Source organism: Colletotrichum chrysophilum, assembly GCF_026319265.1.
Source record: "Colletotrichum chrysophilum strain AFK26 chromosome Unknown scaffold_90, whole genome shotgun sequence".
In the NCBI taxonomy this organism is placed as follows: Eukaryota; Fungi; Ascomycota; class Sordariomycetes; order Glomerellales; family Glomerellaceae; genus Colletotrichum; species Colletotrichum chrysophilum.
The window spans coordinates 4,827-72,179 of NW_026517377.1; the positions used below are offsets into that span (position 1 = coordinate 4,827).

Consider the following 67,353-nt stretch of genomic DNA (forward strand, 5'->3'; position numbering starts at 1 on the left):
CGACGACAACGACGACGGCCGCGCTGCCCGCGCAGCTCCCCCATAAAATTCACCCATGTCTGAAGCATCTGAAGAAGACGGAGCGGTTTCCACAAAAAGGGCGATGCTCTCTTCTGCCCCAGTCCGTATTAATTTGCCAAAGGGGGGCCCGCTGGCCAGCCGAGCCTCACATTGCACGTTCGTGTTTCCGTTTTGGGGACAACCGTCTGGGACATATTGGAAAGAGGCATGCTCATATTTGCTCCTTCTAAATCCTGCTCCGTCGCCCGAGCAATGCGAGAGAGAACGTGACGCCAAAACGACGAACAAGGCTGACGAGGCCAGCGCATGAACTAGAGGTCGTATTCAGTAGCAATGCCCAATCTCGTCTCTTCTTTCTTTTCTTTTTATGGTTGACCGATAGTTGGTTGGTGGTTGCTAAAAACGACAACGGCGTCCGTCAAACCGTCCGCCCCTCGTCTTCCCGTCTCATCCCATAAAGAGACACGCAACCGCAAGGCGAGGCAACGCAACGCGTCTCTGCACTCTTTCGGTCTCTCAGCCCTGAGAGGCCAAACTATTGCTTCATGCGCCTCAACACGGTCCAGTTACCGTATCGGGGAGGGGGGCGGTAACGCGCGGTCCAGGCCTTGTTGGGCAATCCCGGCTTGTCTGCTCTCTGTCTGCGGCTCGTTGCGAAACCCCACTCTATCCTCTCTTCTCTCTCTCTCTCTCTCTCTTTCGCTCCCGGCTTCCGTCTCGGAGACTCTCCATGGGAATGTCAGAAACAAGAGGGACAGAAAAACCTTCCTGCCGCTCTGGGGCCCGTTCCGCGGCGGCGGCCGTTGTGAGTTGATGAAGTGAATTCGGAGACTTCTGCCGTGTGCGGGTTTCGAACAGATGCTGCCCGCGTCCGAGGTTACCGTTTGATGATTCTCATCCCCTCCGCGGGACAATTGGAACATCAAACAAACTTCCATCTGACAACTCTCTCTGTATCTCTCACGAGAGATGCAGTGCGCAGCCTCCTCCCAGCCCAGGGGGTGTGAATTAAGTCTGAATTATCATCTTGATCTCTTGCCACCCCCTCCCATCGTCTCAGCCTGCGCTAGTGGCCCGTTGTGCCATCCCATAGTTTGCGGCCCTACTTTTATTTTCCCTCCCCTTCCAGTCCCCCTCCACGTCGCGCCTCTACACTAACTAGCCCGTGTGGCCTCGCCAAACTTGATCGCTGCGGATCAAACAGGCGATGCTGGCATGATCTCTCTGCTTCCTCTCGTGCCTGACCCGAACCCCAGGCCAAGGCCAGGCCCCTGGGAAGGAGGGCGGCGATGCTGGTCCGCCCCCGGCCTTTCTCTCCCCCCTGGGAGCGGGCGGTCCAGGCACGGACACGAAACCGGCGACATGCTGTTTCAGCATTCTGCTCGCCCACTTGGTCCGCGACGGCGTCGCCCTGGTGATGAAGTCCTGTGTGCCTTAACCGCTATGCGAAGCAGTCATACACGCAAATGCCCAGCCCAAAACAACAGACGCAACGGTCTGAACGTGTGGTGGTGCAAGTTGTGCCGAAGGAGGAGGACCTTTGCAACCAAGGCACTTCGTAACGACTTGGCGATACGATGCGATGCGACACACGATACCGAACCGGACGGACATCTCATGAGCTAATTCTCTACGCGGCACGGCACATCTCTGCGTCTCTGTCTTTTCACTGACCGCATGGCGGCCCAATTCCCCTCCCTCCACGGCAGCCCTTCCAACCCCCAACGAGTTCGATGAGACGCAAGACGTCCCGCAAGCCCGAAAGACTTTTGAACCTTAACGCGTCGTCGTTGGCTGTTGGTCGGTCCCCCTTCCCCGTTGGCCGCGCACCACACCGAACCCGCTGCGTTGGTAACTTCCTTCCTGCGTGCCCGTTGGGGGTGTGTGAGGGGGGGATGGTTCAAACTTTGTGCGGCTTTAGGTTGGCAGCTGTGACTCCGATCACGACAGATCATTTGTGGTTGTTGTCACAGAAAGGGGGGAGATAGAGACGGGCGGATGACGACTTTGTGTCGTTGTGTCTTGCCTCTGGGGATGGTCCCGGTTTGGGCCATGTGCGAAGAAGACGTCGACGGGGTTCTCACAGACGGAAGAATTAATCTTCGAGTTGTTCACGCGCGAGACTTGTGAAGTGAAGGGGGAACGGCACATGCGGTTTCGATGTTGGCCCGTGATGGAAAGTCCCGAAGCCCTTTGCGCGCTCGCGGCCGCTGGTAGAAACGTACGTCCGGAAATGTACGAGTTCGCGCGCGATCAGCCTGCCGAAAGCGGAAATTCATGACCGAGAAGGCTCGCTTTGGTGGAGGCTTGCCGCTTTGAAGGGCATCGTTCTGTCTAATCCGCGCCCCCAAGAAAACGGCCGTGCATTGATCTTTCAGAGATTAAGTAGATTAGTTTGGGGGAGAGGAGGGGGACGGGGAAGAGGAGGAATCACATCCGAGGCTGAGGAGGGTTGAGTGAGGCTCGGTGCCGTTATTAGGCGCGCGACAAAGAAAAGTGACGGCTTCGGTGTGGGCTGTGCCTGGTTGGTGTTCGTGTGTGTGTGCGTGTTTGCTGTCCTCGACCCGGACGTCGATCCGTAGGCGCCGGGATTCCGTGGGGGAATCGGCCCCGCTTTTAGGTTTGTGACCGGATGGTGCCGACGGGCATGGTGTTTGGTTCGTGTGGTGATGTTTTGGCATGGTGTTTGTCGTTGAATGCCTCGTTCTTTCTTTGTGGTGAATGCTATTTTGGATTACAAAAACAAAGGGGGTTTGTCCTCGTCGACAATGCCTTGTGGCGGAGTTGAATGTGATTTTCGAATACGACCGCGACGCGAGTGAGCGAGGGGTGATGAGAGATGAGAGATCGCAGAGACTGATAGCTTGCCTAAACGTTAGACCAGATCTAGAAGGACGCAGAAGTTGAATGTCGCAGCGGGCGGGGTACAGATTGAGTTCCGGTGAATTTCTTATCTGGATATCGTGAGCTAGAGATTAAGCTTGTTGTTCTCCAAAATCCGGCACACCTCTTTCTGCCCTCCCCTCCGAGTCAGAGAAACGTTACTCGACAGAGTTTGTTCGGAGTAACCCTCTTACGGAGCAATCCAGCTGGGCGTATTTGGTTCGATGCAGAAGTATGCTACTGCGTATTACTTGAGACAGGTTACTTGGACGGATTCAGCCTCTTGAACGTTTCTCGGGTGTTGCTGAAGCTGTGGTTCAAGGTTGCGTCGAACAATCTTGACAAAAGCTTGCATTTTGTTCATCATAAGGGCGTCAGGTAACTTCCTTAAGCTTCGATCTCATGGTGCCACTCGTATGTGCTGAAGAGTTGTGCGATTTTGAGCATCGCAATACCATTCGTCATCTACGTATCCAAATGAAAGGCATCGCGAGGAAGGGGATCACTGATTCACTTCCATTCCTAGATACTGTTTTGTCGTCTCTTTGCTCCTCTTAAGTAGTACTTACGGGTGAAGCTTGGCTTTGCCTGCTTCTATCAACCGTGTTTGCACAGCGAGAAACGAACGAAGCCATCATGCCACCATTGAGAGCCGTATCCCGTGCAAGCTTTCTGCGAAGAACAGAAGCTGAGTCGGTGGTCTTTGAGTTTTCCCATACTTCATATCCCTACACAATCTTTTCTGGACGAAATGCTTGAACAGATTGAACAGGACGAAGTTCGTCGACCGTATCGATCTGCGCTTACAACCAAACATCACATACCCCCATCTATCGCATGCTTCTACGTCATCTCAGGAGGTCTTTAATACCCAGATATCTTGCTCGCCTTTGATTTCAGCATTGACCTTCACTCGGTATTCACGATGACTGCGGCTTATTGACGAAAGCGTGTGGTCGAGACGAGGGCCTCAAGGGTTGCCACCTATCGATTATATCTCATTCGGCATTCTTTGCACCAGAAACTAGACAAGATATTCGGTGGTCAATGAGGACTACCATAGGTGCACAGCGAATTGACATTTGAGGTAGTAGCCTAAGATGTCATCAAAGAGAGCGAATCGACATGAGCCCTCTGAGTGTTAAACAGGCTATCGGCCTGCTTTGTAGCCGGGGAGCGTGTTCAGCATACCAGGTGCCGTTCCTTGAAATAAGAGATAGCTTAAGCCTCACCGCAACTTCCGGTGAATAGCGGCATAAGCCACGGACACGCGTATCTTCACACGACGTCGTTTTTATTTACCGCATCCCTAACAGAAGTTTCTATGAGATCGACGGTTCAACCTTATTTCTTATTACATAAATTGATAGCTAGATTAGTGCTTTTAAGCCAAGATGAAGTATCTTAGTAGATTTAGTAACAGTCGGGGTAGCGACTTTAGATAGATGCCGCTAGATACGAGTGTTCAAAAAACTTGGTCAGGATCTGCCGTTGTCAGGCACAAGACAAGATACTAAATCGCCCAGCTTCTCAAGAAATAGAGACTGTAGAGTTACATAGAACATAGGACACTATGCTCGAAGGGCAAAAGAGCAGCAAGAGGAAGTTGGATGCCTGTGAAGTACGTGTAGTCGGCTATATGCTGAGCCAATGGCCAAGCGTTATGAGCGCCAACTTGCACTGCCTGCACTGAAGTTCAATACGTGAATTCGCGTATTGCAACAGCATCTTCCTCGTATGCAATGAGCTGTACTATCAAATCGCCGTCGTGACGCATGGAAAACTGCAACAGCCCGCAATTTCTCAGCAGACAAATTGGAATAGTATATAATCAGATTGGCCATATCATTGAAGGACAACATGTTTATCCCCATGGACAAGACATCTTTCACATCGGTCACGAATTATCGAGCCTCTTGCGATGAGATTCGGTCAACTTTGTGCAGTAGCTGTCGCTGCTACCAAGCTCGCAAACGCATCGGACTGCAAATGCGTAAGTACTTACTCATCTTGGAATTCCTAGACAAGCAATATGGAAACTAGAAAGAACCGCTAAGTTAAACAGGCCCCCGGCGACTCTTGCTGGCCTTCGGACGCAGTGTGGACGGCCCTCAACGAGACCATTTCCGGAAGGCTTCTCAAGACCGTCCTTCCTAGGTCAGTCTGCTACAAGGACCAGCCAAACTACGACGAAACTGCCTGCCAAGCAGTCCTCTCAAATTGGACCACAGCCGCCTTCCACTCATCTGACCCAGTGAGCGTCCACTCCCCATGGTATGCGAACAACAGCTGCAATCCAATCCATGAAAACGGCACCAATCCCTTCGGTGACCCTTTGGCAGGTTCCCGAGGATGTACCATGGGCCGTTATCCTGCGTACTCCGTCAATGTGACCAGTGCGGAAGACGTCCAAGCCGCCATCAAGTTTGCTCGCGAGCACAATCTGCGTCTGAACGTCAAGAATACTGGTCATGGGTCGTCCAAGTGACTTTGATCTGTACGAGGCTATCCAGACATTTTTCTAATGTTGCCCCTTTCCTTCTCAGGAGCATTGCCTATGGAATCCTGTCGTAGGTCCTCTCTGCCACTGCGAATCTCGCCGTACTTTCACTCACATTTCCGGAAGGATCTGGACTCATAACTTAAAGAAGCATGAATTCCATTCAGAATTTGCTCCGAGATGCCCTGCGCTCAACTCAACCACCTCTACACCTCAGTTAGCCATGACCTTTGGCGCCGGGATCCAGGATGATGAAGCTTTTCGGGCCGCTGCAGAGCATGAAGTCGCCGTGGTCGGCGGGACCAAAGCGGTAAGCAAACAAAGACTCGCGCATTGGACAACCCAAACTACAGAAGCTGATCTCTACAAAGGACGTTGGCCTCGTGGGCTGGGCTGTCGCCGGCGGCCACGGCTGGCTCACCAGCGAGTACGGAATGGGCGCCGACAGCATCATCGAAGCAACCGTCGTCACGCCTACAGGGGGCATCATCACTGCCAATAGATGCCAGAATTCCGACGTCTTTTGGGCGATCCGCGGCGGCGGCGGCGGGACTTTTGGCGTCATCACAGAGCTGACCGTCAAGGCACACCCGATGCCTCAAGCAACCACCTGGATCCTTAACGTGGACGGAAGCACCAACACCACCGTCAAGGATTGGTGGTCTCTGATCGCAGAGCTTCACACCGAGCTTCCGGCCCTTAAAGCTGGAGGTTTCCAGGGTTGCTATACAGTCGCAGGCCCTCTGTCTTATGAATCACTCCACTTCAGTTTCTTCTTCTTCATATACAACAAACCAAACGGAGCAGCGGAAGCGCTGGCGGCGCCTGTCTTATCCAAGCTGAAGGATGCGGCCTCTGAGGTCTCGTTTACCTCCAACATTACGTACTTTGCAGACTGGTTCACAGTCTACGAGATGCTTCCGGTGGCAGCACTGAGCGGTGCCGCCGGTGGAGGAGGCGCAACTGTCTCGAGATTGATACCCGCTGCGCCCCTTACTGGTAATGTCCAGAAGATGGCGCAAGTCCTGGAAGCCGTTGGGCCTCGTGCCGAACCCCCCTCGGTACGTTTTGTCCCTTTTGTCCGAGACTACAGTCTCTCCAGACATGCACTTCTTGCTAAAGTTTGAAAGAGTGGCATCTCGAACCCCACGATTGCAGGGGGGTTGATCGCCAGTGGTATCCCCGTCGATAACGCCCTCGATCCCGCCTGGAGGGAGGCAGTAGTGCACTTTCTCGTCACGAGGGGGTGGGACGATTCTGTTGCTTACCCTCAGGTGGCGTATGCCGTAGACGATGCAACAGAGCGAGTTGGCGGTGCTCTACGGAGCCTCGCCCCTGAGTCGGGTGCTTACATCAACGAGGTGAGCATTCGCAAGAGCCACCCCGTCGTAAAGACATGGAGACATTTGCTGACTGCAACAGGCCGACGACCGCGAGCCCGGCTGGCAAAGGACCTTTTGGGGTCCCAACTACGACAGGCTCCGAGAGATCAAGAAGAAGTATGATCCCGACTCCATTCAGTGGTGTCACCGCTTTGTTGGCAGTGAAGACTGGGTTGAGCTCATGGATGGTCGTCTGTGCTGCTCATCGAGCCAGTAGGACTGGGCATTGTCTTCTTCCATCAATTCGGCTTCTCATTCACCATTCGGGTTTTTGCCCCCTGTGAGGAGGGACATCTCACGCCCATTTCAAAAGCATTATGAGACGCTTCTTGGATCATGGTCGAAACTTCAAGTACCATTCTGTCAAATATATCCATATCACTAGGTAGTCACCATGTTATCGTTCATGAGGGCCATGCCACCGAAACATGCCTGGCTCTCGTCGTATCATAAAAGGTTCATTCATCTACGTTATTTCCGTAGTCCCTTCTGATTGTTGCACTTTAATGATTCTGGACATCTTCGACCGGCGGCAAGAAATATCCGGTCGGAGGACACCGATTCATGGGCGACAATCCAGAACAATGAAGACAGTCACTAGCGAAAACGTGACTTATCTCTTTTGCGTGATGTTCTCATCTGTTTTCCTGATGGAGTGGACGTTGCTTCTACGTATAAAATCGAAGAGTGGCGCCCCGAAAGCGTTCCTTCTGGAACACACCACAATCATGTGTGCTTCCAGATCGTTTGCAGGCGTTCAATTTCAGAGAATCTACGGGGATCGAATTACCGTCTCCTGCTTGGTTGTTCCGCGGACAAACACGCGCAAAACTAACGAATCTAACGTATACTAGAATGCCTCATCGAATAAACTAAAGACGGCGATAATGCCGGATGGCATTGGGCAGGGCTCATGGCGGTCACATTTTCCTACGATTTAAGCCGCCGGGATTTATACATTGGGGTGCTGTTGATACTTCAATGCATCATATAGCCAAGCAGACAATTTCTTGGTCGTGGAGAAAGCAATGGGGAGAAGCTACGGAGTTGTGTTTTATGTCTCAGGCAGTCGCTTGATATCCCCATCCCTACGACATCGATCTTAGGACATGGTCGAGTGCCCGTACATCCGGCAGTCTCAGTATAAAATGGCGGCTTCTTCTCCGGAACAACCTCGGATCCAGGAGGGAACAACATTAAGGCCGCTTTCCTGATTGTGTCTTATAGAACGGCAAGCAACTTCGCGTTATGAGTTACTGAAGGCCGTGAGCTGCGGAGGGACCAGCCAATCCAATATCCTAGATGTGTATCACATCCAAATACGTCAGAGATAGCGAAACCAAGGGCGAACGCCAGGTTGATATTGCAAGACGTATTTTGATCTTTATTAGACAGCACTCGGGGGACGGGGATTTTATATTATTAGAGGACACCAAGCTGACCACACCAAATTGGTAGCACGACCATTCGGCTTGGTTTGTTGTTCAAAACTCCTACCCTGAGAGCGCTTTATATCCAAGCATCAGTCTTCGGTTCTTGAAGTCCTAAGGGCTTTCCCTTGACAGCTACAATTTCAAGGGCCGCTCTGAATCTAATCATTGCACAAGAGCCATCACAGGAAACCAAACACACAACCGCAGACTTCCATGGCAGGAGAAGAGGGTAATGAATCCCACAAAACGTACAGAGAATCTACACATATAAAGATAGACGATATATCAGCTACGCTATCGAGAACTCACACAGCAATGAGCGGTGTTGACGGAAGAAGCAACACATAGTAACATATTAACAATACACTTACGGCCGACAGTAACTTTTGACACCCAGCTACTGTCCCATTGTTTACTTGTGAACGCGTCTGTGACTTATTCATCGTATTAGGTAGAAGATGAAAGGTTAACGATGCGGGACAAAGGAAACAATGTGATGTTCCATACAGTCCAGCATCACGTAAACACCTCGCCTTGAGAGAGAGACAGAAGTGTGACCACGCGGAAGCGCACTGAGTTCCCATAGATGTGGAAAGCATCCAACACACCCGGTTGGATGATCATTGTCGAACATCAGGATCATGCTCAATGATTGTGCCATTTATACCCACTGCTGCTCAAGCACTCTTCCTGAAATCAATGCAAGTGTGGCTCTGTGAGCTGTATCATCAACCATAGTTTCTACCCCACAACCATCATTCCGAGCAACATACATATCATCTCTGGCAAATTTCATCAACACTCTGGGCATGCCACCTTCTGAGCATGTAGCACATGGAAGAAGATGAACACTCAGACTTATCAGAACTTTCGCCTGGATATTGAGCATCTGGATTAGTACCTCGGCAACCTAGACTTTGCCAAGCACAGCCGTGTTGAGAAACAATTCATCGCAAAAAAAAATGATGCCGAAGCTGAGGCGAGCTGAAAGGTTTCTTTCCAGCTGCCAAGACGCTGCTTGAAGCATGCTTACCTCTGATCAACGTTGCCACGACAGCCAAGCTCGTTGTCGCAAAGTCTGGTATTTTCAGCAACCGCCCACCTTACGTGGCAGCACATGCGCAACAAGACCTGCTCCGAGACATCTGACTTGGACCGACACATCTCGATGAAACAAAAAAACTGCCAAGCTCAGCTCGCCAGCCTATCGCCCGGATCGACAGAGCCAAGGAATGAACAGCAGTGACATACTTCGCCCAGATCTCGCGAGTCCATTTACGCTTAAAATAGGAATGTTTCACAGGAATGCCCCAAAGACCGAGAGTCTCGGTTGCCACGGCGGCTAGAAGCCAGACGAGTCTGCTAATTCGGCGTCATCTCAGCGGAGAGCAAAGATCACAAGAGAATGTGGTTTCCGAGGTATTGGCGTGCCGACAGCCGTTAGGTTAATAAGGTTAGCCGGAGGCATCACGGGGCGATTGACGGCCGGGAAGCCACGCAGTCTGATGTGACACCCGGATAAGTTCCAGAACAAAGCTTCCGACTGAACTTACTTCAGATGTTACTCGACGCCCGTGACAGCTCGCTGACTGGCTCCCTTTTCCGAAAAGGGCAACCAAGAAGCTGCGTGAGGGTGTCACAATCTATTTTCGTCACCGAAGCATGGCGATTCTTAACGCCCTCGGACAATAAGATGCCTTGCCGGGGCGTTGGGACCATCGGCGCGCCTGCTCGTCCAAGGCGGGCATCGTGAGCCCGAGCAGAGCCTGGGTACGCTTGACGGAAACAGGATTTATCTGGCCGGGTTGTTGTAAAATGACGCGAACCGACGGCTACGAGAGGCCTGTCTTGTGTTCGTCCGAACCGTGCGACCAGTAAACGACGATTCAAATTGCGATCAAGTCAACCGAGACCCTGAGAATGTTTCGTTTTGACTGTCGATAGTTTGCGAACGTCAGCCAGAGAAAGTCTCTTTTCGGTACGCGGAAAAGACTGGCTTGACGTATATTGATAGCGATATAGATGGGGGCTCTGTTTCTCGGAAACGTTGCCGATGGACTCGATACCTTGTTTGGGCCATTGCGTGCTCATTGAAGTCCCGGTCTCCGACTGACCTGACAGCCGACCCAGATCGTTGCGACATGGCCCCAACAGCCCTTGACCAGAATGTATCACAGGGCCACCAAGTGTGGCTGACGGAATGCCAAACAGGCAATCCAGTTGCTGACTGAGAATGAGCTGAGGCAGGTCAGTCAGGATTCCAAGGCCGTGCGGTTGCAGGAGCCCCTGTTCAGATGAGGGAATTGGGATTGTGGTCAACCGGCCGACTCCACATCCCGTCTGTCGTGTACTTTCGTCAGAAGTTTGATATGCCCAGAGACCGAAGGAGCAGGCTGCGCTGAAAGACCAAAACCGTGCTCTTCCTGGAGCGATCCTCGGGAGCTACGGAAGATGAAATCATCCGTGCGCCATGTGTTTTGCCCAAGATGATGAAGTTGCACCATGAAGCATGAGAAAGGGGTAGAACACCATCTTGACTTGTTAGTGCGGAAAATAGCCCGAGCCATCGACACGATTGTTTTCGCGCCATCTGATCACTGTGGCAGATGTAGATCTCTGCGTGGAGACGGTGATTGCCTTTGTCTTGGAGACGACAGCAACAGAGACTCAAGCAATGAGTAGGGCGCACTCGGGACGTGTCAGGTCCCCGCGATCCCTGCCGGGGAAATCCTACGGACTCGGGAGGAGGAACGCGCACAGAAAGAAGGCTGGCTACGCTTGCCGCTGTCATCCCTGGCGCTATGAACTTGAGGAGCCATTCGATGCTGCTTGTTGGATAATGACTCCGGTGTCACACACATAAGATAGCATTCAAAGGTAGAAGTATCTAGGTAAAGCAACGACACACTTCGGCCAAGTGTCGCACGAGCGAGAACTTGTGTTTGGTGTGGTTGGCTAACTAGTAACGTTGAGGTCGCAAGTTGCAGCACAGAGGGGATCTAGAACAGTTTTCTAGCGTTTCGCTCAACTTGCTTTCGAGACTTGGAGATAGAGGCGTATTTGTTTGATGTTTCTGTGGGTGTCGTGGGTTTGCCGCTCGCGCCGTATCTGACCGGGGGATTTTGCGCCGTTGCCAGCGATGTCTTGCTGAACGATCCTAGTCTTTTGAGCCCCCAGTTTGAGGGCGATCGGCACAACTAGTGGCTCCATCCCATAATGAAAGCGAGGATATCGGCAGGGAAGTTGACAACGCTTCGATTTTCAGTTGAGGGAAACAACTGGAAAGGCGTTCTGAGTGAAAGCGGCGTCGTGGATAACAGAGAGGTGGTTGTCTTAGCTGTCTTGCATGCCGGAAAGCTAGAAATCTCACGATGACCTGCAGACCCCTTGCAAGTGCATTTATGGGGGGGGGGCTGCACCATCCTGAGCAAGGTGGTCGGTCCACTATCAACTTCAGGTTGCTGAAAGCTGCAGAATTGGGACTCGAGTCCCAGCAACGGCAAGGGTGGATTCTGAGGAGAAGAGCTCGAGCCTCGTCCCGTCATTCGTACAGCAGCCGGACGGTTTATTAGCTGGCACCGGGCTCACGCTGGACACGAGCAGTTTGGCAGGCAGCTGTCAGCCGATTGGTAGGCTGCTTACGGCCTGCCCCCACGACGTGAGCAAGCGCACCGACTCAACGGCGACGGCGTACTAAGTAAAGGGGAAGCGGGCTGCTATGTGGGAGACGAGAGGGACCCGTCCGTGGATGGAGCGATAATATCACATCTGAAGTCTCTGCGTGGATTTGAGGCCGGGGCGGATGCGAGTCGAGGTCGAGGATCGCCGCCGTATTGTACTGTTCCCAGCCCAGCCCCTATTTGTGCAAATTTGCGCCAATGGAAGCGGCAAAGCGTCTCGTCGACAAGGTCTGGACGACGTATGTGTGTGCCGTTGCTTTCTGCGTCTCGATGTGGTAGTCGTTGGCTGTTGACTTGTGAGTGGAAGTGAGTCGTCATGTTTGTGGTGTTCCTGCGAGAAGCCTCCCGCGGCAGCGATGTTCCATGTTTGAGACAGGCACGCGTGCGAGGCCTGTGACCTCGTTGGTGTCCCCTAGGAGCTGGATCCGGGGCGAGACTAAGGCGACTAACGGCGGTGGTTTGGGCGAAGGCGGCGTTTGGCTCTGGGCTTGTAGGCAAGGCCATCCCCTATTCCTGCTGGACCAACCAGCCTCCTCGAGTCGTCTAGCTGCAAATGGTTCGTAGGACCCCTGAAGGCGTATTGCCCGAGAGCCGTGCATCCCTGGCCTCGCAGCTCATTTGTCCAGATTAAGGTGCTGGACTTCCCTGCAGATTCCCCACCAAACCGCCTGGCCAGTGGCCTTTTTGCTTTCTGGACGGTGGAGACTCCGGTGCTGTCTGGAGGAAGTAGACGAAGACGAAGCCCAACGCAAGCTTTCTTGCTGCTGCTGCTGCCAACTGCTGCAAGAGCTGACTGGATAGCTCCGGGGCGGCGCGATATCTGGCGGGAGCCAATGTTGTTGTTGCTCATGAGAACAATCTCGATGGTGGCCTGAAGGATTTGGGTATCAGTGAATGGTGGAAAGAGCCATGTGATATGGCTCGGGATGCGTAAAAGCAGAGAAGCGAGATGGTCTTTGATAGGGCAGAGCGAAGGCGGTGTGCTGCTGGTAGGGGATACTGAGGTTGGGCCTCTGGGATCCGGGGCTCCAGTCAATGACGAGCGCTGTTCAAGATTGGATGTTTGCGGTCGGTCACGGTGGCAGGCGCGCCTACGGCCCGCAGCACCTACGCAGTAGGTATCCACGACACATTTGTTGGCGTTCAACGGGTGGTCCGCTGTGGTTCGTTTGTGGGTGTCAATGATGCTTGGGCAGCTCTAGCTGGCTGGAAGGGTCTGGCTAGAGCCACTGCTGGACCACATGGGCGGCGGCGAGGAGCCAGGGCTTGACCAGGAAGCAGTGATGTGAATGTGAAATGTGAAATGTGCTGTGCGGCTTGCATGTACAGCAGCGGTGCAGGAGAGGAGAAGAGGAGTGGGATGGTGATGGTGTCCTTGCGGATACATGATGCACGCAGTGGAAGAGTCCTCGTGTGGAAGGTAGAAGCAGAGCCGTGAACTGTTTGAGATGAGGGGAGTGTCGTCAGACGATGGTGGTGATGGGAAGCATCCATCGGGTGTAAGTGGTGATGAGAAAGACATGTCTGGAAAAAGGGCCCAAGCTGCCTTACTTACTACCTAGTACCCAAGTAAGGCTTGTCATGACATGCGGGAGACATGGAAGCTCCAGCAGAGCTCCAGTATCCGGCAGCAATGAGAGAAAGAGCTCCGTTTCTTCCCAACAGGCATGGAAAGAAAGGCAATTGCGGTGGCCGACGAGTGCAAATCCTGACTGACTCCTGAGTCCTGAGGTCCCGAAGAAAGACCTGAGGTCCTGAGGTCCTGAGGACACACCACACACTCGCTCGCGAATCCCATCCTCCATCCATCCATCGATGGATACTTTCGTCTTTTGCTTTTGCATTTACTTTTTAGCTCTGTCCCATCCTGCCCCTTCCCGTCCAGTGCCGGCTTGTCTTGCCCCAAGTCGACTGTGACTCTCTTTTCTTTAAGCTGGATCCGATCGACTGGTTGGACCAGACTTTACCTTTTGAGGCACTTCAGATCAGACACACACCTCACCCGACGAGGAAGTCTTCTGTTGCTCGCGCCCCCCTCGCTCTCTCCCGCATTTGTTGACGACACACTCCTTCTCATTTCTAATACTAATCAAACGCTCCCGCACGCTCTCTGCCTCTTCCATTTCCTCCCACTCTTTCTCCTCCTCCATTAGTTCTATCTCTCTCTCGCATCCACCGTACACTTTACACCTAGAGCGCCGGCGTCCTCGTCCCCTCCTTGGAATTCTTCGATTCGACCTCCCACGACTTCTTATACGTCCGCATCCCGCCGACCTGCAGCCACGATTACTACCAAAGACCTTGTGTCACTAATACCCAACACACACGCACACACCAACACCAACACCGCACTCTGCCGCACGCCTCACCCGAACATACAGGACGGCCAGCGAATCCCCTTCCTAGGACCAGACGAACGGTCACACACGCACATACAGACTTGCCGGCGACTCTCTTCATGGACAACCCAGACGGACGAACCGTGTCTCACACAATTGCTAATTCCTAATTCACGAAAGCATCGACTCACAACAGTCGCGGACTCTGCAGCACTCAGAAGAGAAAACGGGAGGCCTGCAACAAGAAAGGATCCGAGCGAGACCGTTGCGAGATTCGGGAGACTCAGTTGTCTACTTTCCCTCGGAAACAAAAGAAACGATAGCCCGAATCAAAAATCGACAGCACCTCATCCCAGGATTCAGGAAAAAAGAAAAAAAGGTACAACCCTGGCTGGAAAAATAATAACGATAACGGTGTTATCAGCGACGGGACGGAACAGGCGCAAACGCACGCACCACTCAGCGACCGTCGAGCCAGAAATTGACCTAGCTTTCGCCGGGTGGACTCCCGTCCACTTCTACAGGCCTCGACAGTGGTGAACTGGGGTTGGTCAGAGACAGACAGCGAAAAGGGTCACCCCTAGCACAGCACCCGGCAACCCAGCACCTTGAGGTGCCCTGCAGGCTTGGAGAGAGAGGACCTTGCCAGCACACCCAGCAAAGCAAATCACAGCACACAGCACACAGAGCGCGCGCAAACCCAGGAAAAAAGAGACGACCAGGAAGGGAAGAGAAAAAAAAAAAAACACAAGCCCTGGTAAGACGCGCAGCAGCAGCACCCAGAAGCGAACGAAAGCGGACTCCCAGCGACGCGAACATGGCTACGGCTGGTTTCGAAGCTGCGGGCCAGGCCCCGACATTGAATCCCACATTGTCTTCTTCTGCTTCAGCATCCGCATGCGCGTCCGCGTCCGCGTCCCCTTCTTCCTCGCTGTCTTCGCAGAGCATTGTCTTCCATTCTCTTTCAGACACGACAAACTCCCCGGCCGAGTCGCCCAACCTCAACATCAACCTGCCCTACCACGCGCATCGCCAGAGCCACAATTCCTCCAAGCTGCCGGCCTTTCGATTCGCCGATTTCAAGAACCAATCCCCACGCCTGGTGCTCCCCTCACTACTGCAGCACATCCCGCCCTCGCCTGTGTCGCCTAAATCGGCTACCGACGAAAACCACTCCGCCACTGCCACGGTCACTGACACTGCTGCCGTAACTGACATTGGCATCGGCCTCACTGCTGCCACTGCCATTGACACTGCCAGCGCCAACCCAACCACAACCGCAACCGCGACACCCACCACCCCGACAACCGTAACAACAACGTCAGAGCAGCCACACCTCCACCACAACTCGCCCGACACCACAACCAGCTCTCGCCAAAACACCCGTCCGACCTCATTGCGACTTGTCCACGATCGCCGCCCTTCTTACCGCCAACTTTCGCCTAGAATTTCGAGCCCCATCGACGAGTTGCCCGAACCGCCGCCAAAATTGAGTCCGCGACTGCGAGCATCAACATTTCAGGCCGCCTCGCATTCCACTCCCGCATCCCCAGCCATCTCCCCTCGGCGCCCTGCATCGTTTCCCGACGGTCCCGTCATCGTCCAGGCTTCAAACGTCGGCGTCGCAGAGTCAAAGACTTCTGGCCCTACTAGGTTGCACATCCGCAGGACGGTTACTTCTCGATCTCGCGAGTCAAATGTTATCGATACAGCGATATCGCCATTAGACACCCATCACCCGCATCCCTCCGACGCAAGCGACGAGGTGCTTTCTCCTGCCGACGGACAAACAAAAGACAGGTCCCACGGCCAGCGCGAATTGCTGCTCCCCAAAACATTGCAGCAAACGAGCCCGACAGATGAGCGACGCCAATCCGTAACGTCGCGACCACCCGTCTCCTTCAAAGCCCCCTCCAACAGTACTTCCACCACTTCCGTTCGCGTCGCTCCCATCCGCTCCTTTCGATCATCAGGGTCTCGTCGGAGTCTGGGACTCGACAGCAGCACTTCCACCATGCGCTCCTTCGACTTTGGCGACGAATTCGCCGACTCGAACCAACGCGACCGAACTTTGCGCGCCCTCGAGGGCAGAATCGACGATGACTTCCGCAGAATGACACCACCGCACTCAGCTAGCCAAGCCGATGCCGACGACACGACCGGTGACGTCTTTATGAAAATCGCGAGACAGGAGCCAACACGTCGCGGCTCGGGTGATGTTGCGCCAGCCGAAGAGTCAAGTGCCATAGTAAGTTTTAGTCCTCTCCATGTCTGCGTTGTTGTTTCGGGATCCCCTTTAGTGCCAGTCGGACGCCCGTGCCCTCTGATGGACATGTCTGTTCGCCGTGTTGTCAACCCGTCTCTCCATATTTTTGGTTGATCATCCCGCTCTCGCTACCTTTGCCCGCTTTGCCAAAGCCTACCCCATCTGAATCGCCTAGTCACCGTCGTTAGCGCGACTTCATTTCACTCAGGTTCCGGCGACGCTCGCCGTGGCGTTCTGCGTGCGAGCATAGAGTTTTACCATGGACAACCGTGACCTGACTGACAATGACAAACAGGCCCGTGTCACCAGATTCTCCCATCGCCGGCCACTCTCGGCAGCCGTCCCATTGTCTTATCACCCAACCTCCCCGCCTCAAATCAGCCGTCGTCTCTCTGACCAGCAAGAGACATCAAAGAAGCGCGCACGACAGCAATCAGAAGACGAGAGCGCCGCAGAACCCATGGCTCGCGCGCTGGCGTACCGCCCCGGATTGACTCGAGACCGCCCCTCATCAGTGCACCCGGCCGAGGACTTGGGTCGCTCCAAGACCTTCCACTCTGCCACGCGCTCAACCGTCTCCGCCGCCAACACACCTCGCTCATTCACCTTCCAGGGCGTGGACACACCGGAATCATCACCGTACTCGCCCTCACAATACGCGCGCAGGCGGCCTTCCTTGACCGACAGCAACGCAGGATATGCTGCTCGTAGTTCCGCATACAGGCAGTCCAACTTGTCCTTTGGCCAGGCACGCACGTACAACTCATCGCCATTAGTGCCGAAGATGGAGACACCGCGTACTGAAACCCACCAACAAGAGGCTGCAAACGGAGTGGAGGGAACCGAGTCGACGGCGACCGCATCTACAACCGCACCTTCGACAGTATGGGATGAGTTGGACGATCTCAAGTCGAGAATTCACCGGTTGGAATTGACGGGCAAGTTGCCAAAGACTTCAGGTGCCGCGATGTCGCGTGCTTCCGACGAGCGACCCCCCACCGCTACCAACACGACGATGTCCACGTCACCCAAGAGAACGTCCGGCAGCAACCACCCCAAGTCGGACGCTATTAGCATTACATCATCGCAGCGCGAGGCTCACCAGCCGATTTTGCTCTCTGCTGTTAACAAGTCGAAGCCATTCCTCAGTGATGAGGTAGCACGAGCACTCGAAACGGCTGCCACTGAAGCACTGGCGCTCGCCAATATGATGGGTACGGCAGGTCAGCCTGGACCTATTTCTAGTGGAGCCAGCACGATCGGCGTGGGTACCAACTTGACGGATCGCCAACTGCGACGCAAGGCGGATAGTATCTGCCGGAGTTTGACGGAGCTCGTCCTGGCCTTGAGCGAGGAAAGCGCGCGTGAGAAGACCCTCCAACTGACGGTATCGACACCCAAGGAGACGACGACTCCTTCTACACCAACTATTGATAAATCGTTCACGGGGGGAACCGGATCTTCTGCGGCGTCAGGAGCGACTGCCCAACAACGTCCAACCGTACCAGAGCAGCAGACCTTGCCGAAACCCAGTGCGGTTATCACCAGTCCTAGGGCTTTATCCAAGTACGAGGAAAGACGCAACACAATGCTCAACACCAGTGCTCTTCAGAGCCCAAGGTTTGCCCTGCCGCCTGGCACCATTCCCTCCACGCCGGGAGAGAAGACCGCGCACCGCAAATCGTCCTTGTTCATTGGCCGGGCTCGTCGGGGCGCGTCAGAGGAACCCGAAGATGGACGACGGTCTTCGCTGCTGCTGAGGACGAGACGCGCCGGCACCGAAGAGCCCGAGGACCCGCGTGCGCTTGTCCGCCAAGAACCTCGCCAGGAAAGCGGCCGCCAGACGTCGCTTCTCCGTACACGCCGAGGAACGATTGGCGAGAACCATGATGACGATGAATCGCCGCGCTTCCGTGCCCCGTCACGGGCAAACACCGAACTCCAAACACCCGGCCGATCCGTATCCCACACCTACCACCCCAACACGGCAGCAAACGAAGTGTCGTCGCCTGCCTCCTCCGCTCTCCCCCGCCGGCGTTTCGGCGCATCCGCCATCACCTCCCGCCTTGTCGCACCCTCTACGCCATCTCTCGCCACACGTCGCTATCTGGAGAGAACTCCAGAACGGGAAGTCGCTAGCTCAGCTGAGAAGCCCGAAGAGCGCGCACAGCCGACTATCCCGCAACCGCGTCATTTTTCACTCAGCCACACGTCCTTGTTGAACAGGGCAAGCAGCATCAACCGCAGAACCAACCGCGACAGCACGATTACGAATACATCGACTGCTGCTCAGGCGGGCAGCTATCGATAACGCTTGACGAATGACACCCACATGGATGGATGAATGTACCATTAGATCTTTTTGTTTTAAGCTGGCGTCAGTCTTGTTTGGCATAGGTTATACCGCATGGGCTCGGCAATCGTCACTTTGTACTTGTATGACAACCCCGACAGACGGCCGGTTGATTGTTGTTGGACTTGCCGACTTCTTGGGAAGGTCGGAGCATTTGTATATCGAGCAACCCATACGGGAAACAAAACGTTATGGATGGGAGCCTCAAGGCTCCGGCATTGGTCAAAAACAGTCTCTTGATTTGTGACTCTGGCTGGCGTTTTGACCTAGGCAGACGTTGATATCATTCCGAGTCAGGTGTTTTGGGAAGGGGTAGAGCAGCTAAAAGTTAATGTATGTCTTGTTATTCTTCCAGCAATGTCGAGTCGTGAGACTCGGATAGGCTTGTCAATTGAGTTCTGTTAACCGCGACGAGCCGCTGTCAGTTGCATTGTGAGAGGTACATGTCAGATGCGCTTTGTCTCCAGATTTTAACATCTCAACTTGGATCCGTGCGACGAAGGAAAATGAACTACTAGCTTTTTTATTCTCCGAACTCGTGTTGGTTGGTTGTCGTTTGACAGGTTTGAGTCACCGGCGACGGGTGAGGCTTGAAGTGAGCCAGGCAGGAGGGTTGAGCCAGTCAGTGTCAGTCACTGCCCGATGAGTTTTTTCAGCGGGCCTCTGAACCGCACCCCTCCTCTTCCGACTTCATCTCAACGTTGCACCCCCCGACTTGCATTATATCTGCGTAAATCTCCATGAAAAGTCTGGTCTCGAATTTTCTCAAGAAGACCAATCCGTTATCCTTGAGACGTACCACAGCAGCGCCCCGAGTTTTCTTTTCTGAGCATTTCGCCACCGAAACAAGGCGGCAGCGGGAGACGACAAGGACGTTTGCGCCCGCTCACACTTACCAACGAATTACACCCAAACCAGCAAACGCTTCACCAAGGCAAGGGCTTGGAAACATGGCTGACGGATTCGACGAGACGGCCGCGGCCGCGGTTGAAGACAGGGCACAGCAGGGTCGCAGGGGAGGACGTAAGGGCGGCCGTGGAGGAGGCGGCGGCGGACAGAACAGAGAGGTCCTCGTGTCCAAGGCCCTTTCCAAGCTCCTGCGGCACCAGGCGGAGAACGCGGGTATCAAGCTCGAGGAGGGCGGCTGGGCTCCCTTGGACAAGGTGGTGAGTGCATTTTGACGGAGGCTGGTGAAAATTCAGGGAGACGCTGACGCAGGGTGCATGAAGCTCGCGTACGGCCCCGTCAAGTCGTTAAAGGTCACGTTCGAGGACATCAAGGCGGCGGTCTCGACGTCGGACAAGCAGCGCTTCGCGCTCAAGCCGAACGAGGCGACGAACCCGGCGCTGGACGAGGGCTCGACGGACCCGGCGCACTGGCTTATCCGCGCGAACCAGGGGCACAGCATCAAGCTTGACTCGGCGGCGCTGCTGACGCCCATCACGGCGGAGAGCGGCAACGTTCCCGAGGTGGTTGTGCACGGGACGTATTTCGCGTTCTGGCGGCAGATTGAGGAGTCGGGCGGGCTGCGGCGGATGGGGCGGAACCACGTGCACTTCGCGACGGGCCTGCCGACGGACGAGAAGGGGGTGGTGTCGGGGATGAGACGGGACGCGGAGGTGCTTGTGTATGTGGATGTGGAGGCGGCGCTGGCGGAGGGGATGAAGTGGTGGGTGAGCGAGAACGGGGTCGTGTTGACGGAGGGGGACGAGGAGGGGTTTGTGCCGTGTAGGTTGTTCAAAGAGGTTAGGGGGAGGGATGAGGCGGTTGTTGGGACGCTGTGGAGGGATGGGGAGAGGGTTTCGGGGTTGCCTGAAGGGTTGAAGATGAGGGCGCCGCCGGGGAAGGGGGGTAGGGGCGGACGGGGTGGGAGGGGACGGGGAGGGAGGTCGTGATGCGGTTGGTGATGATGAATGGGGTATGAGAGGATGATGAGATGTGCTAGACTGTGAGGGCTCACTCTATAAGAACAAAACGTTGACAGCAGGCATATCAATGATGGCATTTCATCGTTGCGTTTGAGGCATGTTGCTCCTTGATGATAGGTGGTTCAACTCGTTGTGATATCTTGATGAAATCCTAGAGTATATAATAAATTCTCCTCCCTCAGTATGAGCTCCTCAACCTACTCCCCAAGCATAGCCTTCCTCTTACGCTCCCTCTGGTCTTGCTTGGCCAACATCCACTCCAGAATCCCCTGCGCCATCTTCTCCCTCGCGGCTCTCTTGGTGTAGATCTTGCTCACGGAGCCCAGGTCTTCGGGGATGAGCGGGTTGTTGTCAAACTCGGCCCTGCCGTTCCAGAAATCGCCCAGCTCAGGGTCTTCCGTCAGAATGTAGCGGGGGACCGGCAGGTTGAGGCGCGAGGCGAGCTTCTCTACCTGCTTCGTCAGTGGGAGCTCGGATATGGGCGCGCCGGCTGGCGTGCCTGGGGCGGAGGACGAAGCGGAACTCGGGTTGGATTTCACACCGGCGGCGGTCGTGGGGGAGGACGGCTTGGGAGGGGATGTGGTCCGGGGCGCCTTTGATGCCTTTTGTTTTGGAGCCGGCGACTTGTTTGGCTTGGGTGATGGGGAAGATCGCGACGGGAGAGGTTCCTGCTTCACGCGCGGGATGTCCGTGATGGACATCGGGGGTGAGCTCGACGGGGCCCTCTTTGCCGGGACGGACGCGGTGGCCGGCGCGGGGACGTGAAGGACGGCGGGAGCGGGCGGGAGAGACGTCCGAGGGGCGGCGGCGGGTCCGAACGGTGTGGGAAACTTGGGCAGCTCGCCGCTGGGGAGCATCTGGCCGTTGCTGATGAGCCATTCGCAGGCGCATTTTGCCGCGAACTGTTTCGCGTCCTGCTTGCGCGTGAAGTCTGGGCTCTTGGCGTTAGGCGTGGCCGGGTCTATGCCGTGGCCTGGACGGGGGAACTTGTCGTTCGTGGCGTCGAAGGAGACGAAGCAGGCCCAGCGGAGCTCGGGAGCCTTGCCGAGACGAGGGTCCTGGCGGGCTTCGTCTGAGAATGTCGCCTTTTGGGAGCGGCATTGAAGCCAGTCTGCGTTGCTTGGTGAGTTAAATGGAGATGTTTGCAAGGGGGGAGGACATACGGTTGAGCGCGCCGATCCAGTTCTGGCCGCCGAGGGTTGGCTCCGCGCGAGGCGGGGGCCGGAGGATGACTGCTATGGCGTTGGCTTCTTCGTCTGAGATGGGAGCTGGCTGGCCGTGTTGCGACTCGAAGGCCTCCTTTTGGGCGATCCAGGATTTGAGGGCGGCCCAGTCCACGCGCGGCACCTGCGCCGTGGTTGGTGTTGAGTTTGACATTGTGGGATGTTGATGAGTGAGGGGCAGATTGGTGGCCAGGGAGGGGTTGGTGCTATGCCGACGGCATGGACGCTGGGCCTGGATTGTCGCTGAGAATGGTGTACCGGAGGCTGCGCGTAAATGGACGGAGGTGCGCCGCGTCTTTATGTTTTGTTTGCCAGGAGAAGTGAGAGGTTTGATGTGGTGGAAATGAGATGTGAATCGGGTGGGGGGCGGCACCGTGAGATGTGTATGTGCTCTTGCTTTGTGGCAGAGGTTCGGGGATTCCTGCTGGAGGCCGGCAGGGCCACATACACCTTGCGACTGCTTATTGCACCCGCCTGTGGTCGCTGGATATCTAGAAGACAAGAGGAATCATTGCAAAGTTATTCGTCGTCGCGGGAGAAGGTTTCGCGTTGTTCACGTCTACTCTTGTTATTTAGAGTTCATTGAAGTTGGGATGAAAGAGGATCGGCAACAGGTTGATGTTGGACGATTCTCAGCCGATTGGCTGCGTCTGTAGCGGGCAAGCATGGCCCTGCGACGAACAGATGCTGCAGATGATATATGCACTTCTTTGGCTGTATTTACCGCTATCCCGTACACTTTTAGGGGGTATACAAATTACGACCGTAAACGCTCAACACCATGACCATTTCCCTATTTTACTCGAAGAAGCCCGTGCCGTCGTCTTCCTCCTCTTCTTGCTGTACAGGAGCCTGCCACTTCCTCGCCTTGCCGCCATCCTTCCAGTTCACTGCGCGATCCTTGTGGTGGTGGTGATGGTTCTCTGCAGGGAAACTGGGCTTCGTCTTGTTGGCCGCCGAGAAGTTCTTCTTCGCAGGCTTCTTTGGCGCGGCTCCGGTATCCGTCGGCGACTTGCGGTCGCGTAACCTGTATAGTGCCGCCTCGCCCTCGGGAAGGACCTTTTCAATCATCGCCCACATCTTGGGGCGCTCGGCGTGCAGGGCGCGGAGGGCCTTGGGCTGCTTGAACGACTTGTCGTCCGTTTTCTCTTCCTTCGCCTCGTCGTCTTTGGGGGCATCTTGGCCCTTGTCCTTGTTCGGGTATAAACTCTCGTACCGCTCCATCAGGGGGAAGAAGCGGGCATAGGCGACGTCTACTTCGGCCACGTGGGCTTCAGCCTCGAGGCGCTTCTTCTCGTCTGCGTCGGTCGACTGGGTGATTTTCTTGCGGAGTTGCTTGAGGAGCCGTTCTGCCTTTTTCCGCTCTGATCACGAGGAGTCAAAAGTTTGCCCAACAAACAGATGCGGAAAAGAGACACCTACCGAAGAACCTGACCATGTGGTACTTTTGAATCATGTTGCTCCTCTTCTTCTTGAAGTCGCGCTCATCCACCTTCTCGGACAGCGCCTCCAGCTCCTGCTCCAAGTCATTCCGCACCGTAGCGGGCAGCTCCTTGCCGCTTTGCAGAAGTCTCCTGATTGTGCGTGCGCGCGTCCTATTCCATGCCGGCGTGCCCTCCTTGGCCTTGTGCTTCTTCTTGGTGGCGCCGGGACCGGTTCTGGAGCGTTTCGAGTCGTGCTCTCCGTCGTTGTGGTCTGAGACTGGGGAGCCGTCGCGAGGAGCGTCGTCCATTGCGACGTCCGAGACTTCGTAGTGTGAGCGTTTCGTGCCCATGGTTGTTGTTGCGATACGGTGGGTAGGCTGTTGCGTGACTTGGGCTGGGATAGATGAATGCGTGGTGATGGCTTCGGGGCATATCTCTTTGGTTCAAAAATTTGGATCGTTATCGAGGACTGGACGTTGCGGACCCCACCCGGCGCTTCTTATCAGCACCGTTTGGGACTAGCGTGCTATTTGAGCCGCTCGGACCAACGACAGGTCCCAATCACAACTGCTCAATGAAGCTGTAGCCCAAGCTCAGTGAGTTCAGATATACATACTCACAGCGGCTTCAACTTTGCGACAGAAGGAATTGAACTACGCATCTTCGACCATAATATCTTGCAGCGGTTGCATAATCTCTCCGCGATCATAAGAATCTGTCAACAACGACACTCATCGGTCTCACTCACGACATCTCATCCCACCTCATTAGCCTGCCAACTGCCTTGTGGGTCGTGGGAATACGCAGTACACATCGGTGGCTGGATTGGGGCGAAGACAAACGCGATCCGTGACAGGCGCGCCGTGAGGTTCAGGCTCGCGTGGTCGCCATGGACCGCCCGGAGCCTGGGCTCATCAAATGGTCGCAAATCCCCGGCTACGACAGCTTCATCCACATCAACCTACAGCACCGCGTCGTCCAGCTGTACGAGCCCAACGGCCTTGCACAGCGGAGCAAGTTCGACTATGAACGGCTATCAAAGCACGATGACTTCCCGACCTTGACCACGTATGACTGGTCCCCCACGGTTCCAGGCCTGCTGGCTGTGGGAACTCAGACGGGTGTGGTCAACCTGCTGAGGATGGACGACAACTCCAACGCCTACATCGAGTTGGGCCTTAAAATGACAAGAACGTGTCAGGCGGTTGCGTTTAATACCGAGGGTTTGCTTGCGGTCGGTTTGGATCGTGTGCGTATGGATCAGTGCCTACACATATGGGACGTCAACCGCCTGTCGTCGATGGACAAGTCTGCCAAGGGATTCTCCAAGGATATGCACTCTTTTACGGATCCTGCGTACAGGTTGGAGCCTAGTGTATCTGTGTCGAGTGTCAAGTTCTTTGAGGACAACCCAAAGACATTGGTTGTTGGAATAAAGGCTCAAGGATTACGCATCCACGATCTGCGAGGTGAGATGTTGGATCTCATATGCCATAGGTCATTGCTAACATCGTCTATAGAACCGAACATTGGTGTCGTCACGTTTCAGACCAAATGCAATAACAATTTGGCAATAGACTACGCTGATCAAAACTACTTTGCTTCGTCAGCGCTTGACCAGCCGGGCATCATGATCTGGGACCGTCGAGCAACATCCCGCCCGGTTGCTTCTCACTCGTATCTTGGCGCAGTGGATGAGGACGAGCTTCCATGGGGTGGTGCACTCAGGCTTGACAGGGTCGTCGACTCTGACGATGACCCGTCACTGAGCGAAAGCAAGCACTCGATCGTCCGCTCTTTGCGCTACTGTAGAGACCACCGCGGTCTTTTGGCTGTGCTGTCTCGCACTGGGCAGTTGAAGGTTTTGAAGACAAACAAGGAGCTAACACCTCCCGACATGTCTCTCGAGGGCAGCCCGGAGCTTTTAGAGGTTCACAAGTCTTATGATATGGATGTCCAGTATGGTGATAGCGGGAAGAAGAACGACCGGATCGTCTCGTTCGATTGGGTCACTCTGGACTCAGCTGTACTACAACCTCGATTGGTTGTCTTGCGCGCCAACGGAACGTTTGAGATTCTTGAGCAACCGTCGTATACGTCCGATTACTTGTATAAGCTGACGCCATGGCAGCCGCCTCATCGCGGCCTCGAAGGTACGTTCCCTAATCACACGGAAAACATCTTGCTGATGTGGTACAGAGAGCGGCCCGTACCATAACATCATGGAGTTTGAGCCATCACAATCCTCCGACATGCTAGGTCCGTTATTCGTCGAAGAGGCCCTCTCAGATATAGCTATTTTTGGACCAGATAAAGTCGACGTCCAGACTATTGTCGACAAGACGTTACAGGCCAGATTTTCTGCGGCAGACCTCAACAGTAGGTTGATAGGAAACAACGAACGGTCCCCGTCTGCTCTTGATAAGTCCAAGACTGTGGCTGAAAGAATGCGCGCGTTGCGTTCTGATTTGAAGGAGAAGGCGAAAGAGTTGGAAACAAACGGTGCGGAGTGCTCGAATCTGGAAGAGTCGATAAGCTCCCTGGCTCAGCTGTCTCTCCATTACGACGGGCCTGTGTCTTGCCGCCACATGCATGAGTCGCTACTTTCTCTGACCCTCAAAGCCCAAAACCTATCTACCGAGTCGCAGTGTCTGCTAGACCATGCCATGCTTTTGCGCGCAAAGGAAAAGTACTTATTTGACTGCAATGTCAATCGGGCAGTGGTTGCCGATGACCCCTGGCTGCGATACATGTGGGATTGGATTGCAGGTAGGTCGTTGCGTCTCCCTGATGCTTCAAAGCTAACAATGACCAGACGCGGAGGACGCTGCCCAGGACGGGGGCATGAAGTTATCCCCTTTGGACTTGAGTTACATGGGTGTCTGTACAATTTGGTGTAATGATCTAGGTGGGTTATCTACGATAGTGTATGAAGACGCTGTCACTGACGACGAGCAGGCCAGAAGCCATCATCGAGATTACCTGAGGCATCGCCGATGCCCGAGACAACGCTTTGGGAGAAGACGATTGGAAGCATCTGCAAGAGACGTAAACTGCCAAAATACGAGGGTACTCAGACCAAGAAGCCATTTCACAGGCAGTTATGCTTGGATATTTGCGGATGGGGAGATAATGCAGCACACGAGGCAAGGGGGGCTACACACGACCCAGGCGAGGACTATCCAACAACGGCTCACACTATGGCGGCGGCTCGAGCTCTCTTCAAAGGGGAAACCCAGGAGGCGATCCGAATATTGAAGACGGCGAGCGTGACGCACCCAGAGCTTCTCTTCGTGTCGCTCGCGCTGCAGCTCATCGGCAGGAGCAACAACAAGCTCAGCAAGGAACAGCTGGACTTTGACGAAGCCGTTGCGTCAAAGACGGATCCGTACCTCAGGGCAATTTCGTCGCTGATTGCTACAGGGGACTGGTTTGCCATTGCGAACCAGAAGTCGCTGCCTCTGTCGGACCGCGCATACGTGGCCGTCAGGAACTTTGACGACGAACAACTCACCAAATGGCTGCATGAACAAGTTTCGATGGCAGTGGATACCGGAGACGTCGAAGGGATCGTTCTCACGGGTATCACGGACAGGCTGGTGGATATCTTCGCCAAGTACGTCCAGAAGTTCAACGACTTCCAGACGGCCACGCTGGTCATGTCAATATGCGCGCCGCGATACATTGACGACTACCGCTGCCTGGCGTGGCGCAATGCATACAGAGCATACCTCCAGCGTCACAAGGCATTCCTGCAACGAACCAAATTCGAGGTTGAAAGCACAAAGAAGAGCAAACGTGGGGGACGCCCGACCATCAAGCCGCCGTCACGGCAGATTGCGCTTCGGTGCGTCTACTGTGACGCGGAGACGACTCTCGCAGGGCAAGGGGGGCCTGGCGCGGGACCACCTCCCGGAGCACCCGACTCGCGGAACCCGCTCATGGCGACGAGCATCAATGCGGGAATCAGCTGTCCCAACTGCGGGCGTCACCTCCCGCGATGCGTCGTGTGCATGGAGGTGGTTGGTGTTCCGAGATCTGACCGGCCGGAGCTCAACGGCGAGCCGGAGAGTTGGATGGCGGCCAACTTCCCGACGTTCTGCCTCAAGTGCGAGCATGTGCTTCACCTAGACCACGCCAGACAATGGTTCACGAGACACGTCGAATGCCCCGTGCCCGAGTGTCGCTGCCGATGCAACTTTCGAGCCAACCCGGAGCTTTCGTATCATTAATGACGACGGGAGGAGGAGTCCAGAACGAGGCACGTTTGCGTGGGGAAGGCTGGAGACGCGCATGAGCAAGCTGCGTCTAATGATGACGGAAGTGAGGGGGCTCGTCGGGTTCGGTTCGTGTTTGGCAGCTGTTTGACGTGGACCACCGTTGAAGGCGAGGCGACGGTGGGCGGTTGGGCTTATCTGCCCATGTTCTGGCCAATGTTCTGGATGAGCCCGTCTTGATTTTACCGTGTTTTGATGGAAATACTTATGACATGATTATGTATATGCTGCTGCAGAGTCACAGTTCCCCGGCGCGGAGAGGGTGTCGCGGAGATTTGCAACCCCTGTTCTTGGGTGTGCTTCACACGTTTGTACCTGCCAAGTACCTTTTTCTTCTTTATTTATACTCATGTGCAGAGGCTAGAAGCCTGAAGCCTGAAGGTGGCCGTCTAGCAGGAGCAAGCAAGCAAGCCCAAACAGCGGGAAGCAAGCAGGGCAGGCTGAAGAGTGATGTGACAAGCGACAGACAACCTAAGGTACCCGACCTAGGTAGGTAAGGTAGGCAAGGCAAGGCGAGGCGTAGGTCAGGGACGGAGTGGGAGGCAGGTTGGCAGGTAAGGTACGGAAGGGTGGGCTATCACATTCTGGTGATCGGTCACTCGCACTAGGGATGTATTCCAGGTTGCGGGGATCTTGACCGGCGGTGCAATGGGACGCTGGGCCATCCGTTTAGAGGTGTCCGGTGAATGCGCTGGTTGCCAGCTTGCCAACCCGAGATGCGGCTTGCATGTTGACTGTGGCCAGTCCGGTTGGGTTTCGGGCAGTCATGTGTATGACAGGCGGCCCTCCCACGAGGCGCTGAAGGAAGGGGACCCACTTGGCGCAACTCGGTGCGCAGGGTGGTTCTTCCCCGGGGGAGCGATGGGCACCAGGGCAGGTATCGGCCTTGTCACTCGCTGCGCTGAGGGTGCCCTGTGCCCTGTGCAGACTGAGATGGACGGTGCAGAACGTCAACGGCGTGGAGCGCGGGCTGCTGTCAGCCGAGGTTGTTGGCGACTATTCGTCGTGCAACGGCCTACCTAGGCAAAAGCCCAGTGGCTTCCCTCCCCTTCCCGGTCCAGTCCCGGCCATCTTCATTCGGGGAACTGGTCCGGGCTCCTCCCACCTTCTTCTGACTTCAATTCTTCAAGCAGCCGTCACAGGGATCCTTCCCGCAAATTTACCTGCGGTGATTCACGTCTCTTCACGCCTGCCTGCCTTGCCTTGCCTCGTCTACCGTTGGACGGGCACCTACGGATACCCAGTCGTCCAGTCCAGTCACCTCGATACCCTGCGCTTTCCAGTTTCATCTGGCAACCAACACCGCACACGCGCACGACAATCACGAGAAAAGGGACCCCATTCCTACCTTACCCTTCGATTTACCTTACTGCATCCGTCCTGCCTGCCGGAATTAACACACCTCATCTTACCTCACCTCACCTCGCTCAGTGCAGTCTGCGACGCGGCCACCCATCATGTCACTCGAGGTAATTTACATCACTCGCCATGGAGTAAGTATCGCTTCCCTTTTCCAGCCAGCCTGCTACCTACCTATCATCTTTTTTCTGTCGTATCCGGTTCGATTTCCGTCTCCGGTCCCGTCCCTGTCCTCATCCCCTCTTCATTCACCTGCGACTCCGCCCTGGCCCTCACAAGTCCCAATGAGGGACGAGAATGCCAATGTGGTTGCGGATGCTGTGCAAGGTCAAGTTCCCTCCTTGGGGACAACAGATTCTTCAGCCCCCCCCCTCGCTAGGAGCTTTGAACCCACAACGCCCGAAGCCCCCTAGCCCCATCCGGTTCTCGAACTCGACGATCTTGTCCCGAGGTGGTGCGGGTGTGCGTGTGCAGACGTTGGAAGTTGGCCTTGTTGGTTTTGACCGGAATCATCTCTGACAATAAGCCTTGGCCTTCATCAGTTCCGATCCAATTGGCTCGTCGACCCTTCAACGGGCAATTACACGGCCTCCATCCCATCGCCCACAGGAATCCCCTCGGATCCGGCCCTGACGGCACACGGCGTCGACCAGGCCAAGGAACTCGGCGCCCACCTCCTGACCGTCGAGCCTCCAATCGATGCCGTCTACTCAAGCCCCTACTACCGCTGTCTGCAGACCATCACGCCCTTTGTCTCCCTCAAGGAGGACGAAATCAACCAAGGCGCCCAAAAAGACGTTGGCGCTAAGAGCGATGCCACCGTTATTCGCCCCGAGCATGGTCTCTGCGAATGGTATGGAGCCGCCCCGTTTGACCACCCAACGCCGGCCTCGCCGGATGTGCTGAAGCCCATGTTCCGTCACCTCGATGCAGCGTATCAGAGCCGCGTGTTTCCCGCCCGCAAGGGCGAGACCATCGCTCAATTGCACGACCGCGTCGCCGCTGCCGTTCAAGCCATCATTGAGCAGTGCGATGCCGAGGGCAAGCGCGCCGTCGTCCTGTGTTCACACGCAGCCTCAATCATTGCGCTTGGTCGGGTGCTTACCGGAAATATGCCCGAGAACATTGATGCGGAAGACTTCCGAGCCTTCACCTGTGGGTTGAGCATGTACCGGAGAAAATCACCGTCTTCTTCGGAACGAGCGTCAGAAACCGATGGTAGGATTCGAATCCCTACGTCATCATCAGGCAATGGGTCTTTTCAACTGACAACCAACAGGTCCTGGTCCTGGTTCTGATGCTGGTGCCCCAGCAGAAACCACTCCTTGGAGAAATGGTCGGGGAGTTGGAGGAGGGTGGGTATGCGAACTCAACAGCGATTGCAGCTTCTTGAGCGGAGGCGAAGAGAGGGGATGGTAAGATGGATTTTCCCGCCTCCTGTCGTGTTTCTGCCAATGAGGGACCTTGGGCTCATCCTAACCCATGTTGCCGTCCAGTGCCCACCGCTGACTGGGTCCCTCGGAGTCAGAAGGCCCATCCCTTTCTTTTTGGCTCCGGGCCCCTCGCCTAGGGGACTATGCTAAGTCTGTGCTCTGTCAAACGCTGACGACTTGTCGATCTACAGGAGATTCTCGGGCGACGAGTCCTTTTCCGCGGCCGAGAAGTCATCGGAGGTGGACGCTGGCCTGGCGCTCGGCGTGGTGGTGGAAGGAACAGTGAGACCCGACAAGGCCTCTCCCCACAGAGGAGCTGCAGGTCATCATCGCCTCTAGGAACAGGTTTATTGACGGTGCGCTTCGTCATTTGCATTTTCTTTTTCCAGAGGCGAGGAATTGGTCTCCTCACGGGTCGCAAAAAGGGTCGAGGCTGCGACAGGTCCTGGTTTCTGCGACCTGACCAGAGACCGATCCGCACCACCCGCCTTGCGGCCGATACACGATGGCAGCTAATGCCGGATAGACTTGCCTAGCTGCTGCGGGATGCATCATCTGCATGTCTTTGGCACGGACTGGGTAGCATCAAATCTGCGAGCCAGTCAGCGCAGCGGCTAGCCCCGAATCCATGACAAAATGACCCCTGTCACTTTCATCTCACAGCTGCCACACCATTTCAACGCTCCCAAAGTCCAACTTCAACGCTCTTTTGCCGCTTCGCCTTTGAATGCTGCCTATCGTACGAACTGCTCGCGAAAACCCTCGCTTCACGGCGAACCTTTACTGACCATCATGCTCGGCCAAGATTGGCGGCTTCAGCTGAAGAAAACTTCTCGTATCAGAAAACAGCCATTGGCGCCCAATGTCTATCCTGTGTCATGAGCACATGCAAGCCAACTGACGTGCTTGTACCCGGCGTCTCGCCGCTCCCACGCACTGCGTTGTCTGCCTAGGTGGCTCGATCCCTTGATACCTTGGGCCACCGAGAAGGTCTTCGCGGTGCTCACTGGCGAATCCTTGATCGGCTGATTCCTTATCATCACGCAGCTCAACAGCAGACATCCGCTCTTACCCGCCTGTTCTCAGCCTCGCGATTTCGTGGGCCCCTCCTGGAGCCCCAGGGGATCCGCACACAGGATAGAGCCCGCAACAGCAGAATGAGAGGCAGATCTGGTGTGACGCTGCGCTGAAGAAGGCCCGCTTGGCACGACCGTGCCGCCGTCATACGTCTCCACCCAACAAATCCCGTCCACTGTGGCACGACCAGTTGAAAATGCCCTCATCAGGGGCCGGCACAACGGCATCGACTAACAAGATTATTGTACCTGGCTCAGATTCAACTACAGCTCGATATGTGATATTCCGTCCGCTTGGAAGCTTGAGCGGCGGCAGCATGGGGTCCGATCGCTCCCGGATGCGTCTTCCGACTAGCCTGCTAGGTGTCTTTGCCGAGACCCCAGGCATCATCCTCGGGTGTGTCTCGTCTATCTCTCCCTTAGCGGTGAAGGTTGACACTATTTGACTCAGCTGCTCAACGACGAGCGTTCCTGTTGAGATGGCGAGTACACGGGGCGTGTCGCCAGTGGCCACTTCAGCTTCATAACACGCAACACCATCTTCCTGCCAAGATGCAGTTCTTGGGGAACTTGGGAGCTCATGATCATCTCAGTTATGTCAAAAGAGCGGTGGCCGTAGGCAGCACGACGCAAGAGGTAGGAGGAGGGCCGGATTCGCGCTCACAGATCTTCTCACGAGATACTGTTGCCATGGACCAGGCCTCGAAGCGTCTGTCCTGACATGTGTACAACCGGGGATGGTATACTTGCTTGAAACGCGTGTGCCTTTCGCAGGGAAAGGAAAGTACATCCTTAGGTCTACTGCAGAGTAGGCGATGATGGAGGGGCGTGTCTGGCCTCTGCCAACCTCACTCCAGCCTCAATGTACAAGCCGATGGCGGAAGCAGAGTACATGGCTCGCTATAGACGATTTCTTAATCGGGCGTCATGCTTCTGTAGATCATATCGACAAGCCGGCCGGGAGCTTGTCTGTTTCGGATTTTGACGACGGGTATTGGCTTGAAGAGAGTTGCAGACAGGTTCCAAAAGGAAACGCAGAAAAAGAACGACGGGTAGCCACACAAACGCAGGGCGTAGCCTTTTGGGTGGCATTATTGACAACAACGCAGCCGCTGGTCTAGCACGACCATCTGCAGATGTCAACATTCGGCAACCCAAGTTGAGGCGGTCACGAAGGAGACCGAAAGCGGCCTTCAACGGCTACCATTCAGACGTGGCCTAAGAGCATAGTCAGGCACAATTGCGCGACCTCGTGGCTTGCGTTCCGTTGTCAACGTCGCTGCCGGTTCCAGAAATTGATATGCATCATGGCATTCGGCACGCGGGGTCGCACAAAGTTTCCCAAACAATCAACAAGCAACCCGGGTTTCAGGGCTGATTGGTAACGGGCGACACAAAGAACTGCTGCAAAATGCAAGTGTTGCGTCGAGCGATTCGCTGCGAAGTCAAGGCTGTGAGGTTTAGTAAAGAGCACGCTGCTCGAGTTTGCAGCATCAACGCACCAGAAGCTATTCAAGGTGGTCCAACCAGGACCGAGCGATGACCAGGGTTCGACACGGTAACTCGGACTCTAAAGCGATTTTATCACCGCTCCGTCGTCAGAGCGGTAAAGAAAAGGAGACGGGCGAAGAAGTAGAAAAAGAAAAGAAGACATCATGGCGAACGCTCCTGCACCTCGCACTCGCCCAGCCATCGTCGCGTGGCTTTGACTAAAGGGAGGATGATCCCTGAATTTGACAGCGCGCTTGGGATGAATCTAGTGAAGAGTCCAGACGAGACAAAGGGTACCTTCTGGGAGTGGAATAAGAAATCTGGGGTCCGTTGGCCAGACGGTGAGCCGGTCGGCAACAGGTTCGCAGACGCAGGCGCACAGGACGGGCGAATGTGGACAGGTTTGGATGCACTGCACTGTACCACAAGAAGACCGTTACATGCTATCCGTATGTATGCTTCTTGTGTGGTGTGGGGAGTCCGGGTCGGGACCCCCAGCAAGACGTGTTCCGCCATCCGCTGCCCATCTGGCCATCGAAATCTGTGGCGGCGACGCTTTCTTATTCCAGCGTCTCGAATCATGATGAAGATCCAGATGCGCTCATGGCGACCTTGCGCAAATTACGCTACAACGAAGTCAGCCAAGGGACACCCCTCCCCCCTGGTCATGGTTGACCTAAGCGTACCCAACCTTGCCAACGCTGCCAAAACTGGGTGTTGAAGAGGTGGTAGGAACCTGGGAACTTCAGCAGCAGGTTGCCGTGTGCGCCTTGCCCACCCTCGTCGGGCGGTCCCCGCAAGAATCGAACGGACGAGCTCGAGGCCAGACAGGACGGCGGCCCCACAAACCGTGTTCCCAGACCCTTGACGGGCGGCGGTAAGGCGGCTGCAGTCGACGACTACCGCGTGGTGCTTTCAATCGGCCGCCATTCATCGATCCCTCCGTCAGCGGGACCGATGTGGTAGTGTGATTATCGCTCTCAAATCAGAAATGCATCTCAGACAGAAACCTGAGTTATTACGAAGGGGGACTCGCCTGCGAGATTGCAGCTTTGCAGACTTGGTCGTCGTCGTGAGTGACTTTGGCTACTGGGTGTGTGGAGAGAGATCCGAGAAAGGAGGAGAGAGGAAAGCGAGAGGCAGGTGGCCGAATAGAATGGGCGTTCCATTCCGCAGCGCGATGCAGAATCACACCGACTCTCGACACCGGTAGCAGGCCACGCTGCAAACACATGGGAGTGAGTGTGTGTGTGTGTGTGTGTGGGATTCAGACGGATGTCATCGTATTGTACGGGATGGATGGGCGGCATGGATGGGCCAAATGAAACGGCAACGACAATAACAACAATGGGCGGCCCCAAGGCAAGCAAACTCGGGATGGATGGGCGGCATGGATGGGCCAAATGAAACGGCAACGACAATAACAACAATGGGCGGCCCCAAGGCAAGCAAACTCGACAACCGCATTTTGTCATTTTGTGCAGAGCATGCTGGAGGCAGAGCCAGGGCCATGTCTGCTATTATTGCACTCGCTTCCAGAAATCCGGGACGACAATACTTCAACCGATTATGACCCTCATCTTCGAGTCCCAGGTCAGGCTTGGGAGGACCCAACAAGAGCCAATGACAAGAGCGCGTTGGTCCAACTGCTGATGAGGCTGGAGGTCGCACAAGGCAAAGCAAAGCACAGCACGCCGCACTATGGACAGATGATATGCTTGCAGCTTGTGTCTGCGGTTCTGTCTTTCTGCTCTCCAACGCACTGTCACTGTCACTGTCACTTTTACAGTTGCTCTGTTTCTCATCACACATTTCACACACTGGACGCTTGCTCGACCACTTCTTTCGGCTGGCGCCATCCCCACCAACCAATGGATACAACATGCTCCCAAGTGCATATTCTCGCTATCCACACCCCCTTTCACACCCGCGGCCCCGAATCGCCATGGAACAAAACCCAACGCAAAAAAATGAAAAAAACACCCCCATCATCCGTTATTCGTCTCTGCTACGTCCGAAAGACAGTGGAACTCGCGGCTTGGCCCCCCGGGCCAGTACTACCCTCCAAACCCTCACGCACCCAGCTGTGACGCGCAGCTCGATCTAAGACTAGCGCCCCCGGAGAGGAGAATATCGACTGTGCAGCAGGTCCCGAATACCACCAACCTGCGGCCTGCGCGCAACGGCAGGACAGCGGACGCAACGCACCTTGTAGCAAGGTTGCCCACACACATATTGATGTAGGGAGGTACACACAGCAGTACACGCTACCCGTCCTTTTTCATTAATAGTACCGCCTACTGCAGCTCCCCCGAAAGGTCCTCCTCCCCCTCTCCATTGTATGGACATGCACCGTCATCTCGACTATTTGGTCCAAGGTCGACATGCGGATTAAGTCTCCCTTGCAAACCTGCAAAACCCCCACCTGCGCCCGCAAGTTCCTTCCCGCGGTCCATTTCCCTCTTCTTTGATCCTCACACCTCCCCGTCTCACAATGCATGCCTGCCATCTCACACCCAATCCTCGTCATTCCCAAACAGGTCAGAGCCTTGTTTGCTACCCGCCTTCCACAGTCCCCGTAGCCTCCAAAACCCTTGCTCGTCCACTCATAGGGAGGGTGGCGTTCCAAAGGTATACCGATAGACACTGAAAACGCATTACACAATTGGAAGAGGGGCGCCAGAGACCCAATTGCTCAGAGATGACGAACCGGGATCGTGTCCCCAGAGCGAGGCAGGCTCGGAGAGGAGGAGGCGGCGGAGAAGGAGGAGGAGGGGCACACCACACCACACACCTTTCGGCCGCCAGTCCAGAGAGAGACTCGACAGATTGGGCGACGTGCAGGATACATGCCATGGATCTACCCTTTGGCTGCGTCTGCACCGCAAGAAATAAGAAACGGCTTTTTCGCTGTCAAGAAGCCTCCTGGCGGAGCCCGATCTCCCTAGGCCCTTGCTTAGAGCTAATAGCCCATAAACCTTGCTCGTCGTCTTCAACTCAAACACCCCCGGTCGTGTCGACTCGACCGACTACCAACCAAGCCGAACCAGGGTCCCTATTTATTTTTTCTTTCCCAGGCGTAGATTAAGTGAGTAAGAGAGGAAGCGGGAAGACCAGGGGCCCAGACGACACAACAGAAAAAGAAGACGTATAACCTAGAGACAACCCAGATCCATCGCGGACGGGTAGAAGTTGATAATCAGGGTCTGACCCGTTGTCGATGACTCGTCTCGTCTCTCCTTTCCCGATCATCAACATACCTCGCCCCCAAACTTCCTTCACCATTCTTCATCGATAAGATCTCCGCAGGTGCCAGGTTCTCATTGCTCTTCAGACCTCGTTGTCTTTGGATCACCTACCTCGTCGACACCTCACACAACCTCATCATCATCAACATCAGGCAAGATGTTTGTTGGCTTACAAGAACACCGGCACGGCATGGACAGACTGCCTCCGCCAAGCAGCCTCACTCAAGCCCGCAACGACGACGTCCCCAGGGTTCTCCCAAGTCTCTCCTCCTCCTTCGGCTACGACGACAGAATGGACGTCGATGTCCGCTACGGCTCGAAGCAGCAGCCCCCGTCAACGGGTCAGCGTCACGAAGTGGAAGTCGCAACCACACTCGCCTCCATGGCATCTTTCAACCTCAAGTCACCCACGCTCCCCTCGCCCACACAAAGCTTCTCATCAGTAAAGTCAGAAGGTAGGGAAAGCCCTCTCTCACTCATGGCAGGAACCGACGGCTCACACGTCAAGTCTCAGATATGACGAGATCAACAAACTCTCAGTTCTCCTCGCCTGAACCAAGATCGCCAGACCTCCTTCCGTCGGTCTCCTCTCAGCTCTCCTTCACCTCCAAAGACGGCAGTTTCTCGTCCTCCTCGGCCAATGCCCAAATCACCCTCCCACGCCTCCGCGAACTCGACCTCCGCCTCCCGGACCCGGAATTCGCCCCTCAACCGCCAAACTCAGCAACCTTCATGACCCCCTTGACGGGTCCTCGTAGGACCTCCCTCGAGTCCATCAACTCCTTTCCAGAATCCCGCATCGACATCCCCAGCCCAACCGCCTACCGCATGCCCATCCCGCCTATGGCCTACCCAGACGCCCTCCCCTCCCCAACAACAAGCCAGCACCAGCATCACCGCCACCCCCTCTCGCCCCCCATCGTCGGCCGTCGCCTCACGAACCGCCTCCCCGTGACTCTCCGCACCGGCGGCTCCTCTCCCTCCCGCCGCCCCCGCCGTTCTCCCACCGGCTCTCGCTGCAACGTAAAATACACCATCCAGCAGGTCGACTTCATCGACTACTTCCGCGTCGACCACCACCTCTCCTGGAAGGAGGTCGAGGCCAAGTACGCCTCCGTCTTCCCCGAAGACGCCGCAAAGGGCCACAAGCGCGGGCCCCAGGGGCTCCAGGGCGTCTACTACCGCAAGAACAAGCAGATCCCCGCCACGGACCAGAACAACCTCTTCGTCTTCGACGAGGACGACAACCCGCGCACCTTCCAGTGCGACGTCCGCGAGCAGGGCAAGAAGATGAACAACTCCATCGGCCTGCTCGCCATGCATCCCGAGCGCGCCATCACCTACTCCTGGGTCTCGGAGGAGCACAAGAGGCAGTACGAGAAAGTTGGTACGTTTTACATTGACTCAATCACAAATAGGGCATCCAAACTAACAGTAGCTACAGGTCGTGCGAGACAAGCCCAGCTCGACGCCGCAGAGCAACGAAAGAAGCGCAGGCGAGCCATCCAAAACAGCCGTCTCTAGCTTCTCTTCTCTGCGTCTCACTTCTTCTCTTCTTCCGTTACAAGATTTTGCTCCTTTTTTTCTCTTGCGTTTTTACGACAGATATCCCAAGCCCCCTTCAATTCTGGTCTTCTTCTCCCTTTTCCACATCTTCACACAAGACTTCACACCAGGGGACACAACCAAAATCACACGTCACAAAAAAGGATACACAAAAATCAGGTTATTAGTGTGTAATCTCTAAAAGAACCATCACTTCTGCTTCTTTTTCTTTTACTCCGCAAGCGAAAAACCAAAAGCACAAAAAGTTATAAAAACAACACTGTGGTCATGTACGATGATGAAGAATCAAGGGGCGTTTGCTTTCTGTCTTCTCTTCGACTCTCTCCCCGGAAGAAGGGGATAGAAGTTACAACGTTTATCTGGAGCGCAAGGTTACGTGGGCTGGCACCTCCATAGGTCGCCGCCTGAAGTTCATTTGCCTCCTTTTTTTTCTTTGTCTTTTATTGGGATGCCGAAACGACGAGGACGGGACTCATGGGAATTCACGGTGGGAAATGAAATGAAAAAAACCGGAGTTGCTACATTTGGAAGGGGAGGCAGGTGTCATGGGCAAAACGAGATACCAGGCGCGCGTCGGGAGGCCCGGGGGAAGGGCCGTGGTCAGCTTGTCTGGCTTGATTTTCTCTTATTGTCTGTTTTCAAACATCATCAAAGGGGCCCAACCTTTTCTTACATCTTAAGGGGCGATTCGCCTCAGGGATTATGATATACGAAGTGTGTTTCTCTGCATTCACGATGGTCTTGCTTTTCCTGCGGGGGGGGCGGAGGAGGTTGGGGGCGGGTTGGAAGCCCCGTCTGTACATGTCTCTTACGGGGTTGGCCATTGTTGCTGCCCTGGTTGTATATAGAAACCATCTTTCCCACCCGGGACAAGGGTAGGATAATAGTAGATTTAGACGAACACAGGGAGCGCCTCAAGATGCTCAATACTGAAAGACTCGAAACCGAACCAAGCGAACCTCCACTCCTTGTGTGCTCAGATGAATCAATGGGTCAGCTGAATGACTTTCCCTTTGTGATTTCCTGAAATGTAAGAGAGAACCCGCTGAGACTGGGGCTTTGATGGGAGTTGGGGGAGCAGATCATCATGCGGCTGCTTTGTCGTCGACGTCTGTGCCCCCCATTGTCCTGGGCTTGGACAATAGGGCACTGAAACTGGGAGAGGACGTCTGGGATCAGGGGGTTTGGGGCCACGTTGGAAAGAAGATTATTTGGGGAATAGGAGGGAATAAGGCAGAACGGGGCGAGGCAAACACCTGTCTTCTGACGGCTGTCGTGTCTCGACCCCTGCATGTTGGGCGGAACCCCTCCCCCATCAGCAAGTTCAGTGCAGTACTGCTGTGTGACCGCCTGGCGCAGGGCGTTCGGGCAGGTATGAATAGCATCTTCTTCATACGGCCGTAGCATAGTCATGGAGGGCCGTTGGGTGGCTTGGGGAGAGATGTGTATGTGAGATGAGTTGGCGATTGCTTGGTTTGGGGTGCAGGTTCGGACTTGATGGTGCCGGGGCGTGAAGCAGGACAGGTCTCTAGGAGATCAGGGCTGTGTGGTGAGGCCGTGAGGCTGGGTGGGCATTGGATGATGCGGGCAGCGCCTGTAGATGTACGGCGTTGGCGTTGGTGTTGGGGGAGGGAAGCTGACATGGCATTCTTCGATCAGCAGGGGCGTGTGTTGGGCAAACTGGCGGCTGGAGGAGAAGACAAGAGATGAGGATGAGCCATGTGTGGTGGCTTGTTTCCTCGACGCAGGAACATGGGCTTTCACCGGATGCCCTATTGTTGTCGAATATTCCAGGGGCACCACACTGGGGCAGGCAGGCTAACGAAGGGGTGTAATGCGGCGGTGATGCCGAGGGGCGTGTGGCAGTTTGCAAGATGGCCAAAGCTGCTGAATTGTTTGCTTGTTTGCTTGCCTTTTTCAGCCAAGTAGATTGCTCTTGATGAAATCGGGAGGCCATGTGACGTATCCTTGGATATGGGGTTTTCAGGGAGTTGGGGTGTGGTGCCACAGGCCAGACACAGACAGATAACGTGTCGTTGGGTTGGGATGCGTCCTCTTCAAGGTGTGTGCCGCAGGTTTGTCAAGCAGCGCAGAGTCAACTTAGGGGTTGCCAAGTGTGTTAGAGTCGGGACTCCGGGTCGAGGACGACGAACCCCTGGAGAGGGTGTTTCCCGAGTGTCTTTGCTGAATTACAAGCAACCCCTGTAGTTGTAGAATTCAAATTAGGGTTGTATGGGATGACGGATTCATGAAGAAGGGTGGACACGCTTATTGTTGGTGACGATGAAGACGGATGGTTCTGCTGCGTGTTTGCTACCGTTGACAGGGTTGGGAGAGGTTGAATTTCTTTGGTCGTCTCCACTCGAGCAAGGGTTGTCGAGGAAGTGGTTGTTGGTTCCAGGTTGGTGATCTGGCCGCTTTGGACTGTGTGTTTTCCTCGACTAGCGTCAATGGCTTGGGCTCTCGCGTGTGGTGGCGTTGCTGAATGCACGTTAGTGATTGTTGCCAAGCCCGCATGGAAGCATTCTCGAAGGATCAGTTGGCTTGACCATGTTGATGTCTTCAGGGCTTGTTGGATTTGGCGTGCGTGTGCGCCGTAGGACGAGGCGACACTGCCCCCGAGCCCGAGGATATGGAATCGTGGCAGTGGGCAGATCTTGTTGCTTTCGGTGTGCTGTGGAACGGGGCACGTAGGAGGTAATGCACCTACTGTCCATTCAGATCTTAGCTGGGGGCCCAATTGATGAGATGTGGATTGCCAGAGGTCCTTTGAGGCGAATGAGAAGTGTGTCGGAACAGGGAGCACCAAGCGAGGTTTGCGCGCACAAATTGTCCACTGTTGGTTCCACGATGTGAAGTTGTCAGTAAACGGTCACTAGACAAGGGAAGGAAAGATCGGCCTGGTACCCGTCGAAATCCTGAGAGCGAGCCTGGCAAGAGGCCCCGAATGCTCAGGTAGCAGAGACAGGTGAAGCACAGTATCAATATTTGCGGCACAGCATCGATAGAGCCTGCCATTTGTTCCAACATAATGCATTGGACCAATGGAGCAGAGAGACGATGATCATTACCATAGCATTATGCTGTGTAGACTTCAAGCCTTCTAAGGAATACGGAATAATGCAACGCGTCGTAACCTCATCATAACCACGCCGCTACAGCTTTCCATATTGACTTCGTAATCGTTATGTGACTCTAAACCTGCAATGTGTATTTCATGCAAAAGGGGACTTCGACTTGCCCATCGGCTGTAGTCCAAAAATATCGTCCGACTTGACCGGTTTGCTCTGGTCCTCTGACCCGGCCACAACCTCGCCAAAGAGAAATGCGTTGCGCTCTCTGCTGATATTCCCAGAAGGCCGCTTCTTGTGGTTACCTCCTGAAGTAGCCTTGGGTAGCTGCGGCGGCGTTGCTGAGTGCGCCGACTGGTCCGGCTCGAGCATCCAAGAGAACGAAGACTGTGCGAGAGTTGATCGAGTTGGGATCGGCGGTTGAGGCCGCTGGAGCTTCGGTGAGGGTGTTCCAGATGCTGGGCTCGACACCGACACTGATGGCGCCTCCGATGGCTGAGTAGGAAGGCTGTCTTCGGTGATCTCCATTGCATCAGGCAGAATCGATTGCGGATCCGAAGATTTCGGCTTACCGTCTTCTTGAAGCGACAAAGTTGAAATACCATTTGCGACGTTTTCAGGGGCAGGCATTCCACCGAGCACAGCGCTATCGTCTGGTCCGATGTCCATCGGGACCTCTTCTTTGATATCCTCGGATGTTGGACTTGCGATGCTCTCCAGATCCGGGACCTCGATGGTGGAATCCTCCAAGTACACCTTGACGAACTGGACCTTCGCGGCGGCGACTTCGACAAGTTCTAGGGTCTTAACCTTGTTATCCAGATCAGATGTAGCCAGAGATCTCAGACTAGAAACCGTATCGTCTAGCATGTTGGCCAATAGTCTATTTCTTCTCTCCAATGCGGCCACTGCCTGGGCCGCCGTCTCGTCATTGAGCAGCTGCCTCGCCACACGAGGCGAGTAGCGCACGTCGTTAAGACCTTGCATGTTTCTTTTGATTTCGCCCATGGCATCCCGAACGGCCTGGTTAATGCCGAGCTTCTCGCTCCTTTCGAGCATGTTTTTGGCGGCACCTTGAAATAAAGCCTCCACGCCGCCTTGCTGCTGGATGAACCTGCCTGGGGACGGTATTGGGGAATGGGCTCCCTTGTTGCGGTGCCTGAACGAGGAGAATGCCTGACCCATCGGCGTCGATGGCCGCGAGCTACCAGCCGATGGCGTCGGTGTTGAGCTCGGCATCTTCCCCGTGTATTTCAAGATAAGTGACGCGCCACCTGACATATTAAGATGCGTTCTGAGGTACACTGCATCGTCCACGAACGTGTGTGGGCCATGGGGAGCTTCAGGGGCTGGGTATTTCAAGAGCAACTGTAAACAAACAGAGTAGTCTGCTTCGAGCACTGGGAAGTGTTAATTGAGGAATCACTGCAGGTGTGAAAAGACTCACAACTCCAGCGTATCCTAATGAGCATAGCAACGCAAATAAGATCGATCAAGTTCAGCGACGGGTCGACGGCAAACATGGTATCCCAGAGTACGAGGCATTGATCAAATGGGAACTCGCGCCCAAACAGAAGGCGGATCCAACGACTGAGACCTATGTTAGCAGGAGTGGCAGAAAATTCTAGCCTGAAGCACTTACATTAGAAAGATCTGTGGCAGGATTTCAATATCTTTGAGATGGTTTGCGAGCTCAGGATCGACCTTTGCCAAGCAAACCTCGTGGATGTACTTGCTCTTCTCGACGATGGCCGAGGTTTCTGCCCGATCCTTGGAAGCGGATGCCAGTGCTGCTCTAGAAATGGAATCCTTAACTTCGTAGAACGCCTTCGCTTTCTCCATGATCTTTGAGAACATCGCAAAGGTGTCATGCTCGATGTAGGACGAATCAAGCACTGTGAGCATTGTCTCATCTGCCGTGGCACCACTCGAAGAGAGGCTTTCGCGGTCCAGCGTATCTTGATTGACGACATATGCAATGGGCGCAAAAAGTTCATGCATGCCCTGACGGTAGCCACCGCTGTTCGGATGCAATTTGCAGTACACGAATAGCGCATCAATGATCATCGTTTGGATTCGTTCTTCGTGATAAAATGGCTCGTCTGGGAGGCGACGAACGTCCTGCGCGATTTCTGCTCGAATAATCTCGTCCTGCCGGACGGTGTTCCAAGGGGACTGGGAGGGGAGGTGAGCATGTCGGCATATGATAATAGTAACGCCGGGATACTGACCTTCGGATCATCGGTCAGAGGATCAACAGCCACTTTGGCAAGCTCTTCGGGATGCTTTATGAACTTCAAGAAATGGTCGCGCTGCCGAGAGTAGTAATCACGGGATTCGGAAATGTGTTGCGCCCACTCTGCAACTTCTGCAGTCTGAAAAAGCAGGAAAGCCTGGGTGTGTGCGCTGGTCAGCTTGAAATGGCATGAGACTACGGGCTGCACTCAGTTCACACTGACCTTCCAGCAAACAGACCTACAGCCCGAGATACACGGACTTGATGAGCCATTGTATTTTACTGCGCGCTGTAAATCAGGCAGAATGCCTGCATACTTCAACGTCTCGGCCCATCGGGTCCTGTGTATTGGATTAGTCGGTGAGGATGATGTCAGGGCTGTTGTGATGATGCGACGCGCACTCACTGGGTCTCATCGAGGGCTCTCATCGTGCACTGATTACCCCCCTGAACCAGGAGTTCTGTTGACTACAAGAGATGAGAAGCGATGGGAAGCGCATCCCAAATCAAACTTCAGCACTCAAAGAGCTACAACGACAGGCTTCGACTGATGATGAAGTGGAATGTAGTTAGTTGGTCGATGGTGGCTGGAGAGGAACTAGACAAGAGTTGGCTGAAGCTTGGGCCAAGCCGATGTACCTTGATTCGTGCTTCCCAAGATGAGGTAAGAGGACCCGACCGGCAGGGGTCACCGGTCGGCTTGCTGAAGTAGACTGCCGGGGCACTTGGGGTTTTCTGACCGCCTGCCAAAAGCAGCACCGCGGGGTCAGTGTGGCAGATGGCGGGGTCACCTCACTGGTAACTCAGACAGCTTTTTTTTCTGAACGGAAAACTTCGGGTTGACTCAAGTCTTCAATTTTGCGTCTTCATAAACTCATCTTCCAGCTTTTGAGTTCAGCCTCCACAAACGAGAAAAAGATGGGCTTCGACACGTACGCAACCCCGCTCGACGGCAGATATGCTAGCCCCGAGATGAAAACGCTCTTCGGAGCGAGATCCAGACACTCGACCTGGCGCAAGTTATGGGTGGGTAGAAAGAAGTCTCTCAAATTACGGCGAATTCTGTTGACAAAGTATTAAGCTCTTCCTTGCCCAAGCCGAGAAGGAGACTGGCGTTGAGGGCATCACAGACGAGGCGTTGAAGCAGATGGAAGAGCACCTGACCGTCACGGACGAGGACTTCCAGGTGGCCGCTGTTGAGGAGAAGAGACGCCGCCACGATGTTGTATGTTATCCGAATGCCAAATCATCCGAGACTTACTGACAATCCATAGATGGCCCGTAAGTTATTACTGCTGACTTTTCTCCCAGTCTCATGGCCATATGACTGACACGACTTAGATGTCCATGCCTTTGGGCAAGTCGCTCCTGCGGCTGCCCCAATCATCCATTACGGAGCAACTTCATGTAAACATTCTCTCACATAGCTCTCTTAAGAATATGGCTAACCAGATGAACTAGGCTATGTCACTGACAATGCCGAGTTGATTCTGATGAGAGATGCCATGGACTTGCTGCTGCCCAAGCTGGCCAAGGTGATCGACAACCTTTCTAAGTTTGCTCTCGAACACAAGGAGTGAGGACACCACCAGGCCCCTAGTACTGGGCACCTTTTCTGATGAATCGCAGTCTCCCCACCCTAGGCTACACCCACTACCAGCCCGCCCAGCTGAGTGCGTTCACTTCCTCTCCTTGCACGCTTCAAGACATGCTATTTTAGATTCCGCTCAATCAATACTTGGGGGCGCATGAAAATCGTCAGCGTTGCTAAAAAAACCAAAAGGCTGACCATCGTCTCTCAGTCACCGTTGGTCGTCGCGCTACTCAGTGGATTCAGGACCTGGTTAGTGCCCGGCCAAAATTAATTGCACCGTGCTCGTGCTGACAGAATTCCAGGCCAGGGACTTGAAGAACATTGAGACTCAGCGCAAGGAACTGCGTTTCCGTGGTGCGATGGGTACCACCGGCACTCAGGCTTCCTTCATGGAGGTCTACCACGGCGACGGAGAGAAGATTGACAAGCTGAATGAGCGCCTGTGCGAGTTGGCTGGCTTCGAAACGGGTGTCTACGACATCTCAGTCCAGACTTACAGCCGTAAGGTCGATTTGGATGTGTCCAACGCCATTGCTGGCCTCGGTGCCACCGCGATGCACATCACCAACGACCTGCGTCACCTCGCTACGCAGAAGGAGATCGAGGAGTGAGTTATCAAGATGAAGTGATCCTATTGGATAGATTTCTTATCGTTCGACTAGGCCTTTCGAGAAGGACCAGATCGGATCAAGCGCCATGGCTTGTAAGTCTCACACCTCGTCCCCGGTCCAACCCCTGTTACAACAGAAAAGGAAGAAATTTTTTTTTTCCTTTCATTGTCGTAAAAGACCCTGGATATCCGAACTGAAGCTGACTTTAATACAGATAAGAGAAACCCCATGAGAGTGCGTGGTTTATTTCATTTTCCTGGAATCGTCAGGCGACGATACTAAGCCTAAACCCCCCTCCTCCGCCCCCTTCTACATCACATCAATAAATACTAATGAGTTTCAGAGCGAGCGCATTTGCTCCTTGGGAAGGAAGCTTCGTTCGTTGCCCGTCAATTTCGCGGACACTTTCGCGGATCAGGTAAGAATCGAGGCATCACTTAGCCGTAAATCGCTGACATGTACCGTAGTGGTTCGAACGTACCCTCGACGACTCTGCCATCAGGAGAATTGATATCCCAGAGGTTTGATCGCTCATTCAGCTTTAAGACTTTGGAAACTAACAAATCTAGATGTTCCTCCTTGCCGATGCCATCCTTCTGGGACTGGACAACGTGACCTCTGGCTTGGTAAGTCTTCACCTTCTCCCATCTGAACAATTTATTCACAAAATCAAAGGTCGTCTACCCTAAGCGTATCCACGCCCGCGTGATGGACGAGCTTCCGTTCATGGCGACCGGTAAGTCTTTCGCTCTTCCCATCACCCTTTGGACAGGAAAAATGGCCGCAACCAAAAGTCTTTTGAGGTCATCATCCCTGTTCTTCAGCACGCTCTCGCGATACGTCAATGTGAACGTAGAGTTCGCTGTGTGAGTAGAATATGCGGGTCCTGACTAGACTCTGGATGCGACGTGAGCCGCAATAAGAAAATCTAAGGTTCTGCTAAAAGGAGTAGATTCAGGGCCATGAGAAGGTATTAGTTTGTTTTGGTTCGAATTGTTTTCCGCTGGAAAAAGCCCCCAAAACAATACGTCATCGGGAATGACAGCATTTCAAACGCCAACGAAGGATCAACCTCAACCCGTCCGACTCAAACGTATATCGTTCAATGGCCCTGATTCTACCAACGCAGCTTCCGTGTTACAGCCATTTTCCTGTCCATCGGGTTCCCCAGGATCTGGGCGAGTGCTAACCTCCATCGCCAGAGAACATTATCATGAAGCTGGTGGCTAAGGGCGGCTCTCGCCAGGACGCACACGAGGAGATCCGTGTTCTGTCCCACCAGGCCAGCGACGTCGTCAAGAAGGAGGGAGGCGCCAACGACCTGATCGAGCGTATCCGGGCGACCCCGTACTTTGCGCCTGTCCACGCAGAGCTGGACAACATTCTGGACCCCGCTCTGTACACCGGACGCTCCGGAACTATCGTCGAGCGTTACGTTGGCCCGGGTGGTCCCATCCAGAAGGCTCTTGCCCCCTACGCCGACTACATCAACAAGTCTGGCACCGCGCAGCTCAGCGTTTAAGCTGTTGCTTCCTGTGGGGGACTCAATCTCCCACAAGATTGAACTGCCTTTGGAAAATTTGGAAATTGAGGGGGTTTATGCTGAGGATGGTCCACGGAAACAAAAAGGGAACCTGTATATTCCCATCAAAAAGTTACTAGATCTTGCCCGAACACTCAAAAGAAATGTTACGTCCGTCAATTGACTATATCATAACACACAAGACTGATTGCTCCAGATCGCCATTCTTGGGGTCGTCTTATCAAATATGCAGTCTTCTCTCAGCATCGGTTTTCATCGAGGACTGGAGGAATACTCCCCAACCAGCTGGCCGCTGACACCGCATCATTAGTCATACCTTGCAGGATATAGAGGTCAGTCAATCCTCGATTACGTCTGGTGGCAAGCCAAGCCCCAATGGCAGTCCTCAGGTTCAAAACAATAGGGAAGTCGCAGGCCAAAATATGTACAGCTCATCGCGACAACCATCACATCCTCTCAAGCGTTCTAGCACTCAATCTTCCCCAGCCGATTCTTCGTGGAATCCCACCACGCCGCATGCACCATCCCCTTATTACACCCCAGCCCCACGCTGAAGGACCACTGGAGCGCCGTGGGGCCGTTGGCCTCGCACGTCGGCTTGTCGACGGAGACGACGCAGCTGCCCTTGAACTGCTTCAGCTCCTTCCAGAGCGTGCCGCACAACGCGGGCACGTCTTCGCCCTCATCCATGCCGCTGACCTCGATGGAGTAGCGGCGGTACATCGGGATGACAAAGTTTTTGGTGATGGGGATGCCGTCTTTCCAGCGGGAGCATTTGGCGGAGGAGGCGGTGGTGAGGGGTGTCAGGGCGGCGAGGAGGAGGAGGATTATTGGGTGTAAGAGGAGGAGTTTCATGGTGTCCGAGGGAAGATATGTTGGAAACGACTGACGGATTTAGGGGCTGGGATAATTTGAAAGAGTGTGATGCCGTGTTTTGGAGATCTTGGCAGACACGTAGTCCAAGTTCGATGAGGAAGCAGGCAAAATTCGAGTGTTCTGAGGCCTATTTGTACGCACCACATGCCAAGTCTCTCGCGAAGGCGAACGAATTCGGACACCGTGGGACTGCTGCTGCAACGTGACAGCGATGAAATAAAGGTCTCAATGCCATCCTGGTTTCTATCATTTTCCAGATGGAGAGGACGAGGGTATCACAAGTTGGTTGGGACACATCGAAAAGGACAAAGGACGCCGAGATCGACGGTGCGAGTACGAAGCAAGGAGATCTCGGGCTGGTATGATGCATCCAAGAACCGGCTTAAAGGGCTGTCTTGGCCCTTCCCGCGTACAACCGAGCATGTATATATGAAAGCGTCCAATTGGATCAAGTTGCTTAGATAACAGGCGATGTTGATATCATTGAGCCATTCCTGAACTTTTGGTAAACGGAACGTTCTCGCCTACCTGGGATGCGAGATGGTGCTTTCAGCTTCATTGAGGATTGCAACTTTGGGAAAGCCTCCTCACTTGCGCCCTCGCTATCCGTCCTACTCTCTCCTGTAGTATTCGCCAGAATACTTCAATTTCGCAGCTTCTGGCTTGAGATGATGACTGATTTCTCATAAGCGGGCGTCCTGCGGTCGAAGCCCCATTCAATCCTGCTCAAAGTCGTCAGTGCAGAGGCTTCTATCACCTCCCGGATTTCCAAGGATTCAATGTGCCCAGAGACCTTTTCGACATACTCAACTACCTAGTATATAGAAATTCTGATCTACCAGATTCTGCGGACGATAAGTTGACATATTGTAGAAATGCGTCGCTGGTTCAGCCGCCGCGTCACCAGCATAAGCATGTGCTCTCTTTCAGCCATATTTAGAGCTTCACAGTATCACCTTGAAGATAAATACTCTATAAATATGCTTTTAAGGGTGGAAGGGATTAATTTTGCGCAGTATATGACTGCGTGAGAGGCTCCTTTTCTTGAACATTTAACCTAACATGTACTGTTAACCCCTCCAAAGCGGTCTGCATCTCTTCAATACTAAGAACTATCATCTTATCGCGTCATCCCTTCCTTCTTGTAGAGTATCTCCATCTCTTTTAGAGTCATCATTCAAGTATAAACAGGAACCAAACCTCGCGGCAGCTTACCATACGCCCATGGATGGATGGTCAGCTCAACGATGCACCTCTCTTCTGGAAACACTACCAGAATGAGCTCTCGCCACTACCGTCAACAGCAGCCGCACCACGGGCAATTGCTTGTCAGGATTGACCATGAGTAAGTTCCAGTACTCATTGACTATTGAAAATGAACGTGACATTAACCATTGTGAAGCGAACAGCCACGGGATGAGACCATTGCCACCAACACTGTTGCGGACGTAGACCACAACTACATGTAACATGCTGCAATTCCAAAGGATTTAATGTCTTGTGTTCTTGATGAAATGGAAAAGAATAATGTAAGCAGATAGGATTGCTGGAAATAAGGCACTGGTCTTTGAATGGGGCGACAGACGACGCTTTATTCCCCACAGCCCACGTTGTAAAACCATTAGTCTTGCGCTGGTATATCATAACGCCTCACAGCCTGCCTCTCGTCACCTCTGTCACAATCTCCGGAGTATTTATTGCGCAAATACTATGCTAACTGCACGTTTTTTTTGAGCTAGCGAGGCTCCTTTCCACAAAGATAGCTAGTTAACATGCTCGTACACAGCGCACGTCCGCGTCTTCATTCAAAAAAATGTTTCTACATTCGCTCGTCCCATCTCATTGTGGCCCAAAAGAAGGAAAGTTCGAAGGAGATTGTGCGTATTTGAACAATTATTTGAATGCTCAAAGGTTCCTCTCATAGCTATCATATTCCCTGGAATCAGCATCCGCGCCAGAGATGTCAGTTTAGAATGGCTTTAACTGTAGGCCTTCCTAAGTAAGCTGATAATGGCTTGTCTGAAAAGGGTGAGTCCTTGACAACTTTGCCTAAAAACAGGACATGACACTGAAGACCATTCTAATATCATAGCCTCACGCAATGCATAATGTTCAGTTAAACCCCTGCCCCTCCCCTCCGTCACCCACATCTCCACCATATTCAAAGACGTATACGCAACCCAAAAGAACCCATCTACAAACCTCAAGCAATCTAGACCCCTTCTATAGCCTCTCCCCTAGCATTTCCAGCTCAGAGTATCACCCAGAACCTGAGCCTTCATAGGAAAGGGCATAAACATTGGTCGCCCTCCTTCCCCATCTCCCCATCTTTGCACCGCGCGGTGTTCGATTTCCACCCTGCTGCCGACGTCTTTATAACCTGGCTGTGACCCATGATGCACAACCACAGTTCATAAAAACTACATAGGCCAGAGGTGTCTTTGATCGGACCAAAAGTCCTTTCATCTCAAGACTGCATCCAGAGGACCGGGACCCTTCCCGGGGCCGGAGCGGGGCTCCAATGACCCCGGAATCGGCTTCGAAGCCGAAGGCCCACAGTCCTTCAGACCCATGTCCAACGAGCATCGTCAACACGACCAGAATAAAGTTTTCAGAAAAATATATTCCGTATTTTATATTCCCTACAAGCTACGCCGGCCCCCCCCCCCCCACCATCCCGTTTGCCAAGGTTGTGATTCTTTCTATCAAGTGTCTTGTCTTCGCTGAAATGCCACCTAGCTCCATGCAAACCCAGTACAATGTGCACACCGGTTGTCCGTCTCTCCGAGTCTCGTCGTTTTCCTCCGCTGGCCATCACGCCGTACATCCCTTTCCTCCCCTTCCGTCCCAAAGTCATCACATTCAAACGAAGGAAAAGAAAAGAAAAAAGTCTCTTGCTTGCGTCAAATGGCTCTCTCTAAGCACAACCGGCCGGTCTGGTGAACCCGGCCGTGCTGTTCAAGAATGCTCTTGGGTATCTTGACCAAATTGTTTCATGCCCTCCGCAGGCCTGTACCGTTCCACCCCACTCCTCATTCCACCGTCAACCATAAACCATCGAGTCAGTTACTCGGCGTCACCTTCCTGGCACCAGGGATGGGCGAGTACTTGGTTGATGTCGTATCGTGCCTCCACATCCCGGTTTAGCATGCACCGCACCAGGTCTATGCTCTCGTCGCTCATCGTCCACGGCACGCGGAGGTCGCGATCCATGATTTCGTCGATGCTGTAAAACGGATTCTCCTTGTAGATGATCGTATACAGCAAAATTCCCAGTGCCCATACATCTTGTTCCTTGCCGCCGTATGGCTTGCCCGCGAGGACTTCCGGCGCAGCGTAATCTATGTTTGCGTCAGTACATCCACTAGAAATAGATCTGACTGCTCTTACCAATCGTGCCCACAAACACGTCAAAGGGCCCGTTCTTGATATACGCCGCACTCCCAAAGTCAATCAGCTTGATGTTGCCCTCGCCGTCCAAAATGACGTTTTCGTCCTTGATATCTCTGTGTACTACCAGCGCCTTCGTGTGAAGATGGCCGATGGCCTTTGCGACCTGAACGAACATGCTGCGACACTCGGCTTCTTCCATGTTGCTGCGAAGTTCAATGTAATCGAAGAGATCCATTCCTGGCAGACCATGCGGAGCCATCTCGATGTAGTAGTTCACATCGTCCTCGAAGAAGTCCTCCATGTCGACAATGTTCGGGTGTTTGAGATCGGGCCGTCGCAGGTAGTCGAGAACGTGAATTTCCAGAGGCACTGTGCCCAGCTTACGATCTCTCGTCCACGTATCCACGAGAATGCGCCGCTTGGTGACGTATTTCAAAACTACCTTCTTTTGTGTCGTTTTGTACTTCGCCAGCTTAACTTGACCATATGCACCCTGTCCCATGTCCTCGATGATCTGGAAATCATCGATTGTCTTCTTGTGAGAGGGCTCGACGACTTGTGGGACGGACGGCTTCTCTTGCTGCTTCTTTTCCGGGGATCGATGTGCACCAGTCAGCTTCGCGGCCGCCGTCATTGCGACTTCCTTGAGCTGCTTGGTGATGGCGGAAGCAGTTGACGGTTCCTTCGACTTGGGCTCGTCGGAATCCGAACTAATCTCGAGTGGCGTGTGTGCGGGCGTCTGTCCGGGCGACGGCTGATGTAAGGGAGTTGTCGTTCCAGAGGCTGATGCCGACGTCACGCCGAGAGTTGATCTGCTGGCGTGCATGTGCCTGGAGTAGGTAATCCAAAGGGCGAACACGACCTCCGAATGAGTAATGGCGAATGTGTCGTCTTGCTGATCTCCGCCCTTATCTTCATCCTCATCCTCAATCACAGTCTCCTGGATCACCGTGGATTGCTTTGCACTTCTGACGACTCTCATTTGGACGTCGATCTTGAGTTCAGAACCGTCCCTGTGTTTTCCCGGCAACCCATCAGGGCGCAAAAACGTTGCGGCAGCATCTGGGCGGTTTTCCCGCAGACCCAAAATGGCCGATGCCCGTCGGAAGCTGTGCTCAGGTACAACAATCCCATCTTGGAGCTCAACGCCATCTTCCTCCGTCAGAATATGGAGTATCTTTTGAAAATTCGGAATGAGCGAGTCAATGGGCATGCCGTCGGGCTTTTCGAACCCAAACAGAGCTCCGCAGAATACGGAATTCGAGCTTTGAATTTTGAGGTTCTCTGGGTCAACGACGATGATCCCTGCAATGTGCGGGAAGCTCGAGACTCTCAGCTCAGTCTTGCCGCGTACCTGCTCAACCGTGCAAGGAATGTTGACTTTGGCCGGGTTTGGACATGTGAAAAACTTGCGCCTCGCAATCTGGGCAAAGTCAACCTCACCAGTGCGAGGGTCAATGCCTTGGCGGGGAATGCGCGGGATCAGCTTGCCAACGTCCACCCCAGGCCTGAGGGACTCATAGCCCCATATCGGTGCCGTAGCACCCGAAATCTTCTGAACGATACCTTCGTCGTCGAGCTCGATATTGGCCACGTCTTCATGGATTTCCTCGAGGACCCAGATCAAACCAACCCGCTTCTCCTTTACCCACAAACTTGCGGAGCCCGTCGCACCGTTTCGCTTTTGGATTGGAACCACGTCACCACACAGCAAAACACCTCTGGATCTACTGCTCTGATGCCGTGAGCTTCCTCTGAGTTTTGGTGGATTAGGATCTCCACTGTGAACGGTTTGTGCCTTGCGTTGAACGGTTTTCGGGGGCTGCGATCTTGAATTGGGCTTGCTCAGCAATTGGGCCGTTATGCCGCCGCGGCCACCCAGTAGTGACGTTGAAGATGCAGGTGGAGGAGAAGGTGCCGGAACATCTTCAGCCTCGTGGTTTAGACTCTCTTCGGGCTCCATTTGCAGCAATTTCTTCTCCAACCAAGCTCTTCTCTCTTCTTGGACGACTTCCAGAATACCCATCTTCCTGACTTCAGCTTTTGTGACTCCGAAAACCAGGCAAGCTAGGTCGTTGGCGGCGATGATTGTCCATGGAGGTTTAGATTCTGTCGTGAAAATTGCTTGTGCTGCAGGAACCCATCTTGTCGAATGCCCATGCACAGCCGGACCTAAGGCGCTTGGCATGTTGCCTGCAGATAGAGGGTGAGCTGTCGTCGGGGACGCGAGTGCTTCGTGAGCCGCCAGGTATGGTTGCGCCATTGTCTCTATCAGCTGCTGGTGAACCGAAACCGGGAGTGTGTCTGTCAACGTGCGCTTTAGGCTCAGCCTACGAGATGGTGGTGGAGATGTCTTTGTCGTTGTACCGCTCTCGTTCGTCGGGGTTCTGCTTGAGCTCTCGGATTCTGCATCGCCTGATGTTTGTTTCGGCTTCTCTTCTTGCTTCTTCTGCGGTGACTCCTCCCTTCCTGGAAAAAACGGCTTTGGTTGTGTCGTGGTTGGGGATTCGCAAGGTGAGTGGAAAGGCTCTGGGCTCGAGGTTCGTGGAATGAAGTTTGCTTCGAACAAGTTCTCTCCGGAAACTTGGGCAGGTCCGGTGAGAGGCCCGATGAGGGCTTGATCGTTGGTGGGCAGGTTGCCTGCACCGACGAGTTGTGCCCTTGCCAGCAGATCGAGCATGTTTTGTGTTTCGACATCGCCCGCTGCTCGCGCCTGAGCACTCGCGAGTGCAACATCTGAAGACGAGACGGACCACCCCATTCTGTCTTTCATAAATTCTATAGATCTCTTCAGGACATTTTGGCGGTTGTGGATATATTCTTCTGATTGGTGGGCGAAGGAGAACGAGTGTAACGATTCGGAGGGGAAGCGAGAGAGATCTTCGGAAAAGTTTGGTGACGACGGGTGGGAGCTGAAGGACATGCCTGGAGCGTTTGCCATCAGGGTTGTCATAGAGGTTGATCTCGATAGACCGATGGATGAGCTTCTAGAGGCGGGGTTCGACGATGACGGTATAGTCGGGGCTCGCGAAGAGGGCTGTTGTCGAATTCGACGCAATCCGGATAGACCAAGGCCATGGTCGTGGTCTGTTACAATGGAGGACCTGTGGCTATGCAGGGCTTGTCAGCGACACGATGCCTTGCCTGATTGTGGGATGCCATGTGATCGTGTAACCGCCACCGTGACAGCTCGAGTGGTACACTAGCACCCGTGACGTCCGTCAGGCCGACGGCCTTTGGATATTCCTGCAAATTTGTATATTGCCAGCCCTTTCAGTTGGCGCATGAATCGGTGGAAATCGCATTGAACGAGCCACTTGGACTCGCTCATTTGATGTCTCCCAGACCTAGATGCGCCCTCGCGAGGGTTCGCGCGTCAGAGGTTCGCAAAGGCCATAAAGTGTACTCGGTACTTTGGCGGCCCAACACGACGAGTGATTCACCGTGATAATCGCGCGCTTCGCCCCTCTACCACACCAAAAAAGACAGACCGGATATTCCCAAGTACGAATGAACCCACCTTGGAGGCATCGGTTCGCCCTCGGCGACAGAGCTGGAATCGAAGGAAAAGCGCATTCGGCCGCGGCCCGTTTGATCGTTTACGACGGCGAGATTTCCGGTACTTCGGTTCTTTGGGAGTTGAAGTTGTGTCGTCGGCACTCTGCTCCTTCCGCGTGGCTCTTCATGGTGTGTGTCGGTGCCTGCAACAGGTGGAAGTCTTGGTCAGGTCGGAAATATTCTTGGTCCAGCTTTGGGCCTGGATGCGGACTTGCGAGGCTGCAACACGTACCATTGTCGTGAGGTCCCCCATGCGTCTGTAGCATAATTGAAAAAGAAATGTCAAATTCAACTCGGGGAAGATGGAGGGATAAATGCGGGCAAGAGGCGGATTCGACGATGCAGGTTCGGATTCGGCGGGGTCGAGACACACAGCAAAGGTCGGTCTGTCTGGCAGGTATCGATCGGGGTCGTCGGTCTGCTCTTTAGACGTGTGCGTGAGAGAGGGCGGCGGAGGAGGTGCTGTTGGGCAGTGGTTGGAGTGCTGGGCTGCGAAGAGCGGTACGACGGTGGCTGTCGCAGCTAAGGTACAAACGGAACTGCCCAGGACGAGGTTCAGCAACAGACAAGGCAAGGTAGGTAAGGTCAGCCAGGTAAGGTGAGGTCTTGGGTTAGGTGGTAGGCGACCAGGTTGGTTGGCGGGTAAGGTTTGCCACAGGGATGAGTAAGAGAGAGTTTCGCTGTTGAGCGCCCCGGCTTGTAAAGAATGTCTTTTGCTTCTCACCGTCCGTCTGTCTCTCTCTCTTCCTGCTCTTGGTGGTCCGACCTCTACGACAAGGCAAGGCGAGGCAAGGCGAGGCAAGGCAGTGTGGGAAGGGAAGGATCGATGGAATGATCCGACGACGAATAGGCGGAAATTTGGGTCGAGGAGAAGCTGCGTGCAGAAGCCTGCAGAAACAGCAAGCAGAGCAGCGCAGCAGGAGCTGTAGCAGAAACAGCAGATGACAGCACCCCGTCTGCTTCTGGATCTGGATCTGGACTTGGACCGCCCCAATTCACCGAAGGACCAGGAAAGGGAACGTGAGTCGTTACCGTGCTAGTGCCACTCCAGAGAGAGCCCAGGACCAATGCCAATGGCCAATGCTAGAGCCAGTGCGAATGCCAATGTCAGTCAGTGCCGATACTAATGCCGGAACCAGCTGTTTACGCGCTCTCGAGTTCGACCAAGGCTTTTCTTGCTTTCACTCTCCCTCTATGCTCTCGTTGCGCGCTCGGTTTGCCGTTGAAAAGCGCGTTAGGAAGAGCGAGTGAGTGAGCAATGCGTGCGTGCAGATGAGTGGCTGGTTCTACACGCCGTAAACCACCACGTGTGTCTGTGAGCAGTCTTGGAAGGAGTGTCGTAGAGTAAGGTGTGTTGAAAGATGACCTAAGACGGGCAGTGAGGTAAGGGAGCCGGGGACCCAGGACGGTTCAGCGCCACTGTGTTGCCGCAGATGCTTGTCTGAAAGAGAGGGGCGCCTCGACAGTGTGAGCTGGGTAGTTTCTGTCCCCTGGTCAAGTCAGGCCCAAACAGCGAGTCTGGAGCTTGAGGTAACAGCGGGCGTCAAGTCACGGACGAAGGCTGCGGCGGCGTCGGATCGTGGTCGGAGGACACGGGACGGAAGTTCAAGTGCAGTGCAGTGTCACTTTCTTGCTCTGAGAGGCTGCGAGAGGAGAGGTGAGGTGTTTTGGCGCGTGGGAGAGGGGAGAAATGTAGGGAAAAAGAGGGTGACGAGGGAGGGCAAGGAAGGGGGAAAAAGTGAAATCCACTCTTTGCGCTGTTGATCGAAAATTTTGAGATGCATCCGTTCATTGCTCCTCCCTCCACCTTGTGTGTGTGCTTGTGTGGTGTGTGGTGTGTCCAGCTGCCTCGCAAAACCCTTCCATTCTTTCCTTCCGCAGGAAACCAAACCCCCCTCCAAAAACCCGCACATCGCAGCAGTTTCTGGTCGGCGCACAGCATCAGTTCCACGCCAGCCTCGACCTACTTACAGGGCCGGAGACAAGATGCAACACTGATTGGGGGGCATATCATGCAGTGCTCGCCCTGAGATGGATGCGAAGTGGGGGGCTCGCTAGGGAGCAAGTCCACTGAAAGCATCCATCGGTGTTGCTGTCCCCAACCCAACAATAACATGCCTTGCGCTGTGCAACACGTGAAGCAGTCCCAGCTTCTGGGCTCACCTCACTTCTCTCTGTGCTGGGCTATTCTCAGCTGAAGCATCGATTGTGACCGCCGTCGGTGGATCCGACTCGTCCATGTCCGTCCAACGGCGCCAATCTCCCTCTCCCGGGGCCCGATACGTCACAGTGCCGCAGCCAAGCCCGGAGACATGCTGTCTGAAGCCGCAGATCGCCGCCAATCTCTGAGCAACATCATTCCGAGGTTGTTGGGCAATGCATTGCCATCCCTCTTAGCCTAGGTGCGACTCTGAGAACCCAGATAACCAACACTCGAAACGAAGTTTATCGTTGCCGCTGCACGGCATCCACGGCTCGGGAAGGCCAATGAGCAAAACAAACATTCCATCGACCGTCCAGCCAACCACCTCAGACGGGGCAGACCCCTGCACATCAACCTCCGTCCTAATGACAACACAACTCTGCCGCCTTCACTGCCGCAACCTGACAACAAGAGGTTGCTCGGTCCGCAAGTATGAAGGGTTTGCCAAGCCCGTTGATCCGAACTCTCCTAGATGCAAACTCGGGCTCTGTGCGGCTGCCGATGCATGCTGTGAGATCCGCCATTATCAAAACCATCAGGGAGGGCAGAGCCATGTCTGTTTGAGGAAGCAGGATGCAAAGGATTGGCGGGTGGGCAGTGTGGAGCGTGTTGCGAGTCTGTGACGAGGGTGAAAATCATCACCTCGACGACTAGAGGATCACGCACCGCACCGGCCTACTTACTCACTTGCTCTGTTTCTCAGCCTTCTAAGCCAGGACACCCTCAAGCTCTCGCTCATTTTGCTTTGTGACAGTTGACCAAGAGCTGGGATTGGCCGCGGCGCGCGCAGTTGGACATTCAGAAGCTTCTGACAGGCTGAGTTCCGAGGGTCTATTTGCTTCTGAGTGAGATTGCTCAGAAACGAACCTAATTATACCCGGGTCGGGCAACCCGCCCCCATCTTCCCGATTACCTGGATAACTGCAATCGGCTACGCAGGGGATGGTCCGTGTCTCAACGACTCGTCCAAGGGCTTTTTTGGCGATACTGGCGCTTGTTCACGCTCTTAGGCTAACCCCGCATTTGACTTGACATGGAGCGATGGCTGCTGTGCCGCATCTCAAAACCTGGAGAAATTCCCGGAGACGCTTCTCGTTCTTCATCCTCGGCAGCAGCTTTGCGAGCTTCCGGGAAAGTGTGAACCCGAATCAGCGAGCTAGGCTTACTTGCTCGACATATTGCCATGGGTTTGAGCGGACTCTGCTGTGACCCATTGATGCCCACGCAACTCAGCGGTGGCCGGGTCTGGACCGCTTTGACAGTCCCTTATCTTATCGTCATGAATTCCAGATGTCCGGATGGCACGTGGAAAACAGAGTGCTCAGCAGCTTTGCTCCAAGGTGCCAACCTCCGGCGTTACCACATCGTGGAGGCTGATTAAAGGTTTTGGGGCGTCGGACTTCGAGATTAGCGAGCCATCAGACTGTGCCGTGGCAATTAACGGATGTTTGGTCGTGCGCACAAGTCGACACTTGTTAGCTGGCTTTTCCGAGAGTAGATCTGAACATCAAAAGTCTCTCTTGATCTTTCACTCTGATGACTGAAAATGAGACAAGAGACCACAAGATCATTCGGTTTGGTATGAGCCAAGAGACGGTCGGTTGCATTTCGCAATTCGTGAACAGGTCACCGTACTGGCAACCGGCCATTCGCATTTAGACCCACAAGCCATCGTTTGCGATTCGCCAGGCAAGACGCTCTCAAGGAAGTGTCGCGTGGCTCACCGCTTGCTGCATCCTTATCTGTTGTGCCTGAGTCGCCTGACGCTCTCAAAGGTAGTACCAGATCCCCGATTTTCGGCGTGAGCAGCGTCAGCCGACATAGCAAGCCCGTAAATGGAGGTGCTAGCGGAAGCTAGGCCATGACAGGACCACGGGCGTTGGATGGAAAAGCGGTATCAGAATGTCCTACGGGCTTTCAGATATCGATCTGGGTGTTGAGACCTGAAGATGCTCGGAACGGAGCCTTGTGCGCAGGTTCAAAGCGACGGATGTCAGCTTCGGCACAGCTTCAGACGAAGAGAGTTGGACGAGCTGGACCTTCCATCTGCGGTTGAAGAGACCGAGTGGCGGCGGCTGACTGGTGATGTGCACCACTTGCGTCCTTGCGAGACTCCTATCAATGGCAACCTGGTTCAGAAGAAAGGACGGTGGCGAGGGAGTCGATGAACCGAGAGAATGGGAAACGAATGGAGGCGGGAGTGGCAGCCCCGCCGAAAAGTTCGAATTCGGCTTCTTTTTGGAGGGGAAACTTCTTCTCGTCAAGGATTGGTTGAATGCGGAAGGCGCTAACAAGGGCGGAAGTCGGTCCCCAAAGGCGACTCCTCCGATGGACGACACTCGGTTCGCATACCCTGTCCGTGGGGTCGAAACAATGCTCCAAGCCGACGTCGACTAGAGGAAATATCGCTCACAAGGGCTCCATTGCGGCGACTCGTTTTCCTGCTCTTCATCAGCGGAAACCTTGGAAGAGGAGACAGAAACGACTCGCCAAGGCACCCGTAACGAGTCAGCCCGTTTCCCGACAGTTTCGAGTGGATTTACCTGAGCCGGGCAACCGGTGTCAAGTTCCTGTCACTATCGGTGAATTTCAGATGGATACTGCTGCGCGCCAGGTGGAACCGGCTCTGGGAAGCTTAGACGCGTGATGCTGAGAGGCGACTTCACGCCACGGCCGTGCAGCGAGACGGAAAGACGCACCGGCGGCTGGAACGAGTTTGGTGAATGTTGGAGGGGCCCTCCAGAAACGGGAGGAATTCCGGGCTGCGAATCAGCCCAAGAGCGGACGCAGCAGAAATCCAAGGGTCCAGCCCGTGGCGCTAGCGGGTTGAAGGAGACGGATAGGTGTTGAGCGTAGTGGATTTGTTGGTCTTGGAGGCTCGCAGGCTCAGGTCCCTGCTTACCGCGGCCAGACACTCGGAGGACCCTGCGGTGAGGATCTGTCTGCAGTAGGTGCTGCTCTGCAGGCCGTAGGTACACCGACTTCTAATGTACCGAAAGCTTTGGACTATGTGTATCCCGCATGTGCAAAGCTGTTCGTCGAGTGATCCCCCACGCCAGGTGGTAGGTATGGTAACATCTGGAATGTCGACAGCAGTGAAAGCTTGACTTGATCTTCTTTCTCATTCTTGCCTTCTATCTTTCGGCACCGACATGGCATCAGTTGACTGCCCAGATGGCGGGATGAAGGCTGCTGATGGTGCCACAGAGAAACGACAGTGACTTTGGTTGGGTAAGTGCACGAATTGGACCTGCTGCTCATGTCATGTTCTCGGTCGGCGTTGGCGTTGTGGTGTCAGTCAGCAGAGACCTGACTGGTCCTGCTTGGTGGGGTCAGGATCACCCCGGTTCCACTTATTCATGCCACTGCTGGTCGTGATTGGCGCATGAGGGAAGTCTCTGGACAGCGCTCCGGGCGGGCCCCTCGCTCCCCCCCTCCACAGCGACGTCCCTCCCCCACCTGCCCGCTCTTTCGCCCGGCCACGGGCCACACAGCAGCGATGTGGTGGGTGTTTGTTCCCGCTTGGCCACTGGACGCCGCTGAATCTGTGGTTGTGTCGAGCTCCCAAATGTCTTGCCTGTGGTGTGCTTCTTGATGCAGCCTACTACTTGGTAGCCAGTCTGCAACAGGTCGTTTTGCATGTTGATCAAGGGCTTCTGCTGCCATGTTCTTTTATTCGATCTGTACCCCTGGCCAGCCTTCAAAGTCTGTACTGCCAAGAGGGCCAAACAGGCAGGTAGAGACCGGTCGTCTTGGGCTCTTTGCGGCGGGATTTATGGTCCATGGCTTGCCCAAGACCAGCCGAGAAACCGAGGGCCTTTCCGTCTGGCCAGTGGCCACCCACCAGATCCAATGATCCGTCAACTAGAAGACGCACCAAGGGCATTTGGCAGCTGTGAGTGGTGGGTGTAAGGCGAGCCGGGATCCATCGATGCCCATCGATAAGGAGGGACCCTGTTTCGCAGACTGGAAGGGGGTGGGAAGGCCGTTTTGTGCATCCGTTCTGAGCGCGTTTTAAGCTTCACCTCCCCTTACCCTGCGGCGTGGTGTATGGTGGGTGGTGTATGTACGCAGGATGTACGTATGCTATGCTAGGTAGGCGAGGCAGCAAGTCGGCCGTCTTGGGAGTGGTTTGCGTTGTTTCCACTCTGCTGTTTCTTCTCTTCGTGTTCTTTTTCTCTTCGACCCTCCCCTTCGTGTGTTTCCCATATTTTCCCATCCTCCGAGGAAAATCTTCTTCCTATCTCAACTTCCCACTTTACACACCACAACATCCCCAGCCTGGTGCTCGTGTGACCTCTTTGCAAGAACCAGAGGCCATGATATCTTGAGCTTCGGTGTGCCATGTGCTCCGCCCCATCCCGTAGGTACCCTTCCTCCAGCCTTCTGCTGCATAGTAAAAGCTCCACACCCCGCTATCTGCTGACCTCCATTATCGATAGCCGGCTCTCACCCGTCCTGATAGCAGATCCCCATCCAAGTCCCCTGGCCTCACCCACCCCTCCTCCAGCGCCTCAAGACCACAGCCTTTTCCGGTTCTTCGCGCTCGCATGTCTCATTTTCTTTTCTAGAGACCGATCCGTCTGTCGAGCTGCTTCATCCAGTTTCTCAGATCTGCTCCGACACACCGACTATGAAATAAGACCGTCCACCGGCTGTTCCGAGCGCTCTGCCCTCAAGGGTCGAAGTGGACCTCCGAGCTCCAATTCCCAGTACACTTCCTGCTACTCAACTGCCCCGCGCGCCACACAACCGCCGGGGAAGCACGGAGGATACGAGACGACGCATTGTGATTGCCGACTCGAGAAACGTTTTGAAAATTAGGCTTTGTTGCTGCAGTTAGACACCGCAGTCTTGGGTCTTTTTCTGTTGACCCAACTTTTTTCTTTTCCATGTATTCCCGCCCGACAACTCTATTGCGCCTCTCAACCATGGCCGATACCTTGGGGTCAACTCCAATGGAGGTTGTCGACGAGCAGGGCCCCGGCCTCTCAGAGCCAACGAACAAGGGCAGGAACCGGCACCGAGTGCTCTGTGGCATTCAGAGAATGTCTTCCTCACCATCACTTCCTCGAAATGGCCGTGCCAGATCACAGAGTAACCCTCAGCGAGGGCGAGCGAGCATCTCCTGCGTTAGCTTGGCAGGACCATCAACAGCCGGAAGCTCTTTTGGGGGCGACTCTTACTTCCCCGCAGGAGCAACAGCATCCGGATACGCCAGCGCCTCGAGTTCTGTTCCGCCGACGCCGTCCAGCGAGATCATCCAATTCGAAGGTATCGACGGCCGCCTTGCTGTTCGGAGGGTCGACAATGCCATTTCTACAGCGCAGTCTCCCGGTCCCCAGTCGATCGGCCTTCCCAGCGACCTGCGGACGACGAGCAAGATGCAAGTCGCGAATCCGGCGGTTCCCAAACGGGACTTTGACTTTTGGGAGAACATGCCCCACGAAATGCGTGTTCAAATATTTTCTTACCTCTCGCCAAAGGAGTTGGTGAGGACCTCTCGTGTAAGCAAGATGTTCTACAAGATCTGCTTCGACGGGCAGCTTTGGACTTGCTTCGACGCAACCGAATTTTACCAGACGATACCGGCCGAGTCTTTGGCAAGAATTATTGTCGCCGCGGGACCTTTCATTAAAGACCTCAACTTGAGAGGCTGCGTGCAGGTTGAGCACTACAAGCGTGCCGAGGTGGTTGTCAAGGCTTGTAAGAACCTTGTCAATGCCACTCTCGAGGGATGCCGGAATTTCCAACGAAACACCCTCCACAGCTTGTTGAGGACAAACGACAAGCTTGCAAATCTTAATTTGACGGGTTTGACTGCAGTCACCAACATGTCCTGCAAAATCATCGCCGAGTCATGCCCGCAGCTCGAGATGTTCAACGTATCATGGTGTGTGCACATGGATGCCCGGGGAATTAAGACCGTATTGGAAGGTTGCCCAAAGTTGAAGGACCTGAGGGCTGGGGAAGTTCGAGGCTTCGACAACTTGGAGGTGGCCGAAACACTCTACAATACCAACAGCCTGGAGCGGCTGGTGTTGAATGGCTGCGCAGAGCTCAATGACCGGGCACTCAAGATCATGATTCACGGAGAAGATCCCGAAATCGATATTCTTACGGATCGACCAGTCGTACCCCCGAGGAAATGGCGTCACCTGGACCTCAGTAGATGCGGTCGTCTCACAAACCAGGGAGTGAAGGCATTGGGATACAACATTCCGGATCTACAAGCCCTGCGACTATCCGGTTGCACCGCCTTGACCGACGCAGCACTCGAGTCCATCTTCGCATCGACCCCGCGCCTCACCCACCTCGAAATGGAAGATCTTTCAGATCTTACCAACAGCCTTCTTTCGGAGCATTTGGCCAAGGCGCCGTGTGCACCGTGGCTGGAGCATCTCTCGATCAGCTATTGCGAGAACCTCGGCGACAGCGGCGTACTGCCCATCGTAAAGAACTGCACCAACCTGAGGAGCATTGACCTGGACAACACCCGGATCAGTGATCTCGTTCTCGCTGAAGCGGCTTACATGGTCAACAATCGCTCCCAATGCACCGCGAAGAAGCCGAAGCCCAAGGTCGGCCTTCACATGGTGGTTTACGACTGTCAGAATGTCACCTGGACTGGCATTCGCGAGGTTCTCTTCCGCAACGCTCAGTCAAAGCCTTCTACGTCAGAACCCGGCAAACATGCTTACTCCGGCGAGGCAATCAGCCTCAAATGCTTCTACAAGTTCCAGATGACCGTTGATGAGCACATGAAGCGCGTGGTCCGGGGAGACCTCGCCGCGGCCAACCGCCTCGAGCGCCGCTGGGGCGAATATATGCAGGCTACCGAGGAGGCTGGCACCACTGGCGCCGGACATCGCCGTCGCAGACGCCGTGCCCGGGAAGCCCAGATGCTCCATGCCGACGAGGAAGACGGCGGCAACGGTGGTCGTCGCCGGGGCCGGACCGTCGGATCCTGCACAGTTATGTGAGGATGCCGCTACAGTCTATTCTGCGCCTAGAATGTGAAGGAGAATGAAGTTCCGGTGCTCCCCCCTATCTCACACATTTCCTCTGTTATCAGTATATACTCATCCCTTGGAGTCAAAGCGACACGTCACTTCATTATTAGATTGGGATGCATCGACCCATTCAAACCACCTCGCACCAGCGTGCGAGAGTGTCTCGAAGACGGCGTCTCACATTGGATAGGCGTCCTTCTTTTCCTATCTTTCCGTGCTGTTAGTCATGAACGCACACATTTTCTTTTTATGGTGTTTGGGATGGGTCGGGAAATTTTGGGCTTAGGACGGTTAAAGAGTGCAGGATCTCTTTTTTGGTTCCTATTTTTTTTTTGGAATAGATACAGACTGTGGAGCATGCATGCGCATGCCATTTGTATCTATGATTGGAATCTGGGGCTATTTCAATTTGAACATATAAAATGTCCACACAAACCATGCCCCTAATGCTGTTGATGTTTGAACCGTCTCATCGCTGCTGGTATGCTGCGGAAGAAGCAAGACAACGAGTCTATATTTAGTCCGAGCCGTGCTGGCGGATGTACCTCCGGATCTTCTCCTGGAAGACATCGTCCTCGTCGCGCCTGTTGTCACCCTCCATGACGTACATGTCTTCGTCTTCGTCCTCCTCTTGCTCGCGCAGGTCAAACTCCTCGTCGTCCGACGCATTGGCATTACGGAAGAGATAGGCGTGGCGATCGTACTCATCCTCCGAGTCGACCTCGTCCTCGGGGTAGTCTGCAGTGTAGTGGTTTTCCGCTGTTATACAAAGTCAGCACAAAGTCCCTCTCCTGATGTTCAAGTATATAATCCTTACCGTTCTCATCCTCGTCATCGTCGTAGTCCGAGTCGTCCTCCTCTTCATTCCCGTAAAACAGCTCCATATCTTCCTTGGTATCGAACCGCAGCACGCCAATCTCCTCGGGCGGGATGTTCGCCAATAAGGGCTTGGACGGCGCGAGCTCATACACTTCAATGACGTAGTCATCATCGTCGTCTTCGGCCTCGCTGGCGTCCGTCATGGACTCGTCACGGTCTTTCCCGCCGTCGAGCTCTTTTGCCAGCTCGGGGTGCCGTTCGGCGAAGCGCTTGACGGGGGCCTTGGGCTTGAACCGCGATGGCGAGGAGGCTGTAGCAGCAGGAGCAGCAGGAGCCGCAGGAGGGGCTGGATTTTGTAGCTCCATCGACTTGAGGTTCAGTCCGATCTCGTGGAGCACCCACTGGTCCATGTCGGCGGCGATCTTACTCATGTCCTGGGTGGGCGCGACGCTGGGCAGGGGTTTGCGCTGGGACTCGACATCGGGACGAGGGGCAGAAGGGCGTTTGGTCTGGGGTTTCTTGGGCGCCGGCTTGGCGTCGTCGCCCATTTCGACCTCCGGAGTAGAGATAGCGGCGGCGTGTTTGGCGTCGAGGGCCACGGAGAGCCTTTTTGATGCCTTCTTCTTGCCTCGCTCGACGAAGACTGCTGTTCCGTAGCGGCCGCGCTTGGTGACGCCGCCGGCTTTGAGGATCGTGCTACTTGTCGGGGAGCTCATTGCCGAACGGGACATGTGGAATCGTCTGGGCTCGGCCGCGGGGTTCGCTGGTCGCTGAGCAGCGGAGGAGGTGGCCGGGGCCGGGACCGGTGCCTCGGTGGCGGGGGGGTTATCGGTCGCAGCAGCATTATCGGGCGCAGGCTGAGCGACGGGCTTTGCGGGAGAGCGGCTCGAGTGCGGGAGCTCGTCGCCGGGCTTGGAGGTCTGGATCACAGGCTTGGTCGGGGAGTGGTGTAGAGAGCCTGCGCCGGATCTTGAACTCGACTTTGCTGGTGCTATGCGTCGTCGGTAGACCCAGCTGCTGCCACTTTGGTGTCGTTTCGCTGACTCAAGCTCTGTCGCTTGTCAGTCTGCGCGCTTCAACACATCAGACAAAGGAGGCAACGTACGGAGGTAGGTAACCGGCGCATCTTCGTCGCCCCGCTTCCGCTTGATGTGGATCAAGTGAGGAGGGGCAGACATGTTGACAAGAAGACGACGGGCAGCGGTAGAGATGCGGTTACGGGCTACTGTGTGGTAGATGTTTGAACGAAGAGATTAGAATGTTCGTGGCAGCTCGAAACTGGATGTCCCCGCTTCGGTGTCTGGCTATGCCACGTCAAACTTCATGCGACGATGTTGCTCTTCTTTTTTTTTTCTCGCGAGATGGATTTTTCTGGAAGCCTGCCGCACCAGCTGGACGGCAGCACGTCAAAGGATCCATCTCAGATAAGGCGAGCTTATCGGTGGGGTATGTCATTGGCCAGGAGATTGACCGCCTTTGGCAGAATTGTGCAGGCGTCCGGGGGTGATCCCAGCCTCTCCGGGCTGTTGGCTGCCATTGCCGGCTTGGGGAAAGAAGCCCCGCCTTGCGACGATCAAGCTAGGAGCTTCGCTTCAAGACTGCTTGAGCACTCGGTCAGACAGATTGTCAATGCCACTGGACGATAAGAACCAGAGCAGCGCATTAAATGGGACAGAAGAGCCGAACGGGCTGTGGGCAGCTCAAACTCTTTGGACGCGGGATGGCTGGCAACCAGGACAAGGGTCGTCCGGCCGAGACCTAGAGAGCTTGTGAAGATTGCTATGATGGTGAGCTCGATTGCGTCTGAAACCACCCGGTTCCTTCCATTGAGAGTTCTTTGCCTAGGGCCTTTTGAAAACTGCGATGTGCTGGCAAAGTCGAGGCGTTGCTTGATTTTCAGCCTTCGTGATGGCTGCAATGCGATTTGGCTGGCAGAGCTGCAGTGGCTGAGCACCGGTGGCTTGTAGCTAGGAAACGCAGCAGCGAATCCGGCTAAGCAGACGAACAGCTTGTTTTTGCTCTCTTTTCTTAGGCGGTTATTTAGATGGGATTTTCATGCCGACATTGCCCATTCCACACGATGCTCTGGCATGATGGAGGTGGCTGATAGCTTCCCCGGGGGGCGCTTCTGGAGGTCTCGGTGTCTGGGGCGTTTGTCCCGGTCTGGGCCTTTCCATTGGGACCCGCGAGTCGGTGGGGCAAAGCCTGGCTCGTGCATTGCGGGAAAGTCCCCAGTACCTTGGAAACATGGACAGCCACAGCCAATGGGCATGTTCCCGCAACTCCCCAGCTCGGGACATGTCCAGGGATGGTGACGCAAAAAGCATGCCGACGGAGGCAGTGAACGGGTAGGATTTGCCTGTTCCATTGCTGATAGCCCGCTACTGGCTGCTGTTTAGTAGCTCCATTATTGGAGGGGGGAGCTTCTGATCCTTTTTTGTGCAGATGTAGTTGCAGTTGCAGCTGTCCGGGTGGCCGGCGTCAACAGAATTGGAGCGGCGAAGGGAGGTCGTTGACAATCTCGTCCCATACCTCAGCGTCATTCTTTGCCTGT

General features: G+C 54.6%; 16 protein-coding genes across 16 annotated transcripts; 9 read left to right on the forward strand and 7 right to left on the reverse strand.

Moving 5' to 3' along the window:
- Positions 1-5,627: 5,627 nt before the first annotated feature.
- Positions 5,628-7,003, forward strand: COL26b_009379 (uncharacterized protein; the record flags this gene model as incomplete). Its single annotated transcript, XM_053182110.1, has 4 exons — positions 5,628-5,714; positions 5,758-6,465; positions 6,535-6,765; positions 6,827-7,003. The coding sequence occupies 4 exons, from the start codon at positions 5,628-5,630 to the stop codon at positions 7,001-7,003; spliced, it is 1,203 nt and encodes a 400-aa protein (XP_053033901.1).
- Positions 7,004-16,252: 9,249 nt separating this feature from the next.
- On the forward strand, positions 16,253-18,815 carry COL26b_009380 (uncharacterized protein; the record flags this gene model as incomplete). Its single annotated transcript, XM_053182111.1, has 2 exons — positions 16,253-16,486; positions 16,905-18,815. 2 exons carry the CDS (start codon positions 16,253-16,255, stop codon positions 18,813-18,815), a joined length of 2,145 nt encoding a protein of 714 aa, XP_053033902.1.
- Positions 18,816-19,807: 992 nt separating this feature from the next.
- COL26b_009381 (uncharacterized protein) lies at positions 19,808-20,921 on the forward strand (the record flags this gene model as incomplete). The annotated part of the gene is made up of 3 exons (XM_053182112.1): positions 19,808-20,023; positions 20,087-20,484; positions 20,903-20,921. The coding sequence occupies 3 exons, from the start codon at positions 19,808-19,810 to the stop codon at positions 20,919-20,921; spliced, it is 633 nt and encodes a 210-aa protein (XP_053033903.1).
- Positions 20,922-20,982: 61 nt separating this feature from the next.
- Positions 20,983-22,162, reverse strand: COL26b_009382 (uncharacterized protein; the record flags this gene model as incomplete). Its single annotated transcript, XM_053182113.1, has 2 exons — positions 20,983-21,896; positions 21,949-22,162. 2 exons carry the CDS (start codon positions 22,160-22,162, stop codon positions 20,983-20,985), a joined length of 1,128 nt encoding a protein of 375 aa, XP_053033904.1.
- Positions 22,163-22,806: 644 nt separating this feature from the next.
- COL26b_009383 (uncharacterized protein) lies at positions 22,807-23,782 on the reverse strand (the record flags this gene model as incomplete). Its single annotated transcript, XM_053182114.1, has 2 exons — positions 22,807-23,372; positions 23,431-23,782. 2 exons carry the CDS (start codon positions 23,780-23,782, stop codon positions 22,807-22,809), a joined length of 918 nt encoding a protein of 305 aa, XP_053033905.1.
- A 539-nt stretch (positions 23,783-24,321) lies between these two features.
- COL26b_009384 (uncharacterized protein) lies at positions 24,322-27,664 on the forward strand (the record flags this gene model as incomplete). Its single annotated transcript, XM_053182115.1, has 5 exons — positions 24,322-24,901; positions 24,953-25,585; positions 25,632-26,201; positions 26,248-26,340; positions 26,391-27,664. The coding sequence occupies 5 exons, from the start codon at positions 24,322-24,324 to the stop codon at positions 27,662-27,664; spliced, it is 3,150 nt and encodes a 1,049-aa protein (XP_053033906.1).
- Positions 27,665-29,365: 1,701 nt separating this feature from the next.
- On the forward strand, positions 29,366-30,840 carry COL26b_009385 (uncharacterized protein; the record flags this gene model as incomplete). Its single annotated transcript, XM_053182116.1, has 4 exons — positions 29,366-29,528; positions 29,678-30,272; positions 30,317-30,427; positions 30,693-30,840. The coding sequence occupies 4 exons, from the start codon at positions 29,366-29,368 to the stop codon at positions 30,838-30,840; spliced, it is 1,017 nt and encodes a 338-aa protein (XP_053033907.1).
- Positions 30,841-36,506: 5,666 nt separating this feature from the next.
- On the forward strand, positions 36,507-37,840 carry COL26b_009386 (uncharacterized protein; the record flags this gene model as incomplete). Its single annotated transcript, XM_053182117.1, has 3 exons — positions 36,507-36,771; positions 36,831-37,703; positions 37,761-37,840. 3 exons carry the CDS (start codon positions 36,507-36,509, stop codon positions 37,838-37,840), a joined length of 1,218 nt encoding a protein of 405 aa, XP_053033908.1.
- A 3,257-nt stretch (positions 37,841-41,097) lies between these two features.
- Positions 41,098-42,012, reverse strand: COL26b_009387 (uncharacterized protein; the record flags this gene model as incomplete). The annotated part of the gene is made up of 1 exon (XM_053182118.1): positions 41,098-42,012. One exon carries the CDS (start codon positions 42,010-42,012, stop codon positions 41,098-41,100), a length of 915 nt encoding a protein of 304 aa, XP_053033909.1.
- Positions 42,013-42,157: 145 nt separating this feature from the next.
- Positions 42,158-43,462, reverse strand: COL26b_009388 (uncharacterized protein; the record flags this gene model as incomplete). The annotated part of the gene is made up of 5 exons (XM_053182119.1): positions 42,158-42,192; positions 42,401-42,543; positions 42,596-43,128; positions 43,185-43,346; positions 43,433-43,462. The coding sequence occupies 5 exons, from the start codon at positions 43,460-43,462 to the stop codon at positions 42,158-42,160; spliced, it is 903 nt and encodes a 300-aa protein (XP_053033910.1).
- Positions 43,463-44,107: 645 nt separating this feature from the next.
- COL26b_009389 (uncharacterized protein) lies at positions 44,108-45,394 on the forward strand (the record flags this gene model as incomplete). The annotated part of the gene is made up of 8 exons (XM_053182120.1): positions 44,108-44,121; positions 44,264-44,414; positions 44,464-44,470; positions 44,531-44,596; positions 44,651-44,765; positions 44,819-44,862; positions 44,992-45,032; positions 45,086-45,394. The coding sequence occupies 8 exons, from the start codon at positions 44,108-44,110 to the stop codon at positions 45,392-45,394; spliced, it is 747 nt and encodes a 248-aa protein (XP_053033911.1).
- An 85-nt stretch (positions 45,395-45,479) lies between these two features.
- On the forward strand, positions 45,480-46,916 carry COL26b_009390 (uncharacterized protein; the record flags this gene model as incomplete). The annotated part of the gene is made up of 7 exons (XM_053182121.1): positions 45,480-45,486; positions 45,609-45,628; positions 45,738-45,812; positions 45,862-45,915; positions 45,964-46,020; positions 46,070-46,130; positions 46,597-46,916. 7 exons carry the CDS (start codon positions 45,480-45,482, stop codon positions 46,914-46,916), a joined length of 594 nt encoding a protein of 197 aa, XP_053033912.1.
- Positions 46,917-47,402: 486 nt separating this feature from the next.
- COL26b_009391 (uncharacterized protein) lies at positions 47,403-47,792 on the reverse strand (the record flags this gene model as incomplete). Its single annotated transcript, XM_053182122.1, has 1 exon — positions 47,403-47,792. The coding sequence occupies one exon, from the start codon at positions 47,790-47,792 to the stop codon at positions 47,403-47,405; it is 390 nt and encodes a 129-aa protein (XP_053033913.1).
- A 3,087-nt stretch (positions 47,793-50,879) lies between these two features.
- Positions 50,880-53,232, reverse strand: COL26b_009392 (uncharacterized protein; the record flags this gene model as incomplete). Its single annotated transcript, XM_053182123.1, has 2 exons — positions 50,880-51,154; positions 51,204-53,232. The coding sequence occupies 2 exons, from the start codon at positions 53,230-53,232 to the stop codon at positions 50,880-50,882; spliced, it is 2,304 nt and encodes a 767-aa protein (XP_053033914.1).
- An 8,666-nt stretch (positions 53,233-61,898) lies between these two features.
- On the forward strand, positions 61,899-63,950 carry COL26b_009393 (uncharacterized protein; the record flags this gene model as incomplete). Its single annotated transcript, XM_053182124.1, has 1 exon — positions 61,899-63,950. The coding sequence occupies one exon, from the start codon at positions 61,899-61,901 to the stop codon at positions 63,948-63,950; it is 2,052 nt and encodes a 683-aa protein (XP_053033915.1).
- Positions 63,951-64,497: 547 nt separating this feature from the next.
- On the reverse strand, positions 64,498-65,977 carry COL26b_009394 (uncharacterized protein; the record flags this gene model as incomplete). The annotated part of the gene is made up of 3 exons (XM_053182125.1): positions 64,498-64,739; positions 64,798-65,850; positions 65,905-65,977. The coding sequence occupies 3 exons, from the start codon at positions 65,975-65,977 to the stop codon at positions 64,498-64,500; spliced, it is 1,368 nt and encodes a 455-aa protein (XP_053033916.1).
- Between the last annotated feature and the right edge of the window lie 1,376 nt (positions 65,978-67,353).